Source organism: Ascaphus truei, chromosome 15 (genome assembly GCF_040206685.1).
Source record: "Ascaphus truei isolate aAscTru1 chromosome 15, aAscTru1.hap1, whole genome shotgun sequence".
Taxonomy (NCBI): domain Eukaryota; kingdom Metazoa; phylum Chordata; class Amphibia; order Anura; family Ascaphidae; genus Ascaphus; species Ascaphus truei.
In genome coordinates, this window is record NC_134497.1 from 2,258,044 (window position 1) to 2,330,132 (window position 72,089).

Here is a 72,089-nt window from a genome sequence, read left to right on the forward strand (position 1 = left end):
CACCGGGGGAGCAGCGGTAACACAAGGGAGCAATCTCCAGCTTTGGTTAGCACCGGGGGAGCAGCGGTAACACAAAGGAGCAATCTCCAGCCTTTGGTTAGCACCGGGGGAGCAGCGGTAACACAAGGGAGCAATCTCCAGCCTTTGGTTAGCACCGGGGGAGCAGCGGTAACACAAGGGAGCAATCTCCAGCCTTTGGTTAGCACCGGGGGAGCAGCGGTAACACAAGGGAGCAATCTCCAGTCTTTGGTTAGCACCGGGGGAGCAGCGGTAACACAAGGGAGCAATCTCCAGCCTTTGGTTAGCACCGGGGAGCAGCGGTAACACAAGGGAGCAATCTCCAGCCTTTGGTTAGCACCGGAAGCAGCGGTAACACAAGGGAGCAATCTCCAGCCTTTGGTTAGCACCGGGGGAGCAGCGGTAACACAAGGGAGCAATCTCCAGCCTTTGGTTAGCACCAGGGGAGCAGCGGTAACACAAGGGAGCAATCTCCAGTCTTTGGTTAGCACCGGGGGAGCAGCGGTAGCACAAGGGAGCAATCTCCAGCCTTTGGTTAGCACCGGGGAGCAGCGGTAACACAAGGGAGCAATCTCCAGCCTTTGGTTAGCACCGGGAGCAGCGGTAACACAAGGGAGCAATCTCCAGCCTTTGGTTAGCACCGGGGGAGCAGCGGTAACACAAGGGAGCAATCTCCAGCCTTTGGTTAGCACCGGGGGAGCAGCGGTAACACAAGGGAGCAATCTCCAGCCTTTGGTTAGCACCGGGGAGCAGCGGTAACACAAGGGAGCAATCTCCAGCCTTTGGTTAGCACCGGGGGAGCAGCGGTAACACAAGGGAGCAATCTCCAGCCTTTGGTTAGCACCGGGGGAGCAGCGGTAACACAAGGGAGCAATCTCCAGCCTTTGGTTAGCACCGGGGGAGCAGCGGTAACACAAGGGAGCAATCTCCAGCTTTGGTTAGCACCGGGGGAGCAGCGGTAACACAAGGGAGCAATCTCCAGCCTTTGGTTAGCACCGGGGGAGCAGCGGTAACACAAGGGAGCAATCTCCAGCCTTTGGTTAGCACCGGGGGAGCAGCGGTAACACAAGGGAGCAATCTCCAGCCTTTGGTTAGCACCGGGGGAGCAGCGGTAACACAAGGGAGCAATCTCCAGCCTTTGGTTAGCACCGGGGAGCAGCGGTAACACAAGGGAGCAATCTCCAGCCTTTGGTTAGCACCGGGGAGCAGCGGTAACACAAGGGAGCAATCTCCAGCCTTTGGTTAGCACCGGGAGCAGCGGTAACACAAGGGAGCAATCTCCAGCCTTTGGTTAGCACCGGGGGAGCAGCGGTAACACAAGGGAGCAATCTCCAGCTTTGGTTAGCACCGGGGAGCAGCGGTAACACAAGGGAGCAATCTCCAGCCTTTGGTTAGCACCGGGGGAGCAGCGGTAACACAAGGGAGCAATCTCCAGCCTTTGGTTAGCACCGGGGGAGCAGCGGTAACACAAGGGAGCAATCTCCAGCTTTGGTTAGCACCGGGGGAGCAGCGGTAACACAAGGGAGCAATCTCCAGCCTTTGGTTAGCACCGGGGGAGCAGCGGTAACACAAGGGAGCAATCTCCAGCCTTTGGTTAGCACCGGGGGAGCAGCGGTAACACAAGGGAGCAATCTCCAGCCTTTGGTTAGCACCGGGGGAGCAGCGGTAACACAAGGGAGCAATCTCCAGTCTTTGGTTAGCACCGGGGGAGCAGCGGTAACACAAGGGAGCAATCTCCAGCCTTTGGTTAGCACCGGGGAGCAGCGGTAACACAAGGGAGCAATCTCCAGCCTTTGGTTAGCACCGGGGAGCAGCGGTAACACAAGGGAGCAATCTCCAGCCTTTGGTTAGCACCGGGGGAGCAGCGGTAACACAAGGGAGCAATCTCCAGCCTTTGGTTAGCACCGGGGGAGCAGCGGTAACACAAGGGAGCAATCTCCAGTCTTTGGTTAGCACCGGGGGAGCAGCGGTAACACAAGGGAGCAATCTCCAGCCTTTGGTTAGCACCGGGGAGCAGCGGTAACACAAGGGAGCAATCTCCAGCCTTTGGTTAGCACCGGGAGCAGCGGTAACACAAGGGAGCAATCTCCAGCCTTTGGTTAGCACCGGGGGAGCAGCGGTAACACAAGGGAGCAATCTCCAGCCTTTGGTTTGCACCGGGGGAGCAGCGGTAACACAAGGGAGCAATCTCCAGCCTTTGGTTAGCACCGGGGAGCAGCGGTAACACAAGGGAGCAATCTCCAGCCTTTGGTTAGCACCGGGGGAGCAGCGGTAACACAAGGGAGCAATCTCCAGCCTTTGGTTAGCACCGGGGGAGCAGCGGTAACACAAGGGAGCAATCTCCAGCCTTTGGTTAGCACCGGGGGAGCAGCGGTAACACAAGGGAGCAATCTCCAGCTTTGGTTAGCACCGGGGGAGCAGCGGTAACACAAGGGAGCAATCTCCAGCCTTTGGTTAGCACCGGGGGAGCAGCGGTAACACAAGGGAGCAATCTCCAGCCTTTGGTTAGCACCGGGGGAGCAGCGGTAACACAAGGGAGCAATCTCCAGCCTTTGGTTAGCACCGGGGAGCAGCGGTAACACAAGGGAGCAATCTCCAGCCTTTGGTTAGCACCGGGGGAGCAGCGGTAACACAAGGGAGCAATCTCCAGCCTTTGGTTAGCACCGGAAGCAGCGGTAACACAAGGGAGCAATCTCCAGCCCTTGGTTAGCACCGGGGGAGCAGCGGTAACACAAGGGAGCAATCTCCAGCCTTTGGTTAGCACCGGGGGAGCAGCGGTAACACAAGGGAGCAATCTCCAGTCTTTGGTTAGCACCGGGGGAGCAGCGGTAACACAAGGGAGCAATCTCCAGCCTTTGGTTAGCACCGGGGAGCAGCGGTAACACAAGGGAGCAATCTCCAGCCTTTGGTTAGCACCGGGAGCAGCGGTAACACAAGGGAGCAATCTCCAGCCTTTGGTTAGCACCGGGGGAGCAGCGGTAACACAAGGGAGCAATCTCCAGCCTTTGGTTAGCACCGGGGGAGCAGCGGTAACACAAGGGAGCAATCTCCAGCCTTTGGTTAGCACCGGGGGAGCAGCGGTAACACAAGGGAGCAATCTCCAGCCTTTGGTTAGCACCGGGGGAGCAGCGGTAACACAAGGGAGCAATCTCCAGCCTTTGGTTAGCACCGGGGAGCAGCGGTAACACAAGGGAGCAATTTCCAGCCTTTGGTTAGCACCGGGGGAGCAGCGGTAACACAAGGGAGCAATCTCCAGCCTTTGGTTAGCACCGGGGGAGCAGCGGTAACACAAGGGAGCAATCTCCAGCCTTTGGTTAGCACCGGGGGAGCAGCGGTAACACAATGGAGCAATCTCCAGCCTTTGGTTAGCACCGGGAGCAGCGGTAACACAAGGGAGCAATCTCCAGCCTTTGGTTAGCACCGGGGAGCAGCGGTAACACAAGGGAGCAATCTCCAGCCTTTGGTTAGCACCGGGGGAGCAGCGGTAACACAAGGGAGCAATCTCCAGCTTTGGTTAGCACCGGGGGAGCAGCGGTAACACAAGGGAGCAATCTCCAGCCTTTGGTTAGCACCGGGGAGCAGCGGTAACACAAGGGAGCAATCTCCAGCCTTTGGTTAGCACCGGGGAGCAGCGGTAACACAAGGGAGCAATCTCCAGCCTTTGGTTAGCACCGGGGAGCAGCGGTAACACAAGGGAGCAATCTCCAGCCTTTGGTTAGCACCGGGGGAGCAGCGGTAACACAAGGGAGCAATCTCCAGCCTTTGGTTAGCACCGGGGAGCAGCGGAAACACAAGGGAGCAATCTCCAGCCTTTGGTTAGCACCGGGGAGCAGCGGTAACACAAGGGAGCAATCTCCAGCCTTTGGTTAGCACCGGGGGAGCAGCGGTAACACAAGGGAGCAATCTCCAGCCTTTGGTTAGCACCGGGGGAGCAGCGGTAACACAAGGGAGCAATCTCCAGCCTTTGGTTAGCACCGGGGGAGCAGCGGTAACACAAGGGAGCAATCTCCAGCCTTTGGTTAGCACCGGGGGAGCAGCGGTAACACAAGGGAGCAATCTCCAGCCTTTGGTTAGCACCGGGGGAGCAGCGGTAACACAAGGGAGCAATCTCCAGCCTTTGGTTAGCACCGGGGGAGCAGCGGTAACACAAGGAGATCATCGTTCACCCCAAATCATCAGACATTATTTGAAAATGAAATAGTTTTGAACACAAATGAACTGGAAATAATGACCAGCGCCCATGGCAGCGCTCGCACGGATATGTGTCAGGTGTAGCCAACCTCAGTCCTCAAGAGTTACCAACAGACAGGTCAGGTTTTCAGGATATCCCTGCTTCAGCATAGGTGGCTCAATCGAGAATATATGGACCAAACTTCCCCCTCCCCCCTCCCCCCAACCTTCATGGGACCAGCTGTGCTGCTGGACCATACTCCAATCCTACAATGAGGAGCCATATTACCCCTTATTATTATCTTTAGACCAGGAGTGGTCCTCAAGGGCCAACCAACAGGTCAGGTTTTCAGGATATCCCTGCTTCAGTACAGGTGGCTCAATCAAAATGACTAAGCCCCCTGTGCTGAAGCAGGGATATCCTGAAAGCCTGACCTGCTGGTAGCTCTTGTGGACTGGAGTTGGCCCAGGTTTTCTAAATCGGATATCTCCAGCAAGCATACGCATTTTTAATGTGCCATTTTGAATAACCTCATGTGTTTGTTACTTGATGTGGTCTGAAGCAGAGCTTTCGTAAACCGATATGGATGGAAACTAGTCGTCACTGCGCAGCGGATGTATTTATTATGCATGGTCCAGAAAATGAAAAGTACTGTGTGTTGTAATATACATATATATATAATATAAGATTAAATATACTCACGTTTATGGTACAGGTATTCATGTACACACACACGTACCATAAACCTGAGTATATTTAATCTTCTCTCATTGCAGACCGGGTAATTATGGTGTAGCTGCAAGCAGACCATTAAGTTGCATACAGAATTTTATTTCAGTGCATGAATGCCGATACAAACTCGTGTATCAGGCCTGCTCCCTCAGGCCTCAATTATATCAAAAACTGCAGAGCGATCCGGTGACGTCATCATAGCGGCGCTACGTGTGCGCATGCGGAAGCGATTTGTGGCGCAACTGCAAGGGAGACGCACAGTTCTTCACTTCCTGGGTTGTTGAAGACGTGCTGTGATTGGCCGTGCAAATCCCGTGATGCGGCCATAGTGTGAAAATCTCCTCAAGAGACAAACGCTCCGCAGCACGTAGCGCCGCTTACGTCGCGCTTGGCATGTGCGCTCTCCATGGTTTTGTTTCATTTGTTTTTCACACGCGCGGCGTCACCGGATCACCGGATCACCGGATCACTTCGCAGCTCTGCCGTTTTTGGTATAATTGAGGCCTTAGGCAGGAAAACAAGTGACCTGAACTCTGAAGCCATATTAAAATGCTGGATTTCTCCGGGCCTTTTCTAAGAGACGTCGGTGAGAATACTGCCTACGCACACTAACACAATCCTACTTTTCCAGAAGGAAACACAGCGTATTGGTCACAAGTGAACACAATGAGGTGTGATAACACACAGGTAACAATGCAATACCTTTCAATAAAAGCCCGTAAAGCAGCAATAATACTTCCCCTTTTCCTATTTGTATCTGTAAAGCGCGTGACAATGTATCATTCTACATTCTCACCCGAGCTGGAGAGCGTTTGGGGCTCCTGTTATAAATGAAATGCGTGGGGAGCGGCTGCACCCCTCACAGCAGTGACCCGGCGGCTCCTCAGCACAGCTGTGTGTGTGTGCGTGTGCGTGTGTGTGCGTGTGTGTGTGTGTGTGTGTGTGTGTAGAAGAGAGGGTGGGTGTGGGTGTGTGTGTGTGTGTGTAAGAGAGAGGGTGTGTGTGTATGCGTGCGTGCGTGTGTGTGTGTAGAAGAGGGGGGAGAATGTGTGTGGGTGTGTGCGTGTAGAAGAGAGAGTGTGTGTGTGTGTGTGTGTGTAGAAGAGAGAGGGTGTGTGTGTGTGTGTGTGTGTGTGTGCGCGCGCGTGTGTGTGTAGAAGAGGGGGAGAATGTGTGTGTGTGTGTGTGTAGAAGAGAGATGTATGTGTGTGTGTGTAGAAGAGAGGTGTGTGTGTGTGTGTGTAGAAGAGAGTGTGTGTGTGTGTGTGTGTGTGTGTGTGTGTGTGTGTGTGTGTGTGTGTGTGTGTGTGTGTGTGTGTGTGTGTGTGTGTGTGTGTGTGTGTGTGTGTGAAAGAGAGGGGGAGTGAGTGTGTGTGTGTGTGTGTGAAAGAGAGGGGGAGTGAGTGTGTAAAAGAGAGGGGGAGTGAGTGTGTGTGTGTGTAAAAGAGAGGGGGAGTGAGTGTGTGTGTAAAAGAGAGGGGGAGTGAGTGTGTCTGTGTAAAAGAGAGGGGGAGTGAGTGTGTGTGTGTGCAGAAGAGAGAGGGGGACAGTGTGTGTGCATAAGAGAGGGGGGAGTGTGTGTGTGTGTGTGTGTATATAAAAGAGTGGGGGAGAGTGTGTGTGTTACAGAGAGGGGGAGAGTGTGTGCATGTGTTTAAAAAAGAGGGTGTGTGTGTAAAAAAGAGTGTGTGTGTGTGCGTGCGTGCGTGTGTGTGTGTGTGTATGTGTATGTGTGTGTGTGTGTGTGTGAGTAAAAGAGTGTGTGTGTGTGTGTGTGTGTGTGTGTGTGTGTGTGTGTGTGTGTGTGTGTGTGTGTGTGTGTGTGTGTGTGTGTGTGTGTGTGTGTGTGTAAAAGAGTGTATGTGTGTATGTATATATAAAAGAGAGGGGAGAGTGTTTCTAAAAGAGAGAGGGTGTGTGTGTGTGTGTGTGTGTGTGTGTGTGTGTGTGTGTGTGTGTGTGTGTGTGTGTGTGTGTGTGTGTGTGTGTGTGTGTGTGTGTGTGTGTGTGTGTGTGTGTGTGTGTGTGTGTGTGTGTGTGTGTGTGTGTGTAAAAGAGGGAGCATACAGGGAAGAGAGTGAAAGTGTGAGAGGGGAGAAGAAAAAAGAGACAGGGGAAGGGTTGGGGATTTACTAAACTAATCTAATTCTGTGGTTCCTTAATCCAAAAAAGGTTGGAAAACAATGATCTATTGTTACCGTTTGCAGCTCAAACTGCTGGAAACATTGGCAACAAATGATCACAAACAGGAAAGTGTTGCAAAGATCTTGCACTGCTGGGGAGGTGGCTAAACCTGCTATAGGAATCAAAGGATGCTCAGTATTAAGTGTTACATTTAAAAAAATGCAGTAAGTTTTATCGAATACTGCAGAACTGATTTATTTTAAAAAGAAAAACACACATATAGGATATTGCTGGGATTGCTCCTTTCAATGGCCATCTCCAGAACCTGATCCATATAGGAGGCGGGCCATGGTTCGGGGAGCAGTATTTAGGATGCTGTATGAAGATGGGACGTCCCGGGTCCAGTACAGAGCGGGCTATAGTCACTGTTGGATATCTCATCATCATTGGAAGAACCTTTCCGCAGGCCGCACACACCGGAGACATTATTCTTGCATAAATATGTGGCCGCTAATGGATGTTGGTTCAATTTATTCGAGTTGTGCGAATGTGTCTAAAAAAGGGTTTTAAAACAAAACGTGTTTTCTGTAAATGTCGCCAAAGTCGTAAAATGTGCAACTGCTTTCAAGTTTTCTCCCAACTTCAGGGTCTGGGGTAAAAATGTGGCGAATCGCACGGCGCAATGCGTCAAACCTTTTAAGACAACGAACCACATGTCCCATAACGACCTATATACCAGACCATGCGAGGCCACCGAGACCATGCGAGACATATACAGACCATGCGAGGCCACCGAGACCATGGGAGACCTATATACAGACCATGCGAGGCCACCGAGACCATGGGAGACCTATATACAGACCATGCGAGGCCACCGAGACCATGGGAGACCTATATACAGACCATGCGAGGCCACCGAGACCATGGGAGACCTATATACAGACCATGCGAGGCCACCGAGACCATGCGAGACATATACAGACCATGCGAGGCCACCGAGACCATGGGAGACCTATATACAGACCATGCGAGGCCACCGAGACCATGGGAGACCTATATACAGACCATGCGAGGTCACCGAGACCATGCGAGGGGGAGAGCAAGGCAGGGGGAGAGCAGCGCAGGGGGAGAGCAGCGCAGGGGGAGAGCAGACGGGGGGGAGCAGCGCAGGGGGAGAGCAGGCAGGGGGAGAGCAGACGGGGAGAGCAGCGCAGGGAGAGAGCAGCGCAGGGGGAGAGCAGGCAGGGGGCGCAGCGCAGGGGGAGAGCAGCGCAAGGGGGCGCAGCACAGGGGGAGAGCAGCGCAGGGGGAGAGCAGCGCAGGGGGAGAGCAGCGCAGGGGGAGAGCAGCGCAGGGGGAGAGCAGCGCAGGGGGAGAGCAGGCAGGGGGAGAGCAGCGCAGGGGGAGAGCAGGCAGGGGGAGAGCAGGCAGGGGGAGAGCAGCGCAGGGGGAGAGCAGCGCAGGGGGAGAGCAGCGCAGGGGGAGAGCAGGCAGGGGGAGAGCAAGGCAGGGGGAGAGCAGCGCAGGGGGAGAGCAGCGCAGGGGGAGAGCAGCGCAGGGGGAGAGCAGCGCAGGGGGAGAGCAGGGAGGGGGACAGCGCAGGGGACGCAGCGCAGGGGGAGAGCAGGCAGGGGATGCAGCGGAGGGGGAGAGCAGGGAGGGGGAGAGCAGGCAGGGGGAGAGCAGGCAGGGGGAGAGCAGGCAGGGGGAGAGCAGGGAGGGGGAGAGCAGGGAGGGGGAGAGCAGGGAGGGGGAGAGCAGGCAGGGGGAGAGCAGCGCAGGGGGAGAGCAGCGCAGGGGGAGAGCAGCGCAGGGGGAGAGCAGCGCAGGGGGAGAGCAGCGCAGGGGGAGAGCAGGCAGGGGACGCAGCGCAGGGGGAGAGCAGCGCAGGGGGAGAGCAGCGCAGGGGGAGAGCAGGCAGGGGGAGAGCAAGACAGGGGGAGAGCAAGGCAGGGGGAGAGCAGCGCAGGGGGAGAGCAGGCAGGGGGAGAGCAGCGCAGGGGGAGAGCAGGCAGGGGACGCAGCGCAGGGGGAGAGCAGCGCAGGGGGAGAGCAGGCAGGGGGGGACAGCGCAGGGGGAGGGCAGGCAGGGGGACGCAGCACAGGGGGAGAGCAGGCAGGGGGGGACAGCGCAGGGGGGGGACAGCGCAGGGAGAGAGCAGGCAGGGGGGGACAGCGCAGGGAGAGAGCAGCGCAGGGGGAGAGCAGCGCAGGGGGAGAGCAGGCAGGGGGAGAGCAGGCAGGGGAGAGCAGCGCAGGGGGAGAGCAGGCAGGGGGAGAGCAGGCAGGGGGAGAGCAGGCAGGGGACGCAGCGCAGGGGGAGAGCAGGCAGGGGATGCAGCGCAGGGGGAGAGCAGGGAGGGGGAGAGCAGGCAGGGGGAGAGCAGGGAGGGGGAGAGCAGGCAGGGGACGCAGCGCAGGGGGAGAGCAGGCAGGGGACCCGCGCAGGAAGTTTGCGCACCCCTGAGTAGTAATACAGAGGAAGCTTTAGTGTTTACAGATGCAGAAGGGGGTTATTACCAGAATATCAGACATGACCTCACAAAGCTGCTGCCAAGACGCGTTAGCTATTTACAGATTTATCTTCCCATAACGCCGCCTCATCAGCCTTTAATTTCTGAGAATTAATTAACTGATGCAGATTTCCATTGCACAATTAGGCATAGCAGTCGGCCATAAATTCGGCTGCAATTTGACAGTTAAAGAGACACGTGTATTGTCCCACGGATGTGACGGCCAAATCCGACCCGTCCACGTCTGTGACTCGCCCGTGGGACGTCAGTAACACTGGGGCAAGAGTGAAATGGGAGGTTAGATATCTTCCAACAAATCAGGGGAGCTCGTCTCGTAGTAATGAAATAAAGAAACACTACACAGTGTAATACTGTTGTGAATAAATTTGTGCAAACAAAGCTCAAAAATGACAACTCACAATAAAGCCGTCAAATTCAGGCAGTCATCCAACTTAAGGGGTGGATGTTCCCTGTGTATACAGCAGCCACCAGCCCCCAACCTCCAAGGAGAAAAAAAGAAGAGAAGAGACCATATAGTGCAGATGGTATTTAGTATTAAAAGGGATTCAAACAATGCAGCTTACACTTCATATGATGGAGGTCGGCAGTGTGATATTATAGGCAGTGGGTGCTCATCTGGTCGCGATCCTATTGAGTTCCTCACTGTCCTCTGCTCCACCGCAATACTCTCGCGTCCACGCCAGGCACTCCCTTTGCGTCACGTCCGGTTGTTAAGCGAACTTCCGGATCTGATGACAGCCCATACCAAAGAGGAAGAACAACTGAGGTCCACCCCTGTCATCAGATCCGCTACCTCTCTGCTTTTTAAAGCTCCCGAGTCACATGGGCCAATAAGAACGCGCACCGATGATGTCCTGACTTCCTATTGGCCCGCAGGAAAAGCAGCCGTCACGTGATCCCCGCGAGCCGGGGGCGGATTGTCTCATTAGGCCTTGGGGGGCAAATGTGGGGGCAGCAGATTTGCAGTTTTTTCTCCCATATACCGCGGCCCCGTTATCTACCCCACTGATTGCCGTGGGAGAGCGTGGGGCCTGTGTAAAGGTGACGGTGAATTACCATCACATGATGGAAACGCGTCATCAGGCGAGGCTGCGGCCTTATTTGACGCCATGACGTTACAGAAGGAGGAGAACGGCAAAAAGGTATCGTGCAACTTACGGGCGGCAACTTTTGAAATCCACCTCTGCTTTCAGCCGAGCAGAACGGCTATCTTACCCCCTAGGGAGGTAAGTCTTTTCGGAAGCAAGGGGTTCCCGGAGCTGAAATTAACGGGGTTCAGCTCTGAAGACCCCCTGCTTCAATCTTATGTTAATAAAATGTGCACAAAATCACGGGCTCTTTAAGTCTGGCTGAATATTACCAAGCGATGAAATGTCCGGGAAGCGCAATATATGTAAAAAAGAATAAAATACAGTGGTGATAGTGCAATATTGTTAAGGTGAAATGGATAAACTCAAATACAGATGACACTGCTCTCAATATATACTCACAAACGTGTGAGGTTATTCAGGCACATAAAGGTATCTTTTATGGTATAGTTGTTAGTCCCTCGATCATCAGGAGATACAGCAGTCAATGCAGCCCCATATAGATGTACTCCCAGGAACCTTAATCAAAGATACGACTGGACATAGTGCAGACTGTATGTATAGTTTATAAAAGTAAGTATAACAAGTTTACACTCACATGGTTTCAAATAAATGTAAGCATTTGGATCTCAATGGATCTCTCCGGCCGGATGAATGGTATCTCAGCTCCCCCTCTCTCGTGGCGTGCGTTCCACCGGTGCGTTCCAAACACCGGAAGTGATGTCATCTGCCGCGTCCACTTCCTGGGGTTCCGGCCGTCTCAGGGATAGAGCGTCACTCTACGCGTTTCACCACATAGGTTTCATCAGGAGTGACAATCTATTGCTCAATAGGGATATATATACCCTAAACTGAGTTCTCATTGGCTGGTAATTCACCTGATTCTATTAGGATTAATCATATATGCTTGGGACTATAATGAGACTTAAACCGGACTCTCTTCATATTAAATGTACTATAGAGTCATCTACTAACAGTGTTCTAGTGTGAATCACATAAAGTTATTACAATTCATCATAAAATACACATCTTTTATACAATCAATTGAAAAATACATATATTTATTTTGTCCTCAGACCGCAATCAATGTTAAAAAATGTTTTAAAATCTTTAAATTTTTTTATATAAAATCAATTAAAAATCAATATCAAAATGCAAAAATTAATATCAAAATGCAAAAATTACTTTAAAAATATATTGAGAACAGGTATTAGAAAGGGGATGTCCCTATTCTATAGGGAAGGATATAAAGTGCATAACATTATTTGGGTTTGGCAGAAAGCAGTTTCTAAAATGAAATCAAAAACAAAGTGTTAATTCATTAACAATCACAGAAAAGGTTTTAAATCAAACTCTAGATTCAAACCGGACGGAGACATGGTTTTTAATTCGAACATCCAGAATGATTCTCTTTTAATTAATGCTGTGTGTCTATTTCCCCCTCTCCAATGGGACATAACTTGCTCTATAGCTTTGAATTTTAACCCTTTCGGGTCCGCGTTATGTTATGTGGCTTACAATATATAGGGAAAACTATAAGACCCTTGAAAACACGCATTTTGGAACACATAGGGAACATAAAAAGGAAAATGACCACCCATAGTGTTCCAAACCACTTTCTGATGGTACATAACGCGGACCCGAAAGGGTTAAAATTCAAAGCTATAGAGCAAGTTATGTCCCATTGGAGAGGGGGAAATAGACACACAGCATTAATTAAAAGAGAATCATTCTGGATGTTCGAATTAAAAACCATGTCTCCGTCCGGTTTGAATCTAGAGTTTGATTTAAAACCTTTTCTGTGATTGTTAATGAATTAACACTTTGTTTTTGATTTCATTTTAGAAACTGCTTTCTGCCAAACCCAAATAATGTTATGCACTTTATATCCTTCCCTATAGAATAGGGACATCCCCTTTCTAATACCTGTTCTCAATATATTTTTTAAGTAATTTTTGCATTTTGATATTAATTTTTGCATTTTGATATTGATTTTTAATTGATTTTATATAAAAAAAATTAAAGATTTTAAAACATTTTTTAACATTGATTGCGGTCTGAGGACAAAATAAATATATGTATTTTTCAATTGATTGTATAAAAGATGTGTATTTTATGATGAATTGTAATAACTTTATGTGATTCACACTAGAACACTGTTAGTAGATGACTCTATAGTACATTTAATATGAAGAGAGTCCGGTTTAAGTCTCATTATAGTCCCAAGCATATATGATTAATCCTAATAGAATCAGGTGAATTACCAGCCAATGAGAACTCAGTTTAGGGTATATATATCCCCATTGAGCAATAGATTGTCACTCCTGATGAAACCTATGTGGTGAAACGCGTAGAGTGACGCTCTATCCCTGAGACGGCCGGAACCCCAGGAAGTGGACGCGGCAGATGACATCACTTCCGGTGTTTGGAACGCACCGGTGGAACGCACGCCACGAGAGAGGGGGAGCTGAGATACCATTCATCCGGCCGGAGAGATCCATTGAGATCCAAATGCTTACATTTATTTGAAACCATGTGAGTGTAAACTTGTTATACTTACTTTTATAAACTATACATACAGTCTGCACTATGTCCAGTCGTATCTTTGATTAAGGTTCCTGGGAGTACATCTATATGGGGCTGCATTGACTGCTGTATCTCCTGATGATCGAGGGACTAACAACTATACCATAAAAGATACCTTTATGTGCCTGAATAACCTCACACGTTTGTGAGTATATATTGAGAGCAGTGTCATCTGTATTTGAGTTTATCCATTTCACCTTAACAATATTGCACTATCACCACTGTATTTTATTCTTTTTTACATATATTGCGCTTCCCGGACATTTCATCGCTACTATTCTACATGAGGATTGACTGAGCAAACCTCAACTGGGTCACAGCTGCATCATATATTTGTATAAGTATCACTGTTCCTTTTATTAATATTGGGTATATCTGATTATTTAGAGCGCCACATTTTGATAAGTTTCCTTTTGTATGAATATTACCAAGAACTGCCGCAATCTCTCCGAGAAGAAACCCCTATTCAATACTGAAAAGTGGTGTCAAAATATTTATTTTTCTTATACAGCACCCCAATATCTGCAGCACCCCAATATATGCAGCACCCCAATATATGCAGCGCGGAATATGGAATTTTGCGACCCCAAAGAGTTTATAATCCTAAAGTACAGGAGATGTGTTCTGTCCAAGGTAATAAGGGGAGCGGGCGTTTCAGATGGAACCGGACAGTGAGATTACCATGAAGCTGCTCTTTGACCGTTAATGTGCAGTTAACTTCTTAACAGATTCACTTGAAATGAATGGACTGCGCGCTGCCCCCTACTGCGCGTTATAGTGAATAGCGACCCTGGCATTTTCTGGGCCCAGATTTATTTCTCGTCATTGGTGGGTTTTTCCCTGGGACAAAATGACCACATCATTGGCTGCTACCAGTGGAACCCATGTGTTCCAAGCTCTTGGCATATGCACGGATGTCACCATTTCTGATTGGCTCACCATCAGTGAAGTTGCTGGAAGCCATTTTGACTAAAGGGAAAAAAAAATGTGTACGAAATTGGGTTGCACACAGGAAGTAAAGACGAGAGCTGATTTGTTGCAGGAAAACTCCCCCAGTTCTAGATAGCGTCCAAACATCAGTATATTAAAGAATAAGATGTTCTGTTAAATAAATGTGCTTGACCATGTCTACACTTTTCTGATGCATGGTTTAATTACGGCTTTGATTAGTTCATAAACCCTGGTTGACTGGTTTAGAAGTAAATGACCCTTGGATTTGGTGATGGATCTGCCACACCTGTGGTTTAAACATGAACATGGAGAAAATAGATATGAATTTAGATGATGGTGCATTATCCAGAACATGCACAGGAATATTGACCCCACATTCTCAGTCTCTGGTGCATGTTTGGCAAATGCCGTCAAATACTTTTCTTCACCTCTCCAGAGCCAGAAGATAAACCAAAGCCATACACTATTCTGTTATATGAGTGGTTCTCAACTCCAGTCCTCAAAACGCCCCCAACAGGTCAAGTTTTAAGATCATCCCCGCTTCAGCACAGGTGGTGCAGTCTTCGACTGAGCCACTGATTGAGCCACCTGTGCAGAAGATGGGATATCCTTAAAACTTGACCTGCTGGGTCTTGAGGACTGAAGTTGAGCGCCCCTGTGTTAGATTATCCTTGGCAGCGTACGCAACTCTCATTTTAACCCCTTCAGTGGCATCAACGTTCTTCAATGGGTCCCTACCCCTCATGTTTGCAGAAAGCGTCAAATAAGGGATCCTGGATATTTAGGAACTGCTCAACAGGTCCAAAGGTGCCTGCAATGCCTCTCCAGCACTACCCAGCAACGCCCTCTCCAGCACTACCCTGCAACGCCCTCTCCAGCACTACCCAGCAACGCTCTCTCCAGCACTACCCAGGAATGCCCTCTCCAGCACTACCCAGCAACGCCCTCTCCAGCACTACCCAGCAACGCTCTCTCCAGCACTACCCAGCAATGCCCTCTCCAGCACTACCCAGCAATGCCTCTCCAGCACTACCCAGCAATGCCCTCTCCAGCACTACCCAGCAATGCCCTCTCCAGCACTACCCAGCAACGCTCTCTCCAGCACTACCCAGCAATGTCCTCTCCAGCACTACCCAGCAATGTCCTCTCCAGCACTACCCAGCAATGTCCTCTCCAGCACTACCCAGCAATGCCCTCTCCAGCACTACCCAGCAATGCCCTCTCCAGCACTACCCAGCAACGCTCTCTCCAGCACTACCCAGCAATGTCCTCTCCAGCACTACCCAGCAATGCCCTCTCCAGCACAACCCAGCAACGCTCTCTCCAGCACTACCCAGCAATGCTCTCTCCAGCACTACCCAGCAATGTCCTCTCCCGCACTACCCAGCAATGTCCTCTCCAGCACTACCCAGCAATGTCCTCTCCAGCACTACCCAGCAATGCCTCTCCAGCACTACCCTGCAATGTCCTCTCCAGCACTACCCTGCAATGCCCTCTCCAGCACTACCCAGCAATGCCCTCTCCAGCACTACCCAGCAATGTCCTCTCCAGCACTACCCAGCAACGCCCTCTCCAGCACTACCCAGCAATGCCCTCTCCAGCACTACCCAGCAATGCCCTCTCCAGCACTACCCAGCAATGCCCTCTCCAGCACTACCCAGCAATGTCCTCTCCAGCACTACCCAGCAATGCCTCTCCAGCACTACCCAGCAGTGTCCTCTCCAGCACTACCCAGCAATGTCCTCTCCAGCACTACCCAGCAATGTCCTCTCCAGCACTACCCAGCAATGCCCTCTCCAGCACTACCCAGCAACGCCCTCTCCAGCACTACCCAGCAGTGTCCTCTCCAGCACTACCCAGCAATGCGCTCTCCAGCACTACCCAGCAGTGTCCTCTCCAGCACTACCCAGCAATGCCCTCTCCAGCACTACCCAGCAATGTCCTCTCCAGCACTACCCAGCAATGCCCTCTCCAGCACTACCCAGCAACGCCCTCTCCAGCACTACCCAGCAATGCCCTCTCCAGCACTACCCAGCAATGCCCTCTCCAGCACTACCCAGCAACGCTCTCTCCAGCACTACCCAGCAATGTCCTCTCCAGCACTACCCAGCAATGTCCTCTCCAGCACTACCCAGCAATGTCCTCTCCAGCACTACCCAGCAATGCCCTCTCCAGCACTACCCAGCAATGCCCTCTCCAGCACTACCCAGCAACGCTCTCTCCAGCACTACCCAGCAATGCCCTCTCCTGCACTACCCAGCAATGCCCTCTCCAGCACAACCCAGCAACGCTCTCTCCAGCACTACCCAGCAATGTCCTCTCCAGCACTACCCAGCAATGCCTCTCCAGCACTATCCAGCAACGCTCTCTCCAGCACTACCCAGCAATGCTCTCTCCAGCACTACCCAGCAATGTCCTCTCCAGCACTACCCAGCAATGTCCTCTCCAGCACTACCCAGCAATGTCCTCTCCAGCACTACCCAGCAATGCCTCTCCAGCACTACCCTGCAATGTCCTCTCCAGCACTACCCTGCAATGCCCTCTCCAGCACTACCCAGCAATGCCCTCTCCAGCACTACCCAGCAATGTCCTCTCCAGCACTACCCAGCAACGCCCTCTCCAGCACTACCCAGCAATGCCCTCTCCAGCACTACCCAGCAATGCCCTCTCCAGCACTACCCAGCAATGCCCTCTCCAGCACTACCCAGCAATGTCCTCTCCAGCACTACCCAGCAATGCCTCTCCAGCACTACCCAGCAGTGTCCTCTCCAGCACTACCCAGCAATGTCCTCTCCAGCACTACCCAGCAATGTCCTCTCCAGCACTACCCAGCAATGCCCTCTCCAGCACTACCCAGCAACGCCCTCTCCAGCACTACCCAGCAGTGTCCTCTCCAGCACTACCCAGCAATGCGCTCTCCAGCACTACCCAGCAGTGTCCTCTCCAGCACTACCCAGCAATGCCCTCTCCAGCACTACCCAGCAATGTCCTCTCCAGCACTACCCAGCAATGCCCTCTCCAGCACTACCCAGCAACGCCCTCTCCAGCACTACCCAGCAATGCTCTCTCCAGCACTACCCAGCAATGCCCTCTCCAGCACTACCCAGCAATGCCCTCTCCAGCACTACCCAGCAATGCCCTCTCCAGCACTACCCAGCAACGCTCTCTCCAGCACTACCCAGCAACGCTCTCTCCAGCACTACCCAGCAATGTCCTCTCCAGCACTACCCAGCACTACCCAGCAATGCCCTCTCCAGCACTACCCAGCAATGCCTCTCCAGCACTACCCAGCACTACCCAGCAATGCCCTCTCCAGCACTACCCAGCACTACCCAGCACTACCCAGCAATGCCCTCTCCAGCACTACCCAGCAATGCCTCTCCAGCACTACCCAGCAATGTCCTCTCCAGCACTACACAGCAATGCCTCTCCAGCACTACCCAGCACTACCCAGCAATGCCCTCTCCAGCACTACCCAGCACTACCCAGCACTACCCAGCAATGCCCTCTCCAGCACTACCCAGCAATGCCTCTCCAGCACTACCCAGCAATGCCCTCTCCAGCACTACCCAGCAATGCCTCTCCAGCACTACCCAGCAATGCCCTCTCCAGCACTACCCAGCACTACCCAGCACTACCCAGCACTACCCAGCACTACCCAGCAATGCCCTCTCCAGCACTACCCAGCAATGCCTCTCCAGCACTACCCAGCAATGCCTCTCCAGCACTACCCAGCAATGCCTCTCCAGCACTACCCAGCAATGCCCTCTCCAGCACTACCCAGCAATGCCCTCTCCAGCACTACCCAGCAATGTCCTCTCCAGCACTACCCAGCAATGCCCTCTCCAGCACTACCCAGCAATGTCCTCTCCAGCACTACCCAGCAATGCCCTCTCCAGCACTACCCAGCAATGCCCTCTCCAGCACTACCCAGCAATGCCCTCTCCAGCACTACCCAGCAATGTCCTCTCCAGCACTACCCAGCAGTGTCCTCTCCAGCACTACCCAGCAATGTCCTCTCCAGCAATGTCCTCTCCAGCACTACCCAGCAATGCCCTCTCCAGCACTACCCAGCAACGCCCTCTCCAGCACTACCCAGCAGTGCCCTCTCCAGCACTACCCAGCAATGTCCTCTCCAGCACTACCCAGCAATGCCCTCTCCAGCACTACCCAGCAATGTCCTCTCCAGCACTACCCAGCAATGCCCTCTCCAGCACTACCCAGCAATGTCCTCTCCAGCACTACCCAGCAATGCCCTCTCCAGCACTACCCAGTAACGCCCTCTCCAGCACTACCCAGCAATGCCCTCTCCAGCACTACCCAGCAATGCCCTCTCCAGCACTACCCAGCAATGCCCTCTCCAGCACTACCCAGCAACGCTCTCTCCAGCACTACCCAGCAACGCTCTCTCCAGCACTACCCAGCAATGTCCTCTCCAGCACTACCCAGCAATGTCCTCTCCAGCACTACCCAGCAATGTCCTCTCCAGCACTACCCAGCAATGTCCTCTCCAGCACTACCCAGCAATGTCCTCTCCAGCACTACCCAGCACTACCCAGCAATGCCCTCTCCAGCACTACCCAGCAATGCCTCTCCAGCACTACCCAGCACTACCCAGCAATGCCCTCTCCAGCACTACCCAGCACTACCCAGCACTACCCAGCACTACCCAGCAATGCCCTCTCCAGCACTACCCAGCAATGCCTCTCCAGCACTACCCAGCAATGCCCTCTCCAGCACTACCCAGCAATGCCTCTCCAGCACTACCCAGCAATGCCCTCTCCAGCACTACCCAGCACTACCCAGCACTACCCAGCACTTCCCAGCAATGCCCTCTCCAGCACTACCCAGCAATGCCTCTCCAGCACTACCCAGCAATGCCCTCTCCAGCACTACCCAGCACTACCCAGCACTACCCAGCACTACCCAGCAATGCCTCTCCAGCACTACCCAGCAATGCCTCTCCAGCACTACCCAGCAATGCCCTCTCCAGCACTACCCAGCAATGCCCTCTCCAGCACTACCCAGCAATGTCCTCTCCAGCACTACCCAGCAATGTCCTAGTTCGTTTTCACTGTTGCATAATTGTATCATTCCATTGGTGTCTCGTGTGAAGTGCGGTCTTGCTCTTTCCAAGTAGCAGGATACGCTGATAGAAACAATAGAATGTCAGCCTGGAAACGCACCGGCTGGTCAGCCTGGAAACGCACCGGCTGGTCAGCCTGGAAACGCACCGGCTGGTCAGCCTGGAAACGCACCGGCTGGTCAGCCTGGAAACGCACCGGCTGGTCAGCCTGGAAACGCACCGGCTGGTCAGCCTGGAAACGCACCGGCTGGTCAGCCTGGAAACGCACCGGCTGGTCACCCTGGAAACGCACCGCCTGGTCAGCCTGGAAACGCACCGGCTGGTCAGCCTGGAAACGCACCGGCTGGTCACCCTGGAAACGCACCGGCTGGTCACCCTGGAAACGCACCGGCTGGTCAGCCTGGAAACGCACCGGCTGGTCAGCCTGGAAACGCACCGGCTGGTCAGCCTGGAAACGCACCGGCTGGTCAGCCTGGAAACGCACCGGCTGGTCAGCCTGGAAACGCACCGGCTGGTCAGCCCGGAAACGCACCGGCTGGTCAGCCTGGAAACGCACCGGCTGGTCACCCTGGAAACGCACCGGCTGGTCAGCCTGGAAACGCACCGGCTGGTCAGCCTGGAAACGCACCGGCTGGTCAGCCTGGAAATGCACCGGCTGGTCAGCCTGGAAATGCACCGGCTGGTCAGCCCGGAAACGCACCGGCTGGTCACCCTGGAAATGCACCGGCTGGTCAGCCCGGAAACGCACCGGCTGGTCAGCCTGGAAACGCACCGGCTGGTCAGCCTGGAAACGCACCGGCTGGTCAGCCTGGAAACGCACCGGCTGGTCAGCCCGGAAACGCACCGGCTGGTCACCCTGGAAATGCACCGGCTGGTCAGCCTGGAAACGCACCAGCTGGTCAGCCCGGAAACGCACCGGCTGGTCAGCCCGGAAACGCACCGGCTGGTCACCCAGGAAACGCACCGGCTGGTCACCCTGGAAACGCACCGGCTGGTCAGCCTGGAAACGCACCGGCTGGTCAGCCTGGAAACGCACCGGCTGGTCAGCCTGGAAACGCACCGGCTGGTCAGCCCGGAAACGCACCGGCTGGTCAGCCCGGAAACGCACCGGCTGGTCAGCCCGGAAACGCACCGGCTGGTCAGCCCGGAAACGCACCGGCTGGTCAGCCTGGAAACGCACCGGCTGGTCACCCTGGAAACGCACCGGCTGGTCAGCCCGGAAACGCACCGGCTGGTCAGCCCGGAAACGCACCGGCTGGTCAGCCCGGAAACGCACCGGCTGGTCAGCCTGGAAACGCACCGGCTGGTCAGCCTGGAAATGCACCGGCTGGTCAGCCTGGAAACGCACCGGCTGGTCAGCCTGGAAACGCACCGGCTGGTCAGCCTGGAAACGCACCGGCTGGTCAGCCCGGAAACGCACCGGCTGGTCAGTCAAAGTGAAAACTTGAATGGATTCTTTTGTTTTAAATCACTTTGGAGAAAAGAAATCAGAAAGGAGGAGGCAAAAGAACAATATTTAAATGCAGATTTTTTCCGTGGATCTGAAAGTATCACTTTTATGGAATGGGTAATATTTATACACAATTCTATTCTTTCTGACATTGTACAGGAAAATATAATCTGTTGTACTGGATAAGGGGCATTTAACTATGCATTGTTTTTATTCCCTATTAATTCCTTCAGGCAGCGAAGGGATTACAGAAAACATCATCTCATATCGCCAGTCCCTGCAGAATAGTATATTCTTATATTCTTATATTCTTAATTCATTTTGGGAAATAATGGAACTTAGTTTTTTCTTTGTTCTGTTTATTCATTTTTATCCAAAATGTTTTCTGTAAAAAAAATACCAAAGTGACAACAAAAAAAAGAAGGTATTTGTATGCATGTAGTGGTTTGAAACTGTGATCAATGTTATACTGTACTGTCTTGTAACATATGTCCAAGATTTTTAATCTTGCAGACTGCAAATACAAATAAAAAAGGTATTTAAAAAACCCTAAAATCTCGCGTTTGGTTGTCTATGTGTTATGTCCGTTGCCTCTATCCAGAAATGGCAACCAATAAAAAGCTGTGATGCGCCAAGCAGCGAGTGTAAACATTGACATTGTCTTTCCTGATTGGCTATCTGGCAGGAAGTAGCCTTGCGGCCATCTTGGAATAGAGAAAATCTCCTTCCAAAACCATATAATTGCTTTGACACTAATCTCCCATATAGCTACCAACCGTCTTGGTTTACCAACACAAATAGGACAAGAAAATCTGTACACATCATAAAATGCTTATTAAAATGACCAATACTGTGTTTGCTCGAATGAAGTATCCGCGATTAGTTGTTTTTTTTAGGGTAGCCCCGTTCTCTGTTTCCATTACATTGATACAGTAAACGTGTCCCAGTTGGGGCGTACAGAAATGTTGAGTTAAGTTCTGTTAAAGCTCCCTATGTGGGACCCTGCACTGCTACACTTAGTAGACATGAAAACTTTCCGCGTCTCGCCACATTTTAGGATAAGTGGTCTTAAACTTCGATGGGTTTCCAGTGATATAGTATAAACCAGTACTTTTCTACACAAGTACGCTTTATGGCTGACATCCCTGGAAGAATAAAATAAATAGGTGATACATGGAGACCAACAAGTACTAAGCGCAAAGGTTAAGAGAAGGCGGAACCGCCAGTTAATTCTGAGTTTGTGCAACCTCATCCTAGGTATATCCTATGACTATTATTATTATCTTATTAGTATGGCGGCAACATATTCTGCCGCGCTGTACAAAGTCGGAGGGAGGACAGTAACATTGTATAACAAACTGAGACAATAGGAAGGACGAGGCCCCGGCCCCAAAGGACCATACAATAACTACAAATACTATAGCCAGAGATCCGTATTGATTATTTATTGGGAGGCAGCCATCTGTTTTATCCCTGGGAAAAGGGGATCCCAACGGCCCCGTATACCACAAGGATTCCCGACCTCTTAAAGCTGCTCCCAAATATGCGTGCTACTCAGCATTCTGTCTGTGATCTCGCAAGCCTTACCGAGCTTCTGCACTCAGAGAGGGAAGTGAGAGATATATATCTTTATCTTACGTTAACTTGCAATGGACTGAGAGAACTTTTATCAGGGAGAAAGACAATGATACAAAAAAATTAAATAACACACATACACAAAACAGAGTACAGGTCGTCCTCGCTATCCAACGTTTCACTTTACAACGAATGGCATATCCAACGCTTTACAATGCCTCCCTATGGGCCATTATCCAACGCATGCATGCGTTATCCGACGCTCACCGCCACTGATTAACATGGGACTCACTTTACAACTGTTTCACTATCCAGCGCTACTTCCAGAACGGATTCCGTTGGATAACCGAGGACCGCCTGTAGATCAGCTGGAGAGAGAAAAAAAATGTATCAGCAGAAGCAAATATACAGCGTTTTTATTTATCTAGCAAATCATAGATAATGTTACATAGCAAACTCTGGGGTCTTTTAACCCTTTCAGAGACCATACCTATTGAAGCAGGTATAAAAAACATATCCTGCTGTAAGACAATAGGCAAACCTGACGCTTTTCCATTGGTAGGCTCCTAAATGACGTCTTGCAAGAGGGAATACATAACGTATTAGAAAAATATTACTGATGTTTCAAAAAAGACATTTGACATTCGCCGTCTTACATCGGTCTGTGAGTAAATGCAATATTAATCAATACCGGTAATCCACCCACACTTTTTTATTACTTGCAGTAGATACAATGCTGGGACATTTAATCGTTAGATTTGCATCAAGTTGTTTTTTTACAGGACATGGGCTGTTCAAATGGACAGGATTAAATGAAGGATCGTGCAGTTCGATTAAATACAAAGGACAATAATCAAGATTATTGAGACTGTGGTGTAGCCAACTCCAGGACTCAATGGCCACCAACAGGTCAGGTTTTAAGGATATCCCTGCTTCAGCACAGGTGGCTCAATCAGTGGCTAGAGTCGAAGACTGAGCCACTCATTGAGCCACCTGTGCTGAAGCAGGGATATTCCTCATACCTGGCCTGTTGGTGGCGCTTGAAGACTGGAGTTGACCGCCCCTGATTTAAACTCTTTTCGTGAGCAATTAATTATTTAATATTTGTGCAATTACAATCACTGAGAACTCCTCAGGTTAGGAGACATTCTCCCACAGTATCTGGATTTTACTGATTGATCACTGGAGAACCAATCAATCGGCGGCGTAGGTAATTAGTTTTCAATAAAGGTAATCAAATGCTGTATATATTAAAACAAAAAAAATGATTTAAAAAAATGATTTAAAAAAAATTAACCGCTTGGATTGTTTCTTTAAAACTCATTGAAATATGAATATTAAAAAAAAATAAACATTGCAGTAAGTATTATCTAATACAGAACAGATTTATTTAAATAAATAAAACACCCTGCAAGATTTCACATGTTTCGCTGTTCTAAGCTGGTGAAGAATGTCGGTATAGTGTGGGAGTCTCCGAACCTGAGGACTTCTCGTGATAGAAAAGCAGGATGGGAACATTTAGAAGAAACTAGACAATCAAACATTATTAAACTGTGGCTCCAGAGGAAGGTGTTTTACCGACGCATTCTGCCTGCGCTCACATACAGGCGGGAATCTTACTTCCGGAATGTGTAGATAATTCAGAAACTTAAGAACAACTAAAAGAAGCATGGAGAGATGCATGCTGGGTGTTCCCCCAAAGAGACGGGAAGAGTGAATGGGTTCGGACGCAAACAGAAGGTCTGTGACATCACAAGCGCGGAGACATTAAACTGGCAGCAGGCCAGAGATATCGCAAAAAGAAATGTCCATCGTTGGATTCATCTGGACTCCCAGGTATATCAAAAGACCAAGAGGGCCCGAAAGGCCGAGGAAATCAGGACATTGGTTAGAGCAACATGGTGAAGAGAGACGGAGCCGCAGTATACCTGCAAGATTATGGGGGGCTTTGGTTCAGCAGTGGAGCGACAAGGGCTGAAGATAATTATATATAGACACACACACACGTATGTGTATTCATGTGTATTTCTCATCTACTGTATATGCAGCTTAAATTGCAGAAGCAGCAATCATTGCTACACATAAGAAAAGCTTCAAAGATCTATGCTCGCTCTCAGGTCGAGCAAACCTAGGAAGCAAGCAAGTATCGTGGAATGTATCAGTCCAAATAAAATGCATCCGCTACTACTGAAGTACTCACCACTGAGCCAATTAATACAGCTACCACCCTCCCTGCTTCACCAGCCGGCTGGGGGTAACTGGATCCCAGACCACAGAGCCATCTAGTGCCGCTTCTTAAAACTATTTGCAAAAGCCACACGGTTTTTCTGTGAGTGCATCACAGCATCTTTCCAACGAGCACACGGAGAAATAATGCGCAGGAAATTCCCCGTTCCAATCCCTGCTTGGCGCAAAGCATGTGTGATCCAATGACAATGCGGGAGAAATAAATTACAACAGGTCGGGAAAAGAGCAGCTACTAGTGACAGCTGTATTTGTTTGTATAGTTGTAACGAGAAATCCCTAAAATATGTTTAGGTTATACACTCCCTTAAAAAGGCAATCCAAACAGCACTTTAAAAAAAATATATATATATATTTTTGTTTTAATGTGCAGCCTTTGATTAGCTTTATTGAAAAAGAATTACCTATGCTGCCGATCAATTCGTTCTCTCATCGATCAGTAAAGATCCAGCTTCCCAGGGTTCACTAAATGGCCGCCTTTCAGTTTCAATCAATCCTTCGGTCAGTGTCACTCAGCAGCTACAATGTATCCTTATATTACTAATGTAACTATCTATTGTTACAGTTTGCAGCTCAAACGGCTGGGAATATTGGCAACAAATTATTACAGACAGGAAAGTGTTGCAAAGATCTTGCACTGCTGGGGAGGTGGCTAAACCTGCTATAGGAATCAGAGGATGCTCAGTATATTAAACTTATAAAAAATGGCATTAAGAGTTGAATTTAAAAAAAATGTAGTAAGCATTATCTAATACTACAGAACTGATTTATTTAAAGAAAAACACATGTAGGATATTGCTTGGATGGTTCAGAAAAGACAGGACAGGGGTTTACTTTACTAATGACAGCGATCTGATGAGAATGAATTACCCAGACCAAGGACTTTACGGTTGGATTTTGTATCTATTGAGAATTTCATTCCCCTACTAGGATCTGGACTCTGTGAACTTTGTTCTGATTATAGTTACTGCATTTTGTGTTTGGTTTTGTTCTTTAAAGTGGGGTTATAAGGGTTTAGGGAAGTACCTTTTGTTCCTTTGGACTTGAGGAAATGGGCCTGAGGAAGGGGTTCTCACCCCGAAACGTTGCCCCCCTGGTTACTCACCCACTACATACACCCCCCCCTTTTATCTATTGCCCCATCCTCCTCTCTCATTGTGGTGTCCCTTCCCTTGTTTATTTGACCCCACATCCCTACCCCCAGGGTCCTTATTTGTGTATTCCTGGCCGACGTGACATTATTCCAGGTGTATTGTATAGTTTGATATCTTCATTAAATTCGGTTTGTTTTGGCATACTCCGGTTTTGACCTTTCTTCTAGTTGTCAGTGAGTGCTGGAACATTTCAGTGTATATATTGTATTGGGAGGAACGGGGGCCCTCTCGCTGTTCCTTATTGCACCCTGCAAATAAGCTTACATTAAACTTGCTTAGTGTGCTGTCTATCATCGATATTTTGTATCAGGTTGGGGTGGGGTCCGTCTGCACTGCTAATCCCATTAAGGTTTGAGGGTGCGGATGATAGGGGGTGTTAACGTGGATTATGGTCCAGCCGCACAGCTGGTCTCCATAGGGTTGGAGAGGGAGGGAAGTTAGGGGTTTGCCAGATAGGCTTCCTAGAGAGTCTGATGGTGCGTGGGGGGGAATTCAGAGAATGCAGCGCGGGAGAAGTCTTGTAGGTGGGAGCAAGAGGCGGTAATAAAACAGGAGAAGAGGCAGATGTCGTGGGTACCACATTGGTGGGGGGGGGGGGCATTTAGGTGTATATTTGGGTATGAATCCAGTACAGAGTTTGTTGATGCAACGCACAGCAAAAAAGGGGGGTGACAGCAGGTCTGGCAAAAATCTTCTTTATTGTAGAAACATTAAAATGTGGAAGGCTGCAACCTTCTACGCGTTTCGTGCAGTGAAAATTGCACTTTATCAAGAAGTCAGTTAAACATGGTATACTACACACTATATATAGGGACAGTCTGCCGTTTGGCGCCAAAAAATGCTAATTGGAATTTGCATAATGATTTAATAACAAAATGCTGTGCCAGCGCCATACCAGAAGCGACTATTTACCTGTTTAGCCACTGAGACATCCGCCTCCCAAGCACTCCTGCTCTGTGGAACGCAATGCAGGGCAATGGAGGGCTAAATCTCGCGAGATGCGTTCCAGGTTAGTCACGACTGTTCGCGCATGCGCAGTTTGTGCTCAGTGATAAAAGGACCCCGATCCCATTAATGGGAACAGCTACAGTCCTGTACATACGCGCATGCGCATGAGTGGCTCTGCGAGACTAAATACACCAAAAACGGCAAATAATCAGTGTACACGACCACCATAAGGGAAACAACGATGGTGATGCCCCATAAACCTATGGAGACACCCATAAATGTACCACACTGACGGGGGAAGTGACACACCAACCATATACCACATAGAGATTTCTAAATAGATGACACTTGTTAGGCAGACTGTGCCCCATGTATACAAAACATATAATAATTGTCAAATTAAAAACAAAAAAATTTTAATCAAAAAAATATTAAAAAAATTATATATATATCTTAATTCTAACTTATACCTATATTAAAACCATTTATACAACCCTCCAGAAGAACAGAGGAAAAGTTATTCAATTGTTTCATATATACTTGTTACACAAATCAGAAAAATCGGAGAAACCACTCATAAGCATCAGAAGCAGTTCTCCTTTTTTGGCAATTGTCATGAATCAATAAAGCTGTTTCTATCGAGAGAAATGTGTTGCACCCAATTATTGATATAAAAATTTACATGAAATCGTAGGTACAGAGTTGCTAGTTTTTTGTGTGAGGTAAGTTAACTTCATGTATACTATTTGTTTATATTTCTATAATCAGAACAAGGATCTAAATTGTAATTTATGGAACATTAGAGCTATTTTGTATAGTCCTCGTGACATAATCCTAGAGCTGGACAACTTTATTTAACTTGCGTTCTAAATTAAGGTAGAGACTAAATTGTCTATCTTTTAATGTTTCATTTCAAAAAATGATTAATGCTCCATTCAATGTTTATTCCATCAGGAAAACGGGTTTTTAACGTGAAGATCCAGTATATTTGGGGATGAAGACTGAGATGTAAGGGGGGGGATATTACTGAGAGCTTTGTAATTCAGAAATAGGGTATTAAATGTCATTCTAGAGACTATGGGAAGGCAGGGTAGGGATATGAGTAGTGGGGCAGCAGAAGTGGAGCAGTGAGTGAGGTAGAGGATATGTGTAGTGGAGCAGCAGAAGTGGAGCGGTGAGTGAGGTAGAAGATATGGGAAGGCAGGGTAGGGATATGTGTAGTGGGGCAGCAGAAGTGGAGCAGTGAGTGAGGTAGAGGATATGTGTAGTGGAGCAGCAGAAGTGGAGCGGTGAGTGAGGTAGAAGATATGGGAAGGCAGGGTAGGGATATGTGTAGTGGAGCAGCAGAAGTGGAGCAGTGAGTGAGGTAGAGGATATGGGAAGCCAGTGTAGGGATATGTGTAGTGGAGCAGCAGAAGTGGAGCGGTGAGTGAGGTAGAGGATATGGGAAGGCAGGGTAGGGGTATGTGTAGTGGAGCAGTAGAAGTGGAGCGGTGAGTGAGGTAAAGACTATGGGAAGCCAGGGTAGGGGTATGTGTAGTGGAGCAGCAGAAGTGGAGCGGTGAGTGAGGTAGAGGATATGGGAAGCCAGTGTAGGGATATGTGTAGTGGAGCAGCAGAAGTGGAGCGGTGAGTGAGGTAGAGGATATGGGAAGCCAGTGTAGGGATATGAGTAGTGGAGCAGCAGAAGTGGAGCGGTGAGTGAGGTAGAGGATATGGGAAGCCAGTGTAGGGATATGTGTAGTGGAGCAGCAGAAGTGGAGCGGTGAGTGAGGTAGAAGATATGGGAAGGCAGGGTAGGGATATATGTAGTGGAGCAGTAGAAGTGGAGCAGTGAGTGAGGTAGAGGATATGGGAAGCCAGTGTAGGGATATGAGTAGTGGAGCAGTAGAAGTGGAGCAGTGAGTGAGGTAGAGGCTATGGGAAGCCAGTGTAGGGATATGAGAAGTGGAGCAGCAGAAGTGGAGCAGTGAGTGAGGTAGAGGATATGGGAAGCCAGTGTAGGGATATGTGTAGTGGAGCAGCAGAAGTGGAGCGGTGAGTGAGGTAGAAGATATGGGAAGGCAGGGTAGGGATATATGTAGTGGAGCAGTAGAAGTGGAGCAGTGAGTGAGGTAGAGGATATGGGAAGCCAGTGTAGGGATATGAGTAGTGGAGCAGTAGAAGTGGAGCAGTGAGTGAGGTAGAGGATATGGGAAGCCAGGGTAGGGGTATGTGTAGTGGAGCAGTAGAAGTGGAGCAGTGAGTGAGGTAGAGGATATGGGAAGCCAGTGTAGGGATATGAGTAGTGGAGCAGTAGAAGTGGAGCAGTGAGTGAGGTAGAGGCTATGGGAAGCCAGTGTAGGGATATGAGAAGTGGAGCAGCAGAAGTGGAGCAGTGAGTGAGGTTGAGACTATGGGAAGCCAGTGTAGGGATATGAGTAGTGGAGCAGCAGAAGTGGAGCAGTGAGTGAGGTAGAGGATATGGGAAGCCAGTGTAGGGATATGTGTAGTGGAGCAGCAGAAGTGGAGCGGTGAGTGAGGTAGATGTATGGGAAGCCAGTGTAGGGATATGTGTAGTGGAGCAGTAGAAGTGGAGCAGCAAGTGAGGTGGATGAGTCGGGCAGCAGCGTTCTGGAGGGATTGGAGTTGGGACAGATGGAAGAGGAAAATGCCAAGTAGGAGAAGGTAACAGTAGTTAAGGTGGAAGAGGATAAGTGAATTAGGATTTTAGTTGCATCACAAGTGAGAAAAGTGTGTATCCTAGTGATATTTCGGAGGTGGAGACGGCATATTTATATATATATATATACACACACAAACTGTACATACATACACACACCTTAAATAGTATAGATATAAATTGAACTTGATGGACATACACAATTATATTCTGTTAGTGAAGCTTGTTTCATCATTTCACAAGCAAGTGCAGGAGTTCAATACCTGATAACGGAGAAATAACATGAAATTATCCCGTAAGTGGATGTTAAGGGGGCATTATTAGTCATTTCCAGCCAACTGCTCACTGCAATCAACGATTGGAAGCAATGATGTGATCCTCTGTTGACATGGACTCTATCCAGGCATAGGGAAGCTGGATTAATCCCTAAAAAGATCATCGGTTGTATGATCACTTTGCTACAACCCATTCAGTGTGGTAAGGCCGGAAAAGGGTTGTTTAACTGGTTCTCCAAAGGCCCGACATTAGAAAACATCCTGGAATGTATGTATGTCTTTATTTATATAGCGCCATTAGTGTACATAGCGCTTGGCCACCAGCTTATTGTAATGTATTTTAGATACATTTAAAGACTTCAACATATACTCTATATACTGTATTTACATTACATTTACTTGTGGACCCCCGAGAGCTGGTAGGCAGGTTGTCTTTAGGTTGTCCTGAGGCTATGGGACGAGGAAATGGATGGGAGCTGGGAAGGCAGGTTGTCCTGACGCTATGGGACGAGGAAGTGGAATGGAGCTGGGAAGGCAGGTTGTCCTGAGGCTATGGGACGAGGAAATGGATGGGAGCTGGGAAGGCAGGTTGTCTTTAGGTTGTCCTGAGGCTATGGGACGAGGAAATGGATGGGAGCTGGGAAGGCAGGTTGTCCTGAGGCTATGGGACGAGGAAATGGATGGGAGCTGGGAAGGCAGGTTGTCCTGACGCTATGGGACGAGGAAGTGGATGGGAGCTGGGAAGGCAGGTTGTCCTGAGGCTATGGGACGAGGAAATGGATGGGAGCTGGGAAGGCAGGTTGTCCTGAAGCTATGGGACAAGGAAATGGATGGGAGCTGGGAAGGCAGGTTGTCCTTAGGTTGTCCTGAGGCTATGGGATGAGGAAATGGATGGGAGCTGGGAAGGCAGGTTGTCCTGAGGCTATGGGACGAGGAAATGGATGGGAGCTGGGAAGGCAGGTTGTCCTGACGCTATGGGACGAGGAAGTGGATGGGAGCTGGGAAGGCAGGTTGTCCTGAGGCTATGGGACGAGGAAATGAATGGGAGCTGGGAAGGCAGGTTGTTCTTAGGTTGTCCTGAGGCTATGGGACGAGGAAATGGATGGGAGCTGGGAAGGCAGGTTGTCCTTAGGTTGTCCTGAGGCTATGGGACGAGGAAATGGATGGGAGCTGGGAAGGCAGGTTGTCCTGAGGCTATGGGACGAGGAAATGGATGGGAGCTGGGAAGGCAGGTTGTCTTTAGGTTGTCCTGAGGCTATGGGATGAGGAAATGGATGGGAGCTGGGAAGGCAGGTTGTCCTGAGGCTATGGGACGAGGAAATGGATGGGAGCTGGGAAGGCAGGTTGTCCTGAGGCTATGGGACAAGGAAATGGATGGGAGCTGGGAAGGCAGGTTGTCCTTAGGTTGTCCTGAGGCTATGGGATGAGGAAAAGGATGGGAGCTGGGAAGGCAGGTTGTCCTGAGGCTATGGGACGAGGAAATGGATGGGAGGTGGGAAGGCAGGTTGTCCTTAGGTTGTCCTGAGGCTATGGGACGAGGCAATGGATGGGAGCTGGGAAGGCAGGTTGTCCTGAGGCTATGGGATGAGGAAATGGATGGGAGCTGGGAAGGCAGGTTGTCCTGATGCTATGGGACGAGGAAGTGGATGGGAGCTGGGAAGGCAGGTTGTCCTGAGGCTATGGGACGAGGAAATGAATGGGAGCTGGGAAGGCAGGTTGTTCTTAGGTTGTCCTGAGGCTATGGGACGAGGAAATGGATGGGAGCTGGGAAGGCAGGTTGTCCTTAGGTTGTCCTGAGGCTATGGGACGAGGAAATGGATGGGAGCTGGGAAGGCAGGTTGTCCTGAGGCTATGGGACGAGGAAGTGGATGGGAGCTGGGAAGGCAGGTTGTCCTTAGGTTGTCCTGAGGCTATGGGACGAGGAAATGGATGGGAGCTGGGAAGGCAGGTTGTCCTGAGGCTATGGGACGAGGAAATGGATGGGAGCTGGGAAGGCAGGTTGTCTTGAAGTTATGGGAATATTAACTTATCAGATTCACTCTAATGATGTCTCCTCCCAAAACACATTGACGTGAAATTAGACCCCTATTTAAAATGCCGCTCCCCTATTAGGAATATTGTAATCCCATTCATTGGAAAGAAACTGGAGTATTCTCTGGGATGGGGACACAGCTTCACAGAATATTAAATATGGTCTTTATGGTGTGCTAAGGAATCCACTAAGTTTTAACAGGTTTACGCTATTCTACATTCATGTAGAGTATCCTCACTTCTTGAAATAGACCCTGGTTAATAATATTTGTAACCAAAATGTCTAGTAATTTCATTTGTGCCAAGGAGACAAGTAATAAGGCCCATATTTACTAAGTGGTGCTATTCAGTAAGACACCCTCCAGTTCCAGAAGAGACATTGCACCCATTCCCTTGAATGAGCCATGAGCTGACATCCGGCACCTGAAAGTGGTCGGGGACATTTGGCCATGGCTGTTTTGCCGTGATCAAGTCCCGCCGGTGTTTAGCCGCCACTCACCTATCTCTGTGCAGAGACCTCTCTTCACCGCCAAGGTAAGTCCCTAACCTTACCACTTACCTTAAAACCCCATCATCTTAACCCCTAATACTAATGCTACCTGTTACGGGAGACCAGGACTAATACCAGGGATCAATATCGCCAGACAGAACACGGGAGACCAGGACTAGTACCAGGGATCAATATCGCCAGACAGAACACGGGAGACCAGGACTAATACCCGGGATCAATATCGCCAGACAGAACACGGGAGACCAGGACTAATACCCGGGATCAATATCGCCGGACAGACACGGGAGACCAGGACTAATACCCGGGATCAATATCGCCAGACAGAACACGGGAGACCAGGACTAATACCCGGGATCAATATCGCCAGACAGAACACGGGAGACCAGGACTAATACCCGGGATCAATATCGCCAGACAGAACATGGGAGACGAGGACTAATACCCGGGATCAATATCGCCAGACAGAACACGGGAGACCAGGACTAGTACCAGGGATCAATATCGCCAGACAGAACACGGGAGACCAGGACTAATACCCGGGATCAATATCGCCAGACAGAACACGGGAGACCAGGACTAGTACCAGGGATCAATATCGCCAGACAGAACACGGGAGACCAGGACTAGTACCAGGGATCAATATCGCCAGACAGAACACGGGAGACCAGGACTAATACCCGGGATCAATATCGCCAGACAGAACACGGGAGACCAGGACTAATACCCGGGATCAATATCGCCAGACAGAACACGGGAGACCAGGACTAGTACCAGGGATCAATATCGCCAGACAGACACGGGAGACCAGGACTAATACCCGGGATCAATATCGCCAGACAGAACATGGGAGACCAGGACTAATACCCGGGATCAATATCGCCAGACAGAACACGGGAGACCAGGACTAGTACCCGGGATCAATATCGCCAGACAGAACACGGGAGACCAGGACTAGTACCAGGGATCAATATCGCCAGACAGAACACGGGAGACCAGGACTAATACCCGGGATCAATATCGCCAGACAGAACACGGGAGACCAGGACTAATACCCGGGATCAATATCGCCAGACAGAACACGGGAGACCAGGACTAGTACCAGGGATTAATATCGCCAGACAGAACACGGGAGACCAGGACTAGTACCAGGGATCAATATCGCCAGACAGAACACGGGAGACCAGGACTAATACCCGGGATCAATATCGCCAGACAGAACACAGGAGACCAGGACTAATACCCGGGATCAATATCAGTACCCGGGATCAATATCGCCAGACAGAACACGGGAGACCAGGACTAATACCCAGGATCAATATCGCCAGACAGAACACGGGAGACCAGGACTAATACCCGGGATCAATATCGCCAGACAGAACACGGGAGACCAGGACTAATACCCGGGATCAATATCGCCAGACAGAACACGGGAGACCAGGACTAGTACCAGGGATCAATATCGCCAGACAGAACACGGGAGACCAGGACTAGTACAGGGATCAATATCGCCAGACAGAACACGGGAGACCAGGACTAGTACCAGGGATCAATATCGCCAGACAGAACACGGGAGACCAGGACTAATACCCGGGATCAATATCGCCAGACAGAACACGGGAGACCAGGACTAATACCCGGGATCAATATCGCCAGACAGACACGGGAGACCAGGACTAATACCAGGGATCAATATCGCCAGACAGAACACGGGAGACCAGGACTAGTACCAGGGATCAATATCGCCAGACAGAACACGGGAGACCAGGACTAATACCCGGGATCAATATCGCCAGACAGAACACGGGAGACCAGGACTAATACCCGGGATCAATATAGGTACCCGGGATCAATATCGCCAGACAGAACACGGGAGACCAGGACTAATACCCGGGATCAATATCGCCAGACAGAACACGGGAGACCAGGACTAATACCCGGGATCAATATCGCCAGACAGAACACGGGAGACCAGGACTAATACCCGGGATCAATATCGCCGGACAGACACGGGAGATCAGGACTAATACCCGGGATCAATATCGCCAGACAGAACACGGGAGACCAGGACTAATACCCGGGATCAATATCGCCAGACAGAACACGGGAGACCAGGACTAGTACCAGGGATCAATATCGCCAGACAGACACGGGAGACCAGGACTAGTACCAGGGATCAATATCGCCGACAGAACACGGGAGACCAGGACTAATACCCGGGATCAATATCGCCAGACAGAACACGGGAGACCAGGACTAATACCAGGGATCAATATCGCCAGACAGAACACGGGAGACCAGGACTAGTACAGGGATCAATATCGCCAGACAGAACACGGGAGACCAGGACTAATACCAGGGATCAATATCGCCAGACAGAACACGGGAGACCAGGACTAATACCAGGGATCAATATCGCCAGACAGACACGGGAGACCAGGACTAGTACCAGGGATCAATATCGCCAGACAGACACGGGAGACCAGGACTAATACCCGGGATCAATATCGCCGGACAGACACGGGAGACCAGGACTAATACCCGGGATCAATATCGCCAGACAGAACACGGGAGACCAGGACTAATACCCGGGATCAATATCGCCAGACAGGACACGGGAGTTTATAAAATTAATTTATTGGAAAAACATATCCGCAACTATACAAAAGACACAAACATCACACATATCCAACTGGGAAAACTGGGGGGTACCCTGCATACCCTGCACTGGGGATACCCTGCCTGACTAGTCGCAGGGACCTACTTGCAGAGATTTCCCCTGTTCTGTCTTTGCTCAGTGCCTACAGGACTGGTTTTCAGGCTTGAGACCAACACTGGATTGGACACTGCAGTTTCTCCCTGTCACAGCAACAGGCTCTGTCTGCTAGGGGTCTCCCTCCCTGTCTGCTAGGGGTCTCCCTCCCTGTCTGCTAGGGGTCTCCCTCCCTGTCTGCTAGGGGTCTCCCTCCCTGTCTGCTAGGGGTCTCCCTGTCTGCTAGGGGTCTCCCTCCCTGCCTGCTAGGGGTCTCCCTCCCTGCCTGCTAGGGGTCTCCCTCCCCATCTGCTAGGGGTCTCCCTACCTGTCTGCTAGGGGTCTTCCTCCCTGTCTGCTAGGGGTCTCCCTCCCTGTCTGCTAGGGGTCTCCCTCCCTGTCTGCTAGGGGTCTCCCTCCCCACCTTTTTATATACTTAAACCATAATATTGCAACACTCAGGGCCAGGAGCTGCCTACATGCCCGGCCCTGATTGGTGGGTAGGAAGGTGCTCCCTACATGCCCAGCCCTGATTGATGGGTAGGAAGGTGCTGCCTACATGCCCATGCCCTGATTGGTGGGTAGGAAGGTGCTGCCTACATACCCGGCCCTGATTGGTGGGTAGGAAGGAGCTGCCTACATGCCCAGGCCCTGATTGGTGGGTAGGAAGGCGCTGCCTACATGCCCGGCCCTGATTGGTGGGTAGGAAGGCGCTGCCTACATGCACAGGCCCTGATTGGTGGGTAGGAAGGCGCTGCCTACATGCCCAGGCCCTGATTGGTGGGTAGGAAGGCGCTGCCTACATGCCCAGGCCCTGATTGGTGGGTAGGAAGGCGCTGCCTACATGCCCAGGCCCTGATTGGTGGGTAGGAAGGCGCTGCCTACATGCCCAGGCCCTGATTGGTGGGTAGGAAGGCGCTGCCTACATGCCCAGGCCCTGATTGGTGGGTAGGAAGGCGCTGCCTACATGCCCAGGCCCTGATTGGTGGGTAGGAAGGCGCTGCCTACATGCCCAGGCCCTGATTGGTGGGTAGGAAGGTGCTGCCTACATGCCCAGGCCCTGATTGGTGGGTGGGATGGTGCTGCATACATGCCCGGCCCTGATTGGTGGGTAGAACTGCAACATAACATTTGCAACAATTCTACTGCAAACGTATTAACCCCTGATTCCTGAGGTGCTGGAACAAAGCAAATACTATATATATATATATATATATATATATATATATATATATATACACTATATATATATATATATATACTATATATATATATATATATATAGTATATATATATATATATATAATCAATACGATACCGTGTTTGAAGACGAAATCAAAGGCAGCACTCCAGAAATGGTCAAAAAAGTATATTGAAAACAAGACACAATACCGACGTTTCCATCCACAAGCGGGACCTTTCTTAAGGTGGTGCAACTACAGAACAGAAGTGAACACATATATATATATATATATATATATATATATATATATATATATATATATATATATATATATACCCCAAAACCCTCACATAAAACAAGTGCAGCACATTACAATGATTGTACAATGCGGAGCATGTACTGACCTCAAGTGAACTCAGAAAATAAATAATATTTACACATAGCAGCTCTCTCCCATTGACTGAGCCACCTGTGCTGAAGCAGGGATATCCTTAAAACCTGACCTGTTGGTGGCCCTCGAGGACTGGAGTTGGCCGCCCCTGGCGTAGATGTTCTAAGGTCGATGGCCTGCTTGAAATATGGAATGAGTACGAGAAGCAACAATCAAATGTTCATGTGATACTTCATATCAAAGCCTCCGACCCCTAAAGGTTAATACTATAGGGTCGCAGAGGCAGGTGAAACTGAAGACCATAATCACTCGTTTACTGCGATTTCACGGCGAGTACATTTGGAAGGGTTCTAATTTCTGTTGAATAGACTCATAACAGAACAATTGTACAACCTGATCTATAACTCCTGTAAAGACTTTATCAAGGTTTAACAGATTTGGATTTATTACCACGATGAAAAGTGTAATTATGTTCCACAATTACAATCCTCCAGTAGAGAGAGCATGAGAACACCTGGAACAAAAGGTCAGAACTATGCATAATGTTTTATTTCTATCAACGAATCTTCCCTAAACGCAGCAAAGTACTTGATCGATGCTGACAGAGTAGTCAGATTTATAACTTAGACTGTCAAGACCTGCAAAATACTATGGATTTGTCTTCATTACCAGCTTCATGGCTAGAAGGTCGTGGAAAACACCCATCACTTGAGGACCTATACAACTTCAGCACCAGATCGCTGAGTTGCTTGAAGAATTATATACAGCACTCTCGGCCAGTCTGCAAGAAGTTCATTTCAGGAACAGTAAGGAAACCTGCACACGTCTCACACATAGGGGGCTATGCACTAAGCTCAATGGCTTTGCGTTCTGATTTTCCAAAAAAGCAGGTTCGTTAAAAAGTGAGGCCGGGGACGCGATGCACTAAGGCCCTGAGGCCATTTTTTAACGTACCTGCTCAAAATAGCTCAGAACAGCCACAGCGTACGTGATGCTTCCCCCCCCCCCCTAGCATTCTTAACCTTTCCGTTCGCTAGCTGATAGAAAATAAGCCGCTTCTAACATTTGCATGGACATTCTGTATCTCCATGCAAGACTGTTACAGGCGATCGTACACTAAATAAATACATTTTAATAATAGTGTACATGAGCAGGGGGTCTCCAGAGCTGAACCGCATTGGTTTCAGGTCCGAGGACCCCCTACTGCAGGAGTTACAGGCCCCGTTATGGGGTGCCGGTATCCCCTGCACTTTAAAGCTCCCGCGTCACGTGACCGGGCCATTTAAATTCTGCAGAGGGATACCGGCACCCCATAAAGGGGCCTGTATCTGCTGAAGTAGGGGGTCCTCGAGGCTGAAACAAGTGCGGTTCAGCTCAGGAGACCCCCTGCACATCTACACTAGTATTAAAACACACATAACAATAAACAATAATTCATTACCGTAGCGGCTATCCGCTATGGTAATGAAGCTGCATTAATTTACATTTTATTAATAGTATGCGGGAGCAGGGGGTCCCCTGAGCTGAACCGCATTGATTTCTGCCTCAGAGACCCCCTGCTTCCCGAGTTACAGGCCCCGGTATGGGGCATCGGGTGCCTGTGTCGCCGCCATCTTTATAGCGTCCAAGATGCGACGTGGGCTCTATAAAGATGGCGGCGACATTGGCATCGATGCCCCAAACCGGGGCCTGTAACTCGGGAAGCAGGGGGTCCCTGAGGCAGAAATCAATGCAGTTCAGCTCAGGGGACCCCCTGTTACCGCACACTATTAATAAAAATACATTAAAGCAGCTTCATTACCATAGCGGATATCTGCTAAGGCAATGAAGGGGTTAAGGCACAATAGCATGTTTATTGGGGACAATTGCCCCCAATAAACAACACACATCCCCCCCCCCCGCCCCCTAACACATACAGTACTGTAATGGGCAAAAAGACTATTATCCACATATGGATAATAATGCATTTGCCCATTTTAAATACATATAAATTACAATAAATACAGTCAATATATATTACACTTACCTTTTACAGGCACCCACGATGAAGGCCGTCTTCATCCTCCTCTTCATTCTGCCCATGCCCCTCCGGTGCTGCAAAACATACACAAGAATAAAAACATCCAATGTAATGTCCCCTAACCCCTTAATCACCATAGAGATTATTAACCGCTACAGTCATTAAGGGGTTAACCCACCCTCACCCACCACTCGGGAGGCCTACATACCCTCCCCCACTAAGCCCCCACCCCGTGAGGCCTAACCACCCTCACCCAATACCCAGCCGGGAGGCCTACCCACATACCCTTGGGGCCAATACCCCCTCCCCCCACCCCCAGTACCCACAATAAAAACAATACACTGCCCCACAATAAACATCATTCTATTTATTAAATACATAACCCACCCCATGTGCCCCCCCATAAATACATGATTTATTCTTTTACATACAGGGTTCATGCCCCAGGCCCACGGGAGTCCCCGGTGGGCCTTACGGGTCACCTCACAGACCTACAGGTTACCAGCATCATGTTTCACACAGGGTCTGGAGGCCTGTTGGTGGGTCCCGCCAGGCGCCATGGCCCACCAGGTGGTCTCTGCGGGTCACCGTGGGCCACAATTGGGTCCCCACGGTAGGCCCGCGAATGTCTGGGGGCCCCGGGTCAGACCCACAGGTGTCTGAGGGGCCTCGGGTGGTTCCCATGGGGGTCTGGGGACCCACGGGTGGTCCCTACGGGTCAGCGGTGCCCCCACAGATGTGTGGTCACCGGTTCTTCCCCGCAGGTGTCCCCGTGGACCCGCCAGCCTGTTACCCGTGAGAAGCCCGAGGAGACCTCAGGTGGTCTCCAGAGGTCTCTCGAAAACCAAAAGGAACCAACCCTGTATGTAAAAAATAATTAACCGGACCTATACATTCAATACATCAATCCCCCCCCCAACACATACAGTACAATAATGTGCAAAATAACTATTATCCAGATATGGATAATAGATTATTTGCCCATTATGAAACACATAAAACATGCATAAATCAAAACATGAATTTTTAATCTTAAAATCACCACATTGCATGTTAAAATAAATCCAGCAGCAATTGTAAATATAAACCAACAAACCAGCAGCTACACAAATGTATATGAAATAAAACACAATTGCATTGAGTGTGTACATGATGCAATTAATCTGTGCATCATGTAACACTATGCAAAATATATGTAACAATAAAATACACTATGAACAATGTCCCTTAACCACCAATGCCATCATGAAAATCAAATAGAAACTAAGCAACATCAATACAATTAGCATCAATCAATTAATCCATTTCCTAAAACAATTACAATACAATACAAATCAATTATACAATTCCCTATTCAATTCCTAAAGCCAAACCATTGCCAAAAGAATTCTAATTGAAAGTAACCACCATCATTCTAATCTAACTACCAGAAATAAGCCATTAAAAATAACCTGTAACTAAATACAAATTACATTATTCACACCAATGACAAAATAAACCTGATAAATACATTAGCCATACATGAAAAGAACATAAACATTAGCAAAACAATCAATTATTATCCCTGTATGTTGTGAAAATTGAGATAATGTGTGTGGCTCAGGCTATATGAAGACAGACTATATCACCTTCATTTTGGCCTAACCGGCATTTTGAGTGTTTGCTTATATGTATGCTTATTTGTTTATTCGTGTATGATCTGTGAATGTTTGATTCTGAAACGTATCGCTTCTAGATGTAACTAGCCCTTGTGTAATTCCTACGATATTCATGATAGAATCTAAAATGCATTTTTAAGAGGTTTTTCCTGTCTTAGATATTTCTGCTGACCTTAGGTTCTGTTATCTGACAGTACACACAGGGCTGAACACAGTAACTCCCATATGTCACAAGGTTAAGAGGCCCACATTATGGTAAATTATAGGATAAGAATATAGTGTATGCAGCATATTTAGGTATCAATATGTCTTTTTGTATAAGTCATCATATAGTTTTTATCTCTAAGCCAGCCCCCTTAAAGGGCGTATTACTCATTTTGAAATGTATAAAAATGTGATACCAAGCAATAATGTGGCAGAGGCCTGAGTTCTTTTTTGGAATTCTTTTCTCTCAAATTGTGCCTTGGTGCAGATAAACTCACCTGTTACTTTGAACCCTTGACTCATTGATTTTATTTCTACGCTTTCTCAATGTCTATCCATATAGATAGATATACAGAACATACAGGGGCAATAATAGAGCATAAAAAACAATGCATTTACATACAAAAATCACATAGAATACACCCATTCAGTGTCCGTGAATGTATGTATATAGATAGATACATTCACGGGAATTAAATGGGACTGAAAAAATAAAAGACATGAATCAAAAAAAACCTCTAAAAGTAAAAATAATAAACTTTTCTTTTGTTTACTCACCATTAGATGCCCACTCACCGAAATCCAGGCAACCCGGAAGCACTGGAACCAATCCACAGGTAACCATAAAATAAAAAACCCTTACAATCCGTAACGTTGTCTTCTTTCTTCTATTTGTAATCCTTCCCGTCTGTCTTGGGGTCTTCTTTTCTTCTTTGGGGTCTTCTCCGTCTTCTTCCATCTTCTTCTGCCACGCCCTTCTTCTCTTCTAAGGAGGGGAGGTGTTCAAGTAGACCATGTGACAGAGGCTTTGCTTCAGCCAATCAGAGTTGGGACGGGGTTCCCACGCTCTGATTGGCTACCGTACCATGTGTCGCCGGCCATCTTTGTTTTGATGACGTCATTTTAAAGGCAATTGAAACTCAGCCATTCTGATTGGCGGGCGTTATTAACTTTAAATGACGTCATCATTTTTTATTTTTTCCGGCCAAATCACATGTTTTTCACGGCCCAGTCAGGACCGTGGGAAACATTTGACCAAAATGTGACGTCATAGGCCTATAAAAGCCTATGTCGCCTCATTTTGAAGCCAGTCGCCGAGGAGGGAACACCTCCCCTTCTAAGAAGAGAAGAAGGGCGTGGCAGAAGAAGACGGAAAAGACCCCATGGAAGACGGAGAAGACCGTTATGGATTGTAAGGTTTTTTTATTTTATGGTTACCTGTGGATTGGTTCCAGTGCTTCCGGGTCGCCTGGATTTCGGTGAGTGGGCATCAAAAGAAAAGTTTATTATTTTTACTTTTACAGGTTTTTTTTATTTTTGATTCATGTCTTTTATTTTTTCAGTCCCATTTAATGCCCGTGAATGTATCTATCTATATACATACATTCACAGACACTGAATGGGTGTATTCTATGTGATTTTTGTATGTAAATTCATTGTTTTTTATGCTCTATTATTGCCCCTATATGTTCTGTATATCTATCTATATGGACAGGGTTGGTTCCTTTTGGTTTTCGAGAGACCTCTGGAGACCACCTGAGGTCTCCTCGGGCTTCTCACGGGTAACAGGCTGGCGGGTCCACGGGTGACACTTGCGGGGAAGAACCGGTGGCCACACATCTGTGGGGGCACCGCTGACCCGTAGGGACCACCCGTGGGTCTCCAGACCCCCGTGGGAACCACCCGAGGCCCCTGAGACACCTGTGGGTCTGACCCGGGGCCCCCAGACATTCGCGGGCCTACTGTGGGGACCCAATTGTGGCCCACGGTGACCCGCGGAGACCACCTGGTGGGCCATGGCGCCTGGCGGGACCCACCACCAGGCCTCCAGACCCTGTGTGAAACATGATGCTGGTAACCTGTAGGTCTGTGAGGTGACCCGTCAGGCCCACCGGGGACTCGCGTGTGCCTGTGGTATGAACCCTGTATGTAAAAGAATAAATCATGTATTTATGGGGGGGCACAGGGGGTGGGTTATGTATTTAATAAATAGAATGATGTTTATTGTGGGGCTGTGTATTGTTTTTATTGTGGGTACTGGGGGTGGGGGAAGGGGGTATTGGCCCCAAGGGTATGTGGGTAGGCCTCCCGGCTGGGTAGTGGGTGGTTAGGCCTCACGGGGTGGGGGGTTAGTGGGGGAGGGTATGTAGGCCTCCCGAGTGGTGGGTGAGGGTGGGTTAACCCCTTAATGACTGTGCGGTTAATAACCGCTATGGTGATTAAGGGGTATGGGGACATTATATTGGCTATTTTTATTCTTGTGTATGTTTTGCAGCATCGGAGGGGGCATGGGCAGGATGAAGAGGAGGATGAAGACGGCCTTCATCGTGGGTGCCTGTAAAAGGTAAGTGTAATATGTATTTACTGTATTTATTGAATGTTATATGTATTTAAAATGGGCAAATGCATTATTATCCATATGTGGATAATAGTAATTTTGCCCATTACTGTATAGTATGTGTTAGGGAGGTGTATTTAGTTAATAATATTGTTTATTATTTTTGGAGGCGCAACATTGGTACCGCAGGCCCGCAGGTACCCCGGGACTCCCGCAGGGACAGCCATGGACACCCGCGCGACCCCTGGCTCCCTCGGGGACCCCAGCGGGGTCAGCCAGGAACACCCGCCAGCTTGTTGTATGGGATTTGCGCATGCAAAAATGAAAAGCAATAATTTTTTCTAAGTCCTTTTTTTGCGTCTACCTTGAGCTGACGTGTTCTGATCAACGCAACTTTCGTGTACGCTAAGGTTGCGTTGCTTAGTGCATCCCGCCCCCACCGTCCCAACAGGGTAACGAACGAGCAAAGTTGGACTTAGAAAAAATTCCTGAAAAAAAGTCAGTTTTAGAAGTGCCGGTTTGCGTTGCGTAGTGCATCGGGTTCAGCGCAACATCACGTTCTAAGAGCACTTTGCGCTCTAACAGTGACTTAACGGAGCTTTGTGCAAGACCCCCAAAGTACAGAAAAGCAGACCATGTTACATAGTCTCAGGTAGGTGGAAGGGTTTTTCCCGTCTAATTAATTTAAAATGCAAAACCCGATCTAATTCTACTAAAATATCTGTGATGAAAGCTGGTGCATGATTAATGTTTAAGTGATGTCCCAAAGAAAGAGGAACATGTATGTATGTATGTATGTATGTATGTATGTACTGTATGTATGTATGTATGTATGTACTGTATGTACTGTATGTATGTATGTATGTATGTATGTATGTATGTATGTAGGAGTTATCTGTTGACCATTCTGGTCCTACGAAAGTTCCCTCAGCATTAAGGGCTGTGGAGTTGTGATTAGGGGGTGCCATGCCTTCTCCCTCTCTGTCCCCTCCCTCCCCCCATTCTCCTACATGGGTTTGGGTGCAGTTATTAGTGTATTTTGTTTTTTTTGTCCCAGCTTTGCTGTATTATGCTTGTTTTCTCCTTTGGTTGATGCCTACCAGACTGACCTGTTTAAGGCACGCAGTAATTAGACTTGGATACATATATGTGGGACCCAAGGGGCAGCTGGACAAGAAGTGGTTTCCCTTTGAGTCCAAGTAATTCGGCAAGCAAGGTCTTTGCTCAGCAGCTAGGGTCATCCCGGCACCTGTTGTCCTGGTTTCGGCACATGGGAGTTTAATGTTACACTCAGGTTTCTTCTGTGGAATAATGGGTGTTTCTATTACCCAGTGACATCGCAAACATTAAGATTATGCCAAACAAGCACTTATTAAACCTGACAAATATGCAAACATAACTTACACGTTCCAATTACATGGTACATCCCACCCTGGACATTTGAAATAATGGTCATACCACTGTGCACAGGTACAAATGAGTACAGTGACAAGTAAACGATGGAGATGTTCCAATTAATCCCCTACAACACGCCGAACCCTTTCCCCTTCAACTATGGTGTCCACTGAGAGGGCAAGAGCATTGGTAAGTAGGATTGCATTGTTACAGGGAGATGCACAACCTGCAAATAGCAACGAAATGTTCAAGATAAAAAAAATATACACTCCATTTTTAGTAACTTAGTAAAGTGCATGACTGTATCGGCCCGATTAGAAGGTAATGTTTTAAACAAATAAATAAAGTTAGGTTGAAAAATCCATATTCACCTTATAATCAGACCCGCCCACTTTGAGCCAATCAGCTGTTGGATGTATGAGGTAGGCGGGTAAAATCGAGGAAGCTCCACCTTGGGGGCCTGAAGCCGCCATGTTGCTTGTGGCAGGAAGTTCAAACGGGGAGATAGAGAGACTGAGAGACTGAGAGAGACAGACAGACACAGAGAGAGACAGACAGACAGAGAGTGTGTGTGTGCGTGCGCGCGCGCGTGCGTTTAAACCTTTTTGTTCCCAGCCTTTTCTAAAATTAGAGGGCTGCCTTATTTTCGGGGCTGCTCTTTAATCGGCAAATACGGTACATGAAGTTTAGACTTTTTTTGTCAGTTGGACGACTCTCTGAAATGGCCAAATTAATTTGACTTGGGTTTTTTCGAGCTATAGGCAAGACAAAAGTAATGCGTTCCTTAAAATGCGCAAGAGCGCCCAACAATTCATATTAGGAGTTCCAAACGATACCATCTTTTCAGAATGCGTTCTGTTTAATGGTTTAGACCAGGGGCGGCCAACACCAGTCCTCAAGGGCCACCAACAGGTCAGGTTTTCAGGGCATCGCTGCTTCAGCACAGATGGCTCAATCAGTCCCTGCTTCAGCACATGTGGCTCAATCAATCCCAGCTTCAACACAAGTGGCTCAATCAGTGGCTCAGTCGAAGAGTCACCTGTGCTGAAGCAGGGATATCCCTAAAACCTGACCTGTTGGTGGCCCTTGAGGACTGGAGTTGGCCGCTCCTGGTTTGGAGCAGCGCCGTTACCCTTATGACAGCTGCAATTTCATTAGCAAAATGAGAACTTATTAAGAAAAGCGAAACGAAGCAGCAGATCGCCTTGCAAGACTGAATGAACATTTTTAATGAGAAGATTTCAGCATGTTCCATATTTTTTGATGCGTGATTTTGCCTCGTGCTGATTTAAGGTCGCCCAGCTGGTTGATAAGAGAAAGATCTTTGTATTAATTACTCGTTAACTTTCAGCTTCTCAAATAGAGGATATGCAGAAATAGATCTGCTCAAACAGAGCGGGATTCCATGATGTTTCCTCCTCTCTGGTCATTCTTAATATCATCAAAATGTTAACAGTTGTGTTTGTTTGCAATTGAAGTTATCCAACACAAGCCTTATTTCAGTCTCTCTCGCAATCCCAATCTCGCCGCTTTGAGGGAGGCAAGAGAAAAAATGGGAGTTTTTAGTAGCGGTTTGCATAGTGAGATACAAGAATTCCAGTTGTTGTTAAAAACAAAATGCCGTCGGAGGCTTTTTGGACAAACTGATTGGGTTGGCAGAGCCGGGGTTAAACTGTGTCTAAAAAACCCTTTTGCCCACAGATTGGACACGCGAGAAGGGCTAACAGAATGGCAAAGCGTGCCAATTCCCCCCAAAATCGGGACAGGCTTCTTCAGACACAGATTGGCACAACTCGCAGTTAGGAGAATATCCCTCCTAAGGCCCGTAATATAGTGTGCGCGCTTGCCTGTGCGAACGCGCGTGCACGTGACGCATGCTTTTGTGTGTATGCTGTGAGCGACAGTCTTGCAAGGTACTGTGTGTTTGTGTGTGTCACTGGGTAACTGTGTGTTTGTGTGTGTGTCACTGGGTAACTGTGTGTGAGTGTGTATGTGTGTGTGTATGTGTGTGTGTATATGTATAATATATACCGGTATATGTATATGTACTTGCGTATGTACATTTGTTTTTACCCCAGCTTGAATTAAGATGTATTTTTTTTATTTTACTTTATTAAACCTTTCTAAACATCACTCTCACACTCTCACACTCTCACACTCTCACACTCTCACACTCTCACACTCTCACACTCTCACGCACACTCACATTACAGCGGCGGTAGTGGGGCGAAAACGTTCTTTTCCCAATCTTCCCCGCTATCGCCCGGCTCCATGCTGCTGTGCGCGCGCGCGACCCTATTATAGAAAGGCTGACAAACCACAGCCAAGCATAACTTCCGCGCGTACACACGGCGCAGCAAGCGCACCCTCTATAGAACAGCCCTAACATTTGTTAGAACCGAAACCAAAAGATGATAAATGCAAGTGACCGCCCTTAATTATAAGGCTCGTTCTTGTGGACAATGGAATAATCTTCAGGCGGTCCTTGGTAATCGTCCGGAATCCAACCCACAAACCACCGTCAGTAGACCGTAGGATTTCGGATCCAATATTAATCCGCAGCGGTGAGCGTCGGATAATCCGTGCCGACGTCAGATAAGGCGTTCACCGGGATGCATTGTCTGGCGTTGGATAATGCGTTCACCGGGATGCATTGTCTGGCGTTGGATAAGGCGTTCAGCGGGATGCATTGTCTGGCGTTGGATAAGGTGTTCACCGGGATGCATTGTCTGGCGTTGGATAAGGTGTTCACCGGGATGCATTGTCTGGCGTTGGATAATGCGTTCACCGGGATGCATTGTCTGGCGTTGGATAAGGCGTTCAGCGGGATGCATTGTCTGGCGTTGGATAAGGCGTTCAGCGGGATGCATTGTCTGGCGTTGGATAAGGTGTTCAGCGGGATGCATTGTCTGGCGTTGGATAAGGCGTTCAGCGGGATGCATTGTCTGGCATTGGATAAGGTGTTCACCGGGATGCATTGTCTGGCGTTGGATAAGGCGTTCAGCGGGATGCATTGTCTGGCGTTGGATAAGGCGTTCAGCGGGATGCATTGTCTGGCGTTGGATAAGGTGTTCACCGGGATGCATTGTCTGGCGTTGGATAAGTCGTTCAGCGGGATGCATTGTCTGGCGTTGGATAAGGCATTCAGCGGGATGCATTGTCTGGCGTTGGATAAGGTGTTCACCGGGATGCATTGTCTGGCGTTGGATAATGCGTTCAGCGGGATGCATTGTCTGGCGTTGGATAATGCGTTCAGCGGGATGCATTGTCTGGCGTTGGATAATGCGTTCAGCGGGATGCATTGTCTGGCGTTGGATAATGCGTTCAGCGGGATGCATTGTCTGGCGTTGGATAATGCGTTCAGCGGGATGCATTGTCTGGCGTTGGATAAGGTGTTCACCGGGATGCATTGTCTGGCGTTGGATAAGGCGTTCAGCAGGATGCATTGTCTGGCGTTGGATAAGGTGTTCACCGGGATGCATTGTCTGGCATTGGATAATGCGTTCACCGGGATGCATTGTCTGGCGTTGGATAATGCGTTCACCGGGATGCATTGTCTGGCGTTGGATAATGCGTTCAGCGGGATGCATTGTCTGGCGTTGGATAATGCGTTCAGCGGGATGCATTGTCTGGCGTTGGATAAGGTGTTCACCGGGATGCATTGTCTGGCGTTGGATAAGGCGTTCAGCAGGATGCATTGTCTGGCATTGGATAAGGTGTTCAGCGGGATGCATTGTCTGGCGTTGGATAAGGTGTTCAGCGGGATGCATTGTCTGGCATTGGATAATGCGTTCACCGGGATGCATTGTCTGGCGTTGGATAAGGTGTTCACCGGGATGCATTGTCTGGCGTTGGATAATGCGTTCACCGGGATGCATTGTCTGGCGTTGGATAAGGCGTTCAGCGGGATGCATTGTCTGGCGTTGGATAAGGCGTTCAGCAGGATGCATTGTCTGGCGTTGGATAAGGCGTTCAACCGGGATGCATTGTCTGGCGTTGGATAAGGCGTTCAGCAGGATGCATTGTCTGGCGTTGGATAAGGTGTTCACCGGGATGCATTGTCTGGCGTTGGATAAGGCGTTCAGCGGGATGCATTGTCTGGCGTTGGATAATGCGTTCAGCGGGATGCATTGTCTGGCGTTGGATAATGCGTTCAGCGGGATGCATTGTCTGGCGTTGGATAATGCGTTCAGCGGGATGCATTGTCTGGCGTTGGATAATGCGTTCAGCGGGATGCATTGTCTGGCGTTGGATAATGCGTTCACCGGGATGCATTGTCTGGCGTTGGATAACGCGTTCAGCGGGATGCATTGTCTGGCGTTGGATAATGCGTTCAGCGGGATGCATTGTCTGGCGTTGGATAAGGTGTTCAGCGGGATGCATTGTCTGGCGTTGGATAATGCGTTCAGCGGGATGCATTGTCTGGCGTTGGATAATGCGTTCACCGGGATGCATTGTCTGGCGTTGGATAATGCGTTCACCGGGATGCATTGTCTGGCGTTGGAATGCGTTCAGCGGGATGCATTGTCTGGCATTGGATAATGCGTTCAGCGGGATGCATTGTCTGGCGTTGGATAACGCGTTCAGCGGGATGCATTGTCTGGCGTTGGATAACGCGTTCAGCGGGATGCATTGTCTGGCATTGGATAATGCGTTCAGCGGGATGCATTGTCTGGCATTGGATAATGCGTTCAGCGGGATGCATTTTCTGGCGTTGGATAATGCGTTCACCGGGATGCATTGTCTGGCGTTGGATAATGCGTTCACCGGGATGCATTGTCTGGCGTTGGATAATGCGTTCACCGGGATGCATTGTCTGGCGTTGGATAATGCGTTCACCGGGATGCATTGTCTGGCGTTGGATAATGCGTTCAGCGGGATGCATTGTCTGGCATTGGATAATGCGTTCAGCGGGATGCATTGTCTGGCGTTGGATAATGCGTTCAGCGGGATGCATTGTCTGGCGTTGGAATGCGTTCAGCGGGATGCATTGTCTGGCGTTGGATAATGCGTTCAGCGGGATGCATTGTCTGGCGTTGGATAAGGCGTTCAGCGGGATGCATTGCCTGGCGTTGGATAATGCGTTCACCGGCATGCATTGTCTGGCGTTGGATAATGCGTTCAGCGGGATGTATTGTCTGGCGTTGGATAAGGTGCTCAGCGGGATGCATTGTCTGGCGTTGGATAACGCATCAGCGGGATTCATTGTCTGGCGTTGGATAATGCGTTCAGCGGGATGCATTGTCTGGCGTTGGATAATGCGTTCAGCGGGATGCATTGTCTGGCGTTGGATAATGCGTTCAGCGGGATTCATTGTTTGGCGTTGGATAAGGCGTTCAGCGGGATACATTGTCTGGCGTTGGATAAGGCGTTCAGCGGGATTCATTGTCTGGCGTTGGATAAGGCGTTCAGCGGGATGCATTGTCTGGCGTTGGATAAGGCGTTCACCGGGATGCATTGTCTGGCGTTGGATAATGCGTTCACCGGGATGCATTGTCTGGCGTTGGATAATGCGTTCACCGGGATGCATTGTCTGGCGTTGGATAATGCGTTCACCGGGATGCATTGTCTGGCATTGGATAATGCGTTCAGCGGGATGCATTGTCTGGCATTGGATAATGCGTTCAGCGGGATGCATTGTCTGGCGTTGGATAATGCGTTCAGCGGGATGCATTGTCTGGCGTTGGAATGCGTTCAGCGGGATGCATTGTCTGGCGTTGGATAATGCGTTCAGCGGGATGCATTGTCTGGCGTTGGATAAGGCGTTCAGCGGGATGCATTGCCTGGCGTTGGATAATGCGTTCACCGGCATGCATTGTCTGGCGTTGGAATGCGTTCAGCGGGATGTATTGTCTGGCGTTGGATAAGGTGCTCAGCGGGATGCATTGTCTGGCGTTGGATAACGCATCAGCGGGATTCATTGTCTGGCGTTGGATAATGCGTTCAGCGGGATGCATTGTCTGGCGTTGGATAATGCGTTCAGCGGGATGCATTGTCTGGCGTTGGATAATGCGTTCAGCGGGATTCATTGTTTGGCGTTGGATAAGGCGTTCAGCGGGATACATTGTCTGGCGTTGGATAAGGCGTTCAGCGGGATTCATTGTCTGGCGTTGGATAAGGCGTTCAGCGGGATGCATTGTCTGGCGTTGGATAAGGCGTTCAGCGGGATGCATTGTCTGGCGTTGGATAATGCGTTCAGCGGGATACATTGTCTGGCGTTGGATAAGGCGTTCAGCGGGATTCATTGTCTGGCGTTGGATAAGGCGTTCAGCGGGATGCATTGTCTGGCATTGGATAATGCGTTCAGCGAGATGCATTGTCTGGCGTTGGATAAGGTGTTCAGCGGGATGCATTGTCTGGCGTTGGATAAGGTGTTCAGCGGGATGCATTGTCTGGCGTTGGATAACGCGTTCAGCGGGATGCATTGTCTGGCGTTGGATAAGGTGTTCAGCCGGATGCATTGTCTGGCGTTGGATAATGCGTTCAGCGGGATGCATTGTCTGGCGTTGGATAATGCGTTCAGCGGGATGCATTGTCTGGCGTTGGATAATGCGTTCACCGGGATGCATTGTCTGGCGTTGGAATGCGTTCAGCGGGATGCATTGTCTGGCATTGGATAATGCGTTCAGCGGGATGCATTGTCTGGCGTTGGATAACGCGTTCAGCGGGATGCATTGTCTGGCGTTGGATAACGCGTTCAGCGGGATGCATTGTCTGGCGTTGGATAATGCGTTCAGCGGGATGCATTGTCTGGCGTTGGATAACGAGTTCAGCGGGATGCATTGTCTGGCATTGGATAATGCGTTCAGCGGGATGCATTTTCTGGCGCTGGATAATGCGTTCACCGGGATGCATTGTCTGGCGTTGGATAATGCGTTCACCGGGATGCATTGTCTGGCGTTGGATAATGCGTTCACCGGGATGCATTGTCTGGCGTTGGATAATGCGTTCAGCGGGATGCATTGTCTGGCGTTGGATAATGCGTTCACCGGTATGCATTGTCTGGCGTTGGATAATGCGTTCAGCGGGATGCATTGTCTGGCATTGGATAATGCGTTCAGCGGGATGCATTGTCTGGCGTTGGATAATGCGTTCAGCGGGATGCATTGTCTGGCGTTGGAATGCGTTCAGCGGGATGCATTGTCTGGCGTTGGATAATGCGTTCAGCGGGATTTGCATTGTCTGGCGTTGGATAAGGCGTTCAGCGGGATGCATTGCCTGGCGTTGGATAATGCGTTCACCGGCATGCATTGTCTGGCGTTGGATAAGGTGCTCAGCGGGATGCATTGTCTGGCGTTGGATAAAGCATTCCGCGGGATTCATTGTCTGGCGTTGGATAATGCGTTCAGCGGGATGCATTGTCTGGCGTTGGATAAGGTGCTCAGCGGGATGCATTGTCTGGCGTTGGATAAAGCATTCCGCGGGATTCATTGTCTGGCGTTGGATAATGCGTTCAGCGGGATGCATTGTCTGGCGTTGGATAACGCGTTCAGCGGGATTCATTGTCTGGCGTTGGATAAGGTGTTCAGCGGGATGCATTGTCTGGCGTTGGATAACGAGTTCAGCGGGATGCACTGTCTGGCATTGGATAATGCGTTCACCGGGATGCATTGTCTGGCGTTGGATAATGCGTTCACCGGGATGCATTGTCTGGCGTTGGATAATGCGTTCACCGGGATGCATTGTCTGGCGTTGGATAATGCGTTCACCGGGATGCATTGTCTGGCGTTGGATAATGCGTTCAGCGGGATGCATTGTCTGGCGTTGGATAATGCGTTCACCGGGATGCATTGTCTGGCGTTGGATAATGCGTTCAGCGGGATGCATTGTCTGGCATTGGATAATGCGTTCAGCGGGATGCATTGTCTGGCGTTGGATAATGCGTTCAGCGGGATGCATTGTCTGGCGTTGGATAATGCGTTCAGCGGGATGCATTGTCTGGCATTGGATAAGGCGTTCAGCGGGATGCATTGTCTGGCGTTGGATAATGCGTTCAGCGGGATGCATTGTCTGGCGTTGGATAATGCGTTCAGCGGGATGCATTGTCTGGCGTTGGATAATGCGTTCAGCGGGATGCATTGTCTGGCGTTGGAATGCGTTCAGCGGGATGCATTGTCTGACGTTGGATAATGCGTTCACCGGGATGCATTGTCTGGCGTTGGAATGCGTTCAGCGGGATGTATTGTCTGGCGTTGGATAAGGTGTTCAGCGGGATGCATTGTCTGGCGTTGGATAATGCGTTCAGCGGGATGCATTGTCTGGCGTTGGATAAGGTGTTCAGGGGGATGCATTGTCTGGCGTTGGATAAGGCGTTCAGCGGGATGCATTGTCTGGCGTTGGATAAGGTGTTCAGCGGGATTCATTGTCTGGCGTTGGATAAGGCGTTCAGCGGGATGCATTGTCTGGCGTTGGATAAGGTGTTCAGCGGGATGCATTGTCTGGCGTTGGATAAGGTGTTCAGCGGGATGTATTGTCTGGCGTTGGATAAGGCGTTCAGCGGGATGCATTGTCTGGCGTTGGATAAGGCGTTCAGCGGGATGCATTGTCTGGCGTTGGATAACGCGTTCAGCGGGATGCATTGTCTGGCGTTGGATAATGCGTTCACCGGGATGCATTGTCTGGCGTTGGATAAGGTGTTCACCGGGATGCATTGTCTGGCGTTGGATAAGGCGTCAGCGGGATGCATTGTCTGGCGTTGGATAAGGCGTTCAGCGGGATGCATTGTCTGGCGTTGGATAATGCGTTCACCGGGATGCATTGTCTGGCGTTGGATAAGGCGTTCAGCGGGATGCATTGTCTGGCGTTGGAATGTGTTCAGCGGGATGCATTGTCTGGCATTGGATAATGCGTTCAGCGGGATGCATTGTCTGGCGTTGGATAATGCGTTCAGCGGGATGCATTGTCTGGCGTTGGATAAGGTGTTCACCGGGATGCATTGTCTGGCGTTGGATAATGCGTTCAGCGGGATGTATTGTCTGGCGTTGGATAAGTCGTTCAGCGGGATGCATTGTCTGGCCTTGGATAATGCGTTCAGCGGGATGCATTGTCTGGCGTTGGATAAGGTGTTCAGCAGGATGCATTGTCTGGCGTTGGATAATGCGTTCAGCGGGATGCATTGTCTGGCGTTGGATAAGGTGTTCAGCAGGATGCATTGTCTGGCGTTGGATAATGCGTTCAGCGGGATGCATTGTCTGACGTTGGATAATGCGTTCAGCGGGATGCATTGTCTGACGTTGGATAATGCGTTCAGCGGGATGCATTGTCTGGCGTTGGATAATGCGTTCACCGGGATGCATTGTCTGGCGTTGGATAAGGTGTTCAGCGGGATGCATTGTCTGGCGTTGGATAAGGCGTTCAGCGGGATGCATTGTCTGGCGTTGGATAAGGCGTTCAGCGGGATGCATTGTCTGGCGTTGGATAAGGTGTTCAGCGGGATGCATTGTCTGGCGTTGGATAATGCGTTCAGCGGGATGCATTGTCTGGCGTTGGATAAGGTGTTCAGCGGGATGCATTGTCTGGCGTTGGATAAGGCGTTCAGCGGGATGCATTGTCTGGCGTTGGATAAGGTGTTCAGCGGGATGCAATGTCTGGCGTTGGATAAGGCGTTCAGCGGGATGCATTGTCTGGCGTTGGATAAGGTGTTCAGCGGGATGCTTTGTCTGGCATTGGATAATGCGTTCAGCGGGATGCATTGTCTGGCGTTGGATAATGCGTTCAGCGGGATGCATTGTCTGGCGTTGGATAAGGTGTTCAGCGGGATGCATTGTCTGGCGTTGGATAATGCGTTCAGCGGGATGCATTGTCTGGCGTTGGATAAGTCGTTCAGCGGGATGCATTGTCTGGCCTTGGATAATGCGTTCAGCGGGATGCATTGTCTGGCGTTGGATAAGGTGTTCAGCAGGATGCATTGTCTGGCGTTGGATAATGCGTTCAGCGGGATGCATTGTCTGGCGTTGGATAAGGTGTTCAGCAGGATGCATTGTCTGGCGTTGGATAATGCGTTCAGCGGGATGCATTGTCTGACGTTGGATAATGCGTTCAGCGGGATGCATTGTCTGGCGTTGGATAATGCGTTCACCGGGATGCATTGTCTGGCGTTGGATAAGGTGTTCAGCGGGATGCATTGTCTGGCGTTGGATAAGGCGTTCAGCGGGATGCATTGTCTGGCGTTGGATAAGGCGTTCAGCGGGATGCATTGTCTGGCGTTGGATAAGGTGTTCAGCGGGATGCATTGTCTGGCGTTGGATAATGCGTTCAGCGGGATGCATTGTCTGGCGTTGGATAAGGTGTTCAGCGGGATGCATTGTCTGGCGTTGGATAAGGCGTTCAGCGGGATGCATTGTCTGGCGTTGGATAAGGTGTTCAGCGGGATGCAATGTCTGGCGTTGGATAAGGCGTTCAGCGGGATGCATTGTCTGGCGTTGGATAAGGTGTTCAGCGGGATGCTTTGTCTGGCGTTGGATAATGCGTTCAGCGGGATGCATTGTCTGGCGTTTGATAATGCGTTCAGCGGAATGTATTGTCTGGCGTTGGATAATGCGTTCAGCGAGATGCTTTGTCTGGCGTTGGATAAGGTGTTCAGCGGGATGCATTGTCTGGCGTTGGATAATGCGTTCAGCGGGATGCATTGTCTGGCGTTGGATAAGGCGTTCAGCGGGATGCATTGTCTGGCGTTGGATAATGCGTTCAGCGGGATTCATTGTCTGGCGTTGGATAAGGTGTTCAGCGGGATGCATTGTCTGGCGTTGGATAATGCGTTCAGCGGGATGCATTGTCTGGCATTGGATAAGGCGTTCAGCGGGATGCATTGTCTGGCGTTGGATAAGGTGTTCAGCGGGATGCATTGTCTGGCGTTGGATAATGCGTTCAGCGGGATGCATTGTCTGGCGTTGTATAAGGCGTTCAGCGGGATGCATTGTCTGGCGTTGGATAAGGCGTTCAGCGGGATGCATTGTCTGGCGTTGGATAATGCGTTCAGCGGGATGCATTGTCTGGCGTTGGTTAAGGCGTTCTGCGGGATGCATTTTCTGGCGTTGGATAATGCGTTCAGCGGGATGCATTGTCTGGCGTTGGATAAGGCGTTCAGCGGGATGCATTGTCTGGCATTGGATAAGGTGTTCAGCGGGATGCATTGTCTGGCGTTGGATAAGGCGTTCAGCGGGATGCATTGTCTGGCGTTGGATAAGGCGTTCAGCGGGATGCATTGTCTGGCGTTGGATAAGGCGTTCAGCGGGATGCATTGTCTGGCGTTGGATAAGGAGTTCAGCGGGATGCATTGTCTGGCGTTGGATAATGCGTTCAGCGGGATTTGCATTGTCTGGCGTTGGATAAGGCGTTCGACCGCGAGGACCCCCTGTATTATTACAACCTCTCTCACATAAGCATTATTGGGTCTTTTTTTGACATTTTGATAACTCTGCTGTTATAAAAACAGAAGTATTATAAGAACAGCCGTTGAATGGGGCAGAACAGTATAACTGATTACCCTGTAGTGTCAAATAGAAAGGTTACAAACAATACAATTGTAACGGTGTTTGCCCGGGCCAATCTCACATTGCCCCCCTTATGTGGACACTGACCCTTGTCACATGAAGTGTAGTGTGGTGCACCTGCTGGCTTACAGAATCCCTGAGTCTCCCGCGGTGGTATGGGGGATGGCATCAGGACTGGCTTATGAGGTAATGCTAAGTTATACTCACTCATGGTACAGCGCCTCCATCTCTTCCAGACCCCCAGCTTAGTAGGGTGGAGTCTCTGAAAGAGAACCTCTATGTGCACCTTCTTCACAAGTGACTCCACAATTAGGACAGAAGCGATCTCTTTCTTTGGCATCCTTTATTGTCACCATACATGGACAGCCGCTCATCATAGTGGCCGGTCTTCTAGCCGCTCATCTCAGGTTGCCAACCCAAAGGAAGTCCCTGACCATACACTCCCAGGCAAGGGCCCCTGAAAACAGGTTTAGCTCTTCCCTTACTCCCTAATGAAGTAAGAGGTATAGTCTTCCACACCACTCCCTTGAGGGAGGGCCACAAACACTGCCAGAGCCCTGACAGGTTGATGGACAGACTCACCTCACTCAGGTGGTGAGGCACACACTAAATTCAGGAAGTGCTGCATATTATATAGCTTCAGTAGGCACCACCCCTGGGTCACTGTAAGTGGACACAGAGCCTGATGTCACTTCCTTCACTGAATAATACACAGCACAGGAGGTGAGGGCAAACCCCATGATCACTCCTGGCAAACCTGCCCTTAACAGGGATTATTGCACAGGAGGAGAAAGACACATAACCCCAAAACTACACAGGGCTACACAATCAAGAAATAAATGGGGGGAAAAATCGGAGACATCACTGGGAAGAAAAAATACATTTTATATCCGTGTCATGTTTTCTCTTCTTGTCGAGGGCCGGAAAATCTCTCTGTTTTACTAACAATGTTCATTTCCAAGAGCGCCTTGTTTACATACTTAGCCCACAAAAATAGTCATTGTTTATTTCTCCAGATGAACTGCAAAAGTGCTAAAGATACAAAGGACACGGATCTGCCTGACAGTCAACAAAACAAATACTGGAGAAAGACCTAATATTTAGGATCTCTAAATCCAGGCAGCTGAATGTGCTGCAGATCAGCCCCAGTAACGGTCGCGGGGTGACGCATGGGTGACGCATGGGTGACACTGGTTCAGAATTATAACATGATGTCCCTTTTTGGGTCTTTGGCAAACATCAAGTTTGTGACGAGTACAAATCTATTTCTGTTATAGGAAATAGCTAATGCCGTTCCCTCCTGACCAGTACCGACCCTCCCCCCCCAATATACCGGTCTCTGTGACAAATACAGTGACCCCACCCAGACCTGTCAGGGCCATTTAGATGGAAGAGGGAGGAAATACTGCAAGCCGTCTGCTCAGAGAAGACGAAAGCAGAGCCCCAGGTACCAAGAGAGAATGGGGATCATCATTGCTGATGAGGAATAACCTGAGCCTGAGTTAGTAAGGGGTTAATCCATGTTGGCGGGAAAGCTTGGCACATGGAATGTTCTGGAAAGTTGTTGCCATTGGCAGGTTTGGATAAGTGGGTGGAGCTAAAAGGACAGTTGGGCTAACTGACAGGGTAAGTGTCAACCATTTTATTTAGGTTAGCAACAGGAGAAGTGAGTTTCCTGGCTATATATACAGTATATCTATATATAATATATATATATATATATATATATATAAATCACAAAAAAAATGTCAATGATATCTCATATGCTTTATTGTGTTAATGTCATTTTATATAATTAGATATAAGAAACATGATGTAAATGCAATGAATGGTTGTATGATGTTAAAAGCCGATGGGGTTTTGTTGGCCATATATGGCCTTTGGAAGGCAGCGAGACGCCTCGAGCTTTGCGGCTCGGGCTGCGCTTATCTTTGGGTTAATACGGGTGACAAATGCCCTCTGGTCTTAAAGCCAGTGGCTGGCTTATGTTAAAATGTGTTAAAGGGTTAATGGATGGTAAGGACTGTTTGTTTTAATAAAATGTTGTGGCCGTTTTTATCCAAACATACTGGTGTTACTGGTTATTGTGGTACTGGTGTGACTGGTTATTGTGGTACTGGTGTGACTGGTTATTGTGGTACTGGTGTGACTGGTTATTGTGGTACTGGTGTGACTGGTTATTGTGGTACTGGTGTGACTGGTTATTGTGGTACTGGTGTGACTGGTTATTGTGGTGATTGGTGAGGACGGCTTTTGTTAAGGTGTATTGAGGAATTCAGCAATCCTGCCCCCTACTGTCACAGAAAGGCATTCAGAAGCTGGACCAGAGTGTTGGTAGAAGGTTCAATTACCCCGGAGTAACTGTCACCCTATCAATCCTTCTTCCACCCAGGTCATCCACAAGAACGCTAGAGAAGACACCGTGAGACTTGAATGGCAGAAGTTAGCCAGAGATTGACAGCTCTTCCATTGGCGGTACCATCAAACAGAATACCGGTCCTGATATGTATCGCAGCAGTTACATAAACTCACCACAGAATCTCATACGAGAACATAAGGCTGAGTCCAGGAGTGCTGACCCGTGCTGAGGCGCGCTGACGCTTGTCAGTGAGCCCCTGCAGCCGCAATGAGAGCGGCTTTAGCAGGGGCTTGCGCACGCGTCCGCAGGCGTGCGGAGGCGTAGCTGTTAAAAAAAATCCGTTCGAGCGCTCACAGGAGCGCCAGGCCGGTCACGTGAGCGGTTCACCCAATGAGGGCGAACCAGCTCCGTGACGTCACTGGCCCGCCCCCCGACGGCGCGGGAACTAAGGCCAGGGAAAGCACCCGCTTTCCCTCAGCCTCAGCGCGCCTCCGCACGGCTGCAGTCACGATGGACGCAGCCTTAGACCTTTCAAGTCATGGCCCCAACCAACACAGGAATGTTGCTGGCAATCTTTGATTTGTAATATATGCAGATAGACTTAGGGGTAACCAGTCTTTGCTGCACTTGTGCGATGGAGGGCCACTACCCAGCATGCCACTGTATAACATGCACCAATGGGGTAAATAAAGCAGGTCTGTGGGAGCTGTGGAATACACCAGTATCTTCTCTACCTTTGGTGCCATTTATAACAATGGAGGCATCAGAAAGGTGAGCGGGTGCCATGGCACTCACCTCACGCCATGCCTTCCTGCTTGGCTTATTTTTCTTTGAGCAGACCTTATGTGACAATCCAACCCAAAGCATTTGTACTTCAATGTCTATTTCTATTGGCCGACCCAATCAAGTAGTAAATACCCCCACTCTAGTTGTGCCTGAGAACAACATTATTGCTGCCCACCCGATTAAAACACTACCACCTTCATCAGAAGTAATGCAGTGGCACAGGAGAAATGTGATTCTGGCCCAGTTTCATTTAAGTAAATATCAGTGAACTAAGCAAAGTAGCCGAAGGCAGCCAGAATATATCAAGCACATGTCACGGTGTGGCTGTAAAAGATGCAGCTGCCAATTCAAGATGGAGCCAGGGCTCCACTTTATTTTGTCTTCACCCAGAGAGCTATTTCTAAATGTAATGCTTAGTGATGAAAGGCTCCATAAGTTACATCAGAGGTTGGCAGAGACCTGGAATAAATCCCGGATTGTACGACTACAGAACAAACTTCACGTCCTTAGGAAAAGGAATAGAAATGATAAAAACGTGCTTCAAATATGCCAGGGGGTCTTCCAAAAATGTGCAGACAGAGTCCCGTCAGATCACACCACGACTCTATATATACATATGTATATTCCTTTGTATTATGCTACGCCTGGCTACACACTTCTAAAAACATAGCTGCGAAATCTCTATCTTCTGCAGAAGCGTTAGGAAATAAATTAAACATGTGTCGTTAAATTAAAAAAACCCATACAGCTTGCACGAGTAATATACTGTGCATTGGGTCTGGCGCATTTACAATAAACTTTAGGGTTCATTCTTTAAGCAGCAATATCCATGTATATACAGTAAACCTATTGATGTTATTGGGAGACCTGTGAGACGTCTCGTAACAGTCAGTAAAATGCAGTCCAACAGAGGAGATATATAGGCAGCATATGTCTAGAACGCTGTCCTTATAAAGGCCTGCTCAGCGGGGCCTGCTCGCCTGCTCAGCGGGGCCTGCTCGCCTGCTCAGCGGGCCCTGCTCAGCGGGCCCTGCTCGCCTGCTCAGCGGGGCCTGCTCGCCTGCTCAGCGGGGCCTGCTCGCCTGCTCGCCTGCTCGCCTGCTCGCCTGCTCAGCGGGGCAGCATTCTTGGTTCTGTTTGCCTTACCTTTTTATATGCCCCCTAATCAGACGGGATCAATTCCTTATTGTATCCAGTATTCACAGCACGAATCAAAAGGGATGCAGTGTATTGCAATCCAGGCCATGTATGCAATATAACAGTAGTATGTATGGCTTTTTACAAGGTTTGTCTTGTATGTATATCTTTATTTATATAGCGCCATTAATGTACACAGCGCTTCACAGCAGTCATATACGTGACAATCATACAGATAACAAATAATACAAATAACACATGATGGGAAGAAGCGCTTCAGACATGAAAGTGACACTTAGGAAAAGAAGTCCCTGCGCCGAAGAGCTTACAATCTAATTAAATCTTTTAAATTGGACCCAAAAGACGTTTTTAACATAATGATTATTGATTTTGCTCTATGTTAGTGATACTATGAGCTCCAGTCATTTGTAAGGGAGCTGGGAACTTCAATAACATGTGCAAGATGCCTTTAGTGTATTAAATAAGTGACCAGTACGTGAAATCCCACTGAAGGCCGTGGGTATGGACGCAGCGAGATGGTGATCCAATTACGCGAGCCTTGAGCATTCTGGCCAAGAAGTCTTCCAAAGAGCAGCGAGATTTCCAGCGTGAATATTGTGGGATCAGTGCGACAACGTCGATTCTTTCACTGGCAGCCAGCGAGCCCGAGTCCCGGAAACCGGGGGTCATTGCTAATGAACTAGATTTAGTCTGTATGCTTTTGGGATAAAAATAATTCTTTCAGCAGTGGAAAAATAATCTGCATATGAGATTGTCCCAAGCTTACGAGCAGCCCCAGCACGCACTACTCCTTTAATCCACCTCCCTGCAGTAAGAGGCTTTTCTAAATGTGTTTTCAAGCCATATGTGGCCTAAATTAATCTTGTCATAAGTAACCGTGTCACAGAAGCGTCTCTTCCGAAACCGCTATTTACCCATCTGCCTGCGCTGTGCGCGCACGCCCCTTCTCCATCGCCCTATTCTTAGGCACAACGTGAGGAGCAGTTCTAAGGAAGTGTCAGGAGACAGATGGGGTTGTGGAGATGAGGTGGCAGCACAGCTGGGCAGTAGGTGGAGGCACCAGATGACTCTTGCAAAAACAACACAGCCCCCCCCCCCTCTCCTGTCTCAGATAGAAATCCTTTAACCAGCTCAGTGCCAGAGGAGGGCTCAGCTTCGCAAAGCATTGTGGGATGGAAAGCAGCCGCCTGCCGGCTTCCCATTTTATTGACTTGGAAAGGTATCTGCTGGCCCTTTCCGACTCTGTCTTTGTTTATTTTAAATCTTATGCGCTGTTCAGGAGTGGTCAAAATATTAAGTGACCGGGGGGGGGTTAAAATGGAGCTGCGTGGAGTCTAAAGGTAACCTCGCGAGTGTAAAGCGGCAATCCAAGCGCTTTTATCTAAACAAACACATTTTTTTTTTTTGCAAAGGATTGAAGCAGGGGTAGGGACCGTAGGGACCGTAGGGTTATCAGGTGGCTTCCACAAAAATACTGGACATAATAGTGAAAGGTGCGACGTGCTCGAGATGCGCACACCCCTCTCACCTCTCTCCGCTCAATGCGGTTTCCTCCTCTCCTTGGCCCCACCCCCAGGCTCCTAACATCTCCTCCTGATTGGCTGCATTACCCAGCAGTAGCCAATCATGATGGAGAAAGCTGCCCAGCCACCTAGCAACAGCCCTGCTCGGGGAACTCCCGCGGCCCCCCAAGCCGGTCAGGTCACTATGTCCAGAGAGGTAATACCGGTATACACATGCACGTCCAGAGAGGTAATACCGGTATACACATACACGCCCAGAGAGGTAATACCGGTATACACATACACGTCCAGAGAGGTAATACCGGTATACACATACACACCCAGAGCGGTAATACCGGTATACACATACACACCCAGAGAGGTAATACCGGTATACACATACACGCCCAGAGAGGTAATACCGGTATACACATACACGCCCAGAGAGGTAATACCGGTATACACATACACGTCCAGAGAGGTAATACCGGTATACACATACACGCCCAGAGAGGTAATACCGGTATACACATACACGCCCAGAGAGGTAATACCGGTATACACATACACGCCCAGAGAGGTAATACCGGTATACACTTACACACCCAGAGAGGTAATACCGGTATACACATACACACCCAGAGAGGTAATACCGGTATACACATACACACCCAGAGAGGTAATACCGGTATACACATACACACCCAGAGAGGTAATACCGGTATACACATACACGCCCAGAGAGGTAATACCGGTATACACACACACACACCCAGAGAGGTAATACCGGTATACACATACACACCCAGAGAGGTAATACCGGTATACACATACACGCCCAGAGAGGTAATACCGGTATACACATACACGCCCAGAGAGGTAATACCGGTATACACATACACACCCAGAGAGGTAATACCGGTATACACATACACGCCCAGAGAGGTAATACCGGTATACACATACACGCCCAGAGAGGTAATACCGGTATACACATACACGCCCAGATAGGTAATACCGGTATACACATACACGCCCAGAGAGGTAATACCGGTATACACATACACGCCCAGAGAGGTAATACCGGTATACACATACACGCCAAGAGAGGTAATACCGGTATACACATACACGCCAAGAGAGGTAATACCGGTATACACATACACGCCAAGAGAGGTAATACCGGTATACACATACACACCCAGAGAGGTAATACCGGTATACACATACACGCCCAGAGAGGTAATACCGGTATACACATACACGCCCAGAGAGGTAATACCGGTATACACATACACGCCCAGAGAGGTAATACCGGTATACACATACATGTCCAGAGAGGTAATACCGGTATACACATACACACCCAGAGAGGTAATACCGGTATACACATACATGTCCAGAGAGGTAATACCGGTATACACCTACACGCCCAGAGTGGTAATACCGTTATACACATACACGTCCAGAGAGGTAATACCGGTATACACATATACACACGCCCAGAGAGGTAATACCGGTATACACATACACGCCCAGAGAGGTAATACCGGTATACACATACACGCCCAGAGAGGTAATACCGGTATACACATACACGCCCAGAGAGGTAATACCGGTATACACATACACGCCCAGAGAGGTAATACCGGTATACACATACACGCCCAGAGAGGTAATACCGGTATACACATACACGCCCAGATAGGTAATACCGGTATACACATACACGCCCAGAGAGGTAATACCGGTATACACATACACGTCCAAAGAGGTAATACCGGTATACACATATACACACGCCCAGAGAGGTAATACCGGTATACACATACACGCCCAGAGAGGTAATACCGGTATACACATACACACCCAGAGAGGTAATACCGGTATACACATACACGCCCAGAGAGGTAATACCGGTATACACATACACGCCCAGAGAGGTAATACCGGTATACACATACACGCCCAGATAGGTAATACCGGTATACACATACACGCCCAGAGAGGTAATACCGGTATACACATACACACCCAGAGAGGTAATACCGGTATACACATACACGCCAAGAGAGGTAATACCGGTATACACATACACGCCCAGAGAGGTAATACCGGTATACACATACACGCCCAGAGAGGTAATACCGGTATACACATACACGCCCAGAGAGGTAATACCGGTATACACATACACACCCAGAGAGGTAATACCGGTATACACATACATGTCCAGAGAGGTAATACCGGTATACACCGTACACGCCCAGAGAGGTAATACCGGTATACCCCGTACACGCCCAGAGAGGTAAGATCGGTATACACATACACGTCCAGAGAGATAATACCGGTATACACATACACACCCAGAGAGGTAATACCGGTATACACATACACGTCCAGAGAGATAATACCGGTATACACGTACACGTCCAGAGAGACAATACCGGTATACACATACACGTCCAGAGAGGTAATACCGGTATACACATACACACCCAGAGAGGTAATACCGGTATACACATACATGTCCAGAGAGATAATACCGGTATACACGTACACGTCCAGAGAGGTAATACAGGTATACACATACACGTCCAGAGAGGTAATACCGGTATACACATACACACCCAAAGAGGTAATACCGGTATACACATACACGTCCAGAGAGGTAATACCGGTATACACATACACACCCAAAGAGGTAGTACCGGTATACACATGCACGCCCAGAGAGGTAATACCGGTATACACATACAGTGTGGGGAGGGTGGGGGTGGGGGTGTGGGGGTGTGGGGGGGGGGGTGGACATGAAGCACAGATTGCTAATAATAATAATTAAATGTGTCGGCCATTTCTAATTAATGCCCTACTGTTAACTAATGAGCCTCTTGTTGATGCAATATTCCATCTCGGTGCCGCCATTCTATACCGATTGCAAACATTAAAAGCCAAATGTAGAGATGTGTGAAATTGTCACAAAACTTAACGAATTCTGCGACCTTTGCCCTTTTTGTTGTTGATAAAATTTACCATGCATAAAAAGTGGCTGCGGGTCACGTGACATCAAATGTACGTCACACAATTCTGGGAACATTGTGAGCAATTTGACCATTTGTTACAATTTCATGGAACATATTGAGAAGCGCGATACGACGCTCCCACCTCCGTAATTACAGCGACGGCTGTAACCAGATGTGGTAGAGCCGGCAATGTCACTTGTATCTACTAATTTCCTACGTGTAATAATGGTATTACTGTGATTAGAACGGCCCACTTGAATTATTTAGCCTTTTCAGTGCCGGATTGTAGGATAGTGTAGCAGCGGACATCATTACAGCACATTGCTTTAAAATATTGATCAGGGCGGATGTGCTTACTTGTTGTAACTTGAATAGGGATTAGTCAGTCAGCTCAGCGAATCGATATGAGGGGTTTTATCAAGATACCGGTATTCCCGTTCCACGATTTGCATCTGAATAGGATTGGGTGTTAGAAGCACAGAAAATGAATTGAATAAACATCATTTCATACAATAAACACACCAGCCAATTGCAACATCAGGTATACTCGAGTTGACAGCTGTCAAATTGAAGGTTTTAAATGGGATTTAAAAATGGCCCCAACACGGTCAGTCTTCAAGAGTCTTAAAACATCAGAAAGAACGATGGTGATGTCATGACAAAATGATGTTTTAAACTCGTTTATGAACCTTGTTCAATTGTGATGTCACAGCACTGCATTCTGACATCATCAGAGCATCCTTTGATGTCACTGAAGCCACATCCGTGCTCACTTCATCCAAGGCCAGAATCCTAAACCTCGTAAACATGAAAGTGTTGCAAAGATCTTGCACTTCTGGGGAAGTGCGCTAAAACCTGCTACAGAAATCAAAGGATGTTCGGTATATTAGAACTCATTAAAAATGACATTAACAGTTCAATAAAAAAATAAATGTAAAAAACAGTCACGATTATCTAATAACACAGAACGGATTTTTGTTGAAAACCATAACATTTCTGCGATTAAAGCAGCAGTCTCCCCCAGAAACCTTTAGGCTGCGTCCACGCTGCCGCTGAGCGTGCTTGGCGCCCTCACTTCAGTTAATATCAATATGTATGGCCACGCTCATGAAACGCGCTCGGGCACGTACGCTCTCCCAAGCTTTGTGCTTGGGGAGACAGAGCAAATTTATTTTCGAGCGCGCTGAAGGTGAACAGGACCCTTCAGCAACCAATCAGCGCCAGTCAATACACACACACACACACGATCCATGTCCTCCGTTGCCAGCAAGAGTACATGAAAAAATACAATCTAATGTCCCCTAACCCCTTAAACACCTTAGCGATTAATAACCGCTATAGTAATTAAGGGGTTAACCCACCCTCCCCCGCTACCCACCCAGAAGGCCTAACCACCCACCCCGGCCCGGTGGGCATATACACTAGTATTAAAATGTATATTAAAATCTTGCGATCGCTGGCGAGATTTGCGCAGGGAGAGGCGGCTCTCTCTGCAGCTGGAAGAAATCGCCGGGTGAGCCCATTTGAGAGGGGCGATCGTCACGCCGCCGGCTACTCGCCCGGTTTGGGAATTCTGCTGCCACAGGTAATCGAGGCTTTCTGATACCGTGATAGCAACGCTCCAAAAACTGGCGGCGTAAACGGCCCAGCGATTTGTTTTATGAAGGCTTATAACCTTGAGACAGCTTTGGGCTCTGGGAAGAGCTCCATTTTATCAGCGTCGGAAAGACCAGACATCTCTTAAAGGAAAACAAAATGCCCCCCAAAAAATGGCGATCCGCGGGGATCACTTCCTTAATAAAAATCTGCCGTTCTGCAATTAGTAACGCCGTCTATTACTGTAAAGTGACATAATGAAAACTCAGACAAACTACATCAACTATTATAAATCTGTCTTTTATCACATGTAATACAGCAGGAGTGGCCAACTCCAGTCCTCAAGGGCCACCTACAGGTCAGGTTTTCTGGATATCCCTGCTTCAGCACAGGTGGCTTAATGAGAGGCTCAGTTGAAGACCGAACCGTTGATTGAGCCACCTGTGCTGAAACATGGACCGATTGAGCCACCTCTGCTGAAGCAGGGACCAATTGAGCCACCTGTGCTTAAGCAGGCACCAATTGAGCCACCTGTGCTGAAGCACCTGTTGGTGGCTCTTGAGAACTGGAGTTGGTCACCTCTGCATACAGAAACTCCGGCCAATTGAAGTTGTACAAACATTGATATTCTGACGGCGTACGCAAGACATGAGAACTTTGCGCGCAGTCCCAATGCTATTAAGTGAGGCAAGAGAAATGGAGATGTAATCAATGCAATGTATAATGAAGTTTATGAGATCTAATTCGCTGCCATAATTAGGAAACAAAAGCCATTATTTTCTTGTCACTGGAACGCCAGCGTTACGCTGGAGAGAAATATAATTACTGGTGAACGGGGAATATCGGGATTTATTTCAGGACCATTGCTTGGGGCCTCTATAGGTTCTGGCCCATGTCCAGTAAGCGATGCTATCCTATAAGACACCTTGCTGCTCATTCCCTTAAAATATATGTATTCAATCATTTCCAACAAACTAAAGATCTGACCAGCTACTACAGCTGCAGCGGCCATTATTCGAATAAATCACGGAGCCGTTGTCGTGTGCTCTGCTGTATTCCACGCAGTATTAACTCCGCATTCCCGCCGCCGTTCACGCGCATTAACGCCGCCAGGCGCCCACGGTTGATCTGTTTAATTTAATGGTTTCGGATTTCTTTGGGCGCAATTCTTCACGTATCCGCCAGGTGGCAGAAATGAATGAATTGTAATGTGTACAGTTCTGTCTGTGCTACTTTGTCAATTTGCAGGTGTGTAAAACCAGATAATGTAAAAACCAAGTCTACCACAGTAGCCCATTGTGATTTGACCTTGAAGACGTTATCAAATTTAGGCGCTTCATAATGAAAACGTATAAAACTGCAAGCTGTGTGCTTTTTTTACATTCCTACAGTATCCTTGCACAATTGCTGACTGGACTGGACATAATATGCACACCGCAGACGTGTAAAAAACCTGACTGTAGTTATGCATTTTTAATATCTTCTGCAATTAATGCTACAGCAGTTAACATGGCGACTGTAGTCGAAATATATGATTTTTTTATTTAGAACTTTGATTTTTACAAGTTTTCACCTGACGTTCGTGGTTGGAAGCGTTCGATAAGAAAAACCTTAAGTAGCGATCAGTGTTTTTTTTCGCATTGCCCCTCCTGCCGGAGATACAAGCGGGTATTGGAGTGTTGTCCCCAAGCTAGTGATTAATTCTAAGAATAGCAAAAATTGTTATGCAAGCCCATGTCGAGAAACAAAAAAAAGGGTTTATTTTTTTTTCCAGACTTGAAATTCACATTGAATGAGAAGTGATTCTCGCCAAAGCCCCAAGAAAGGCTTTTCACACGTACGCATGCGCATTTGAACCCGGGTACGGGAAGATTACACTAAGCCACAAAGCCTCCAATTACAAATTAATGGTTTTGGGGGAGATGTCTATAAGAAGTAGAAATACTTTAGCCTTTGTGTGTGTGTGGGGGGAGGGGGTGGGGGGGAGAGGGCTGTATGCTGGATTATTAGTTCAAATAAATATTTTCAACAGTTCATCATAATGTTTTGAACCCCACCCCCAAATAAAAATCTATATAAAGGAAAGTAGTTACCCTCCTACTGTCTCTGTACGTTTTCCCTAATTACCACTTAGAGTGTGAGCTCTTCGGGCAGGGACTCCTTTTTGTTATTGCCACTATGTGTTATATTATTATGTCCTGTGTATTACTGCTGTGACGCGCCATGTACCTAAATGGCGCTATATAAATAAAGTTATACATATATACACTGACAAATAGAAGGTGTTATATAGGAACTAACTCTGATGTACCTGTCAGCTGTATCTTTCAAATATCTTGCCATCATTTTGCTACTTTGTACTGCGATATTGCTCACATCATGAGAGTGTTCGTCATCAAGGCGACACAACAGGAGATGCCAGCTCCGGAGCAGGTAAGACGCCGCGCCAACCTCCCAGCCGACGCCATCTTTTAAAGTAACGTGTATCTGTTTTCTCTTACCACAGCGTTAACAGAAGTGGTTGAGTCTCCCAAATCTCCTCCCAGACGCCGGGATCTATAGGGTCTGTCAGGTCTTGTTCCCAATGTTTCACGAGGACAGGTTCAGAGAGCTCCTGATCTAATAAGGAAATCCGACTTCTGGTAAACGCTTCTGATCTCCCCCTTAACTAACAGTTAGTGGTAAACAGATAACATGCCTTTTGAGTCTTTGACATGAACACTTTGATATTCATAGGAGAATTTTATAACCACTACACCTACTTAATTAACATGTTCCATTAATTAAGAGCCCACTGTGCACACATTCCCTGCGGCACCCTCATGCTTATCTCATTACCCTGATCCGGCCCTACAAGTGAAACTTTCATTCCACACTAATTGAGTTTCTGTGATGTCTCCCGGTACCGTGTTATGTCACAATGTTATCCTAATGCAGGGGCGGCCAACTCTAGTCCTCAAGGGCCACCAACAGGTCAGGTTTTCAGGATATCCCAGCTTCAGCACAGGTGGCTCAGGTTCAGCACAGCACAGGTGTTCAAAGACAGAGCCTGTGATTGCGCCACCTTTGCTGAAGCAGGGATAACCTTAAAACCTTTAAAACCAGCCCTGTTGCTGGCACTTCAGGACTGGAGTAGGCCGCCCTTGTCCTAATGTGTATATAGATTAAGAGATGAGGAAGAGAAGAAAACCAGACATGGTAGCAGAGTAATATAGGAATCCAAAAATACATATAGGGAATTGGCAGGAAGCTTAATATAACTACATTATATAACTGTATATTATATAACTGTATTACAACGCATTATATATGTGGGAGGCCAAAGTTAACGTAGCCTAACTTCATTTGTAGGAAGCTTATCTTAGCTAAGGCCATTCTATTGGATAAAAGCCTAACTTAATAAAGGTGCAGTATTAGTGGAAAATCTAAATTCACCATAACTCGCACATCAACCCACATAGGGACTGGGTTCCTTTGCTGCAAGTTACAGGAGATAGATTATATATATAAATATACATTTGCGTTGACAGTGAGAAATGTGATGAACCTCCCCCTCCTCCTCGAGCATTTAATGAATCTTGACAAATCATAAAGTTATTCACAGACTAAATAGAGTATAGGGCGCTGTGTGCCGGACGCTGTGTGCCGGGCGCTGTGTGCCGGGCGCTGTGTGCCGGACGCTTGGTCAGTTGTTTTCTAATAGTGGTATAAAGGAGCAATCCAAACGCTATAGTTCAACTCACTGGAAACTCTGTGAGAGCCGGAGGATGGAGGCATTGAGGCACGGAGGGTTACGTAACACACAAGGTTAATGTCAGCCCAGACTTGGCAGGTCTTCCTAAAAATGACAGGGTAAAAAACAATGAGGCACATCATTATTACATGTTAAATGAGCCCTGCGGTCCCACAAACCCACGCCATTGAGCCACGCATTGCAGGCATGTCCAGCAGTGTACGGGCAGAAGACACATGGGTCGGGATTAGTAAGCCACGATGCTGGGTATTACACGCCGATCCGGCATTTAACACTGGATCGGGCTTTGACACCCTGCAACGCGGTTCAGCGAATATCGGTCATAATTTGCTTCCCGTGTATAAAAGTAGAAGCACAGAGAACCGAACCTATGATAAACACACGCGCTTGTATCAGATCAAATGTGATTTACAACACTTAACAGCCACGAGGCTGTGTATTGTCTGCCTTCTGTCTGCGCACATTGCTGATATCTGGGCTTCCCAGCAGGATTTCAGAGTACAAACCTCCACAGAGTAACACAGGCACCATGTCCTTTTTTGGGAAAAGCCAAAATGAACAGGATTTCGCCCTATCTGCACGCCAATTATATTCCACAGCGTCTCACAGATATCAGCCTGCAAGCTGGGGCCGCGCTCTGTGCGAGGACTGAATGTTCTTTCTGAGAATACAGAATACGCGGGATTAGATCAGGCGCACAGAAAACAGATTCCGCTTCCTTAGTAAATAACATCAATCACCTTCCAAGAACTAGACCTGCCACGCGTACATCTAATGGGCTCATGGACCTTGTGCAGCTGTTTAACAAAGTCTGGGGGACCGGAGATAGCATCGCTGTGCACCCCTAATCTTTTTTATTTTTGCTCGATCTGGGTCATCATCTTTGCAATGTATTTCACGTACAATAAAAGCCCAAGAGCAGCAGCGATGTAACACGTGGTCATTGGCAATGATGTATTATGTATATATATATATATATATATGTATATATGTATATATGTATATATATATATATATATATATATATATATATATATATATTCACCGCGCCTCTCCGTGTAGGGAGCATGCTGCTGCTGAAGATTGGCCATACATATGTGAAAAACAGAAAGTGAATCCCTGCGCTTCTCCCACCGGGATAACAATGATTCTGCAGATAATGTTCATGGTAAAACATCGGGCATGCAGTGCAGAGAAATTGCTCACTAGTATAACACCTTCGGTACCATCTTTGACTTTTGTTCTACGTTGGTATATGGGGATTTGGCAACGTGCAGTGATTTTCATGTTTTAGTCATTAGGGTTTTAAAGACATTTTAAATGAAATTTACTCGGGACTAGAAGCATGGGTACAGCTGTGATAATGAGTATATCACCAGGCCAGTGACATCAGAATAAAAGTGGGTACATGGGGCTGTTAGCCAAGCAGATTATAAACATGTGGCCTTTTAGTGATTATGCCATCATTCCTTAGGCTGCGCCCAATGCGCCGTCAGCACAATGAATGCAAATCTGTCCGGCCACGTTCACGCGGCACACTCGCGGGCGCAAGCCGAGACAGATAAATGTGTCTTTCAGGCACGCTGAAGGGTCACACGACCTCAACCAATCAGCGCCAGTCACTGCTCGGCCATGCCCCCTGCTCACACTTAAAAAAAAATATGCCGGACAGCCAAGCGCTCATGCTTGGAGAGTTGATGACGTCACCGCTCTCAAACATGAGCGCGGTCAGCGGCACAGAGGACGCAGCCTTAGGTTTTATGCACCTGATTCAATTCCCCTCATGCAGTTTGTCTTTTTGGATAGTTTGCATGAGTAAAATCCACTCGAAAACCCAGTTCCCCATCATTTCAACTCCAATAGTTAGTTCCTTCTAATTAGAGAACATCCAAGTCTGGACGTCCCATACATAACCTCAAGACATATTTGAAACTTTAAGTAATTGGGCCCCTGCTGCCTCCGAGGCTCACAATGAAATAAGGAGAGTGGCGGGTTTAACAAGTTACATGGAGCCGCTTTAAAAAAAAGAAAACTTTAAAAAAAGTCATTTTTTTCATTTCGAACTTTCCCATGTTTTTGGGTTTTTTACAATCTTCATGTCAGGTCTTTTGGTCCCTAAAGCCAGAGGTAAGTAACTGTTCTTGTTGTTTTGTTCTTTGTTTGCAAAGTAACAATGATACCATCGTTAGTTAGCTTCAATATCAGTGTTCTCGGCGAACAAAACATCCATTTCTCGCCAGGTACAAAGTAAAACACAGTTGCTGCCAGGGCGTTCGGATCTTGATAAGAAAATCAATTACGCTGATAACACATTTAGAGCGCCACCAGACCTCCGGCATTT